We start from the raw sequence: 72,089 nt of genomic DNA on the forward strand, positions 1-72,089 counted from the left end.
AATGTAAGGTTATACACATGGGAAGAAGGAATCAATATCACCATTACACACTGAATGGGAAACCACTGGGTAAATCTGACAGGGAGAAGGACTTGGGGATCCTAGTTAATGATAAACTTACCTGGAGCAGCCAGTGCCAGGCAGCAGCTGCCAAGGCAAACAGGATCATGGGGTGCATTAAAAGAGGTCTGGATACACATGATGAGAGCATTATACTGCCTCTGTACAAATCCCTAGTTAGACCGCACATGGAGTACTGTGTCCAGTTTTGGGCACCGGTGCTCAGGAAGGATATAATGGAACTAGAGAGAGTACAAAGGAGGGCAACAAAATTAATAAAGGGGATGGGAGAACTACAATACCCAGATAGATTAGCGAAATTAGGATTATTTAGTCTAGAAAAAAGACGACTGAGGGGCGATCTAATAACCATGTATAAGTATATAAGGGGACAATACAAATATCTCGCTGAGGATCTGTTTATACCAAGGAAGGTGACGGGCACAAGGGGGCATTCTTTGCGTCTGGAGGAGAGAAGGTTTTTCCACCAACATAGAAGAGGATTCTTTACTGTTAGGGCAGTGAGAATCTGGAATTGCTTGCCTGAGGAGGTGGTGATGGCGAACTCAGTCGAGGGGTTCAAGAGAGGCCTGGATGTCTTCCTGGAGCAGAACAATATTGTATCATACAATTATTAGGTTCTGTAGAAGGACGTAGATCTGGGTATTTATTATAATGGAATATAGGCTGAACTGGATGGACAAATGTCTTTTTTTGGCTTTACTAACTATGTTACTATGTTACTATGTATGTATTTTATAAAGACTTTTTGACAGAAATAAATCCTAAGGGGGTAATTGTCCAAGAAATCTAAATATATATATTAATTACATTTGTTTTTCATTTATATGAAGGGCCAGTACAAAGATTTTTTAATGATCATTTTACACCTGGGCCTGAGTGTAGATGAAAGTAGGTTTCCTCAAAACCACAAATGATACTTCTATAGAAAGGATGTCATTATTTTTTTCTGCCTCGTGAGGATTTTATTTTTCCTTAAGATCTAAATTGATCAAAAGATCTATGTTGAATTTGAAGGACTTGTCGTCTTTCAACATCTAATACCGTAAATCTATAAAAAGTTTTCGATCCTTTCTTAGTAAGCAAAAAAATAATGATCACAATGTGTCTGCTTACTGTATGGGTCTAACTTTATCAGTTGTGTTTGCTATGTAGAGAGGATTTGACTTCTGTTTTTTGACCCTGAAAGAATCAAAAGTCAACAAATGCCAATGCATACAAAAAGGAACTAGACTCACAGCAACATGCCAACGTTAACTCTGTGCGTCCTGGAAGCTAGATCTTGAGGTTTTTAAGATTTTGGCTTAAATCTTTTTTTCTAGGTCTGTTCCCTCTTAAATTTTGTAACTTAAACCACACAACAGAGATCGAACCTCTTTCAATATCTCGCATCCATTCAGCCAAAAAACTCATATACTGGAATTACAATTCACTCCAAATATTGTAACGGCTCAATTAAAATCTATGTATCAAATTGTTTACCAAAAAGGGTTAATGGAAAATGGCAGGACAAGAATTTGTTAGTTTGATATAACTTTGGTCTTCAAAGAAGTACCTGGTGATTCTAAATTAGAAAATCAGCTTACCAGCTTATTCAGTCACAGTTGTAGCAGCTAGAACTTTTTCATCTTTATGTAGCTTCACTTTTTTAGGACTTTTCCACTTTTTTGATGTGTTTCTGGTGAAGATGTGAAGCTGTGTTTTAAGTGTTTTTTTTATGGTATAGAATGGTTTGATATTAGGCTGTGCACACGTTCAGGATTTCTTGCAGAAATTTCCTGAGAAAAACCTGAAATTTTCTGCAAGAAATCTGCATGCATTTTTTGCATGTTTTTACTGCGTTTTTGATGCTTTTTTTGCGGATTTTTCCAGACATTTCCCAATGCATTATAGAGTGGGAAATCTGCAAAAAATCAGCAAAATTAATGAACATGCTGCGTTTTTTACCGTGATGCTTTTTTTCGCAGAAAAATACGCATCATGTGTATAAAAATTGTGGAATTCATTCTAAATGATGGGATGCATAATGTGTGCTTTTTTTGCAGTTTTATAGCGTTTTTATAGTGAATTTCTTCTAGGCTTCACATAGAAAGATATATAGAAAAAAGTGCTAAATCCACACAGTTCAGCACCATCTTTAAACATACGGGAGCGCAGTTTTCATTAAGTCACATCCACTTTGCTTGGACAATTAACTCTTTTCTGCCTTCAGACGTACTATCCCGTCCATGTGACCTGAGACTTAATTCCCATGGACGGATTGTACGTCATACGTGATCATCCGTGCTCATGGACCACTCCCGGCACTTTAACCCCCGGAACACTGCAATCAAACAAGAACGCAGCATTCCGGTGGCATAGAAAAGCATCGCGCAGGGAGGGGGCTCCCTGCATGCTTCCCTGAGACCCTTAGAACAATGCGATGTGATTGTGTTCTGAGATTCTCCCGGCCTGCATACCCCCGAATCCAAGATGGCAACTGGGGTCCTGCAGGGAGGTGGCTTGTCAGTGCCTGCTGAGAGCAGGACCTGAGAAGCCTCCTTCACTGCCTGTCAGATCTCTGATCTGACACAGTGGTGTGCAAAATGTCAGATCAGCGATCTGACTTTTTAAACAGTGATGTCCCACCCTGGGACAGTGTAAAAAAAAAATATATATATACTGTGTAAATATATATTTTTTTAAATTTCTAAATAAAGAAAAAAATATAAATATTGTTCCAATAAATACATTTATGTAAATACATTTGTTTATGTAGTTAAAGTATCGCCATATCTGTAACAACCCGACCTATAAAACTGTCCCACTAGTTAACCCCTTCAGTGAACACCATAAAAAAAAATAAACAAGGCAAAAAACAATGCTTTCTCGAATAAAAGTGGAATAACACGCGATCAAAAAGAGGGATATAAATAATCATAGTACCGCTGAAAACGTCATCTTGTCCTGCAAAAAACGAGCTGCCATACAGCATCATAAGTAAAAAAGTTATAGCCCTCAGAATAAAGCAATGTAAAAATAATTATTTTTATATAAAATAGTTTTTATTGTATATAAGCGCTAAAACATAAAAAAAATAAATGAGGTATCGCTGTAATCGTAATAATCCGAAGAATAAAACTGCTTTATCAATTTTACCAAACGTGGAACGGTATAAACACCCCACCAAAAAGAAATTCATGAATAGCTGTTTTTTTTGTTCATTCTGCCTCCCACAAATCATAATTAAAAGCGATCAAAAAATGTCATGTGCCCAAAAATGGTACCAATAAAAGCGTCAACTCGTCCTGCAAAAAAACAAGGCCTCACATGCCTCTGTGGGCCAAAATATAGAAAAACTATAGCTGTCAAAATGTGGTGATGCAAAAACTATTTTTTGCAATAAAAAGTGTCTTTTGGTGTATGACAGCTGCCAAAAATAAAAACCCACTATAAATAATAAATCAAACCCCCCTTTATCACCCCCTTTGGGAAAAATAAAATAAAAAAAATATTTCCATATTCCCATTAGGGTTAGGGCTGGGGCTAAAGTTAAGGTTGGGGCTAAAGCTGGGGGTTAGGGTTTGGATTACGTTTATGGTAGGGTTAGGGGTGTGTCAGGGTTAGGCGTGTCTTTAGGGGTGTGTTGAGGTTAGGGGTGTGGTTAGGGTTGGGATTAGGGCTACGGGCGTGTTCAGGTTAGGGGTGTGGTTAGAGTTGGGATTAGGGTTAGGGGTGTATTTGGGTTAGGGTTGGAGTTAGAATTGGGGTGTTTCCACTATTTAGGCACATCAGGGGCTCTCCAAATGTGACATGGCGTGAAATCTCAATTCCAGCCAATTCTGCGATAAAAAAGTAAAATGGTGATCCTTCCCTTCCGAGCTCTGCCTTGTCCCCAAACAGTGGTTTACCCCCACATATGGGGTATCGGCATACTCAGGAAAGATTGGACAACTTTTGTGGTCCATTTTCTCCTGTTACCCTTGGAAAAATAAAAATTTGGGGGCTAAAAACATCATTTTTGTGAGAAAAAAATATTTTTAATTTTCACAGCTCTGCATTATATACTTTAGTGAAACACTTGGGGGTTCAGAGTTCTAGCAACACATCTAGATAAGTTCCTTGGGGGGTCTAGTTTCCAAAATGGGGTCACTTGTGGGGGGTTTCTACTGTTTAGGTAGTGGATCTGAAAACTCAACATGACGCCCGCAGACCATTCCATCAAAGTCTGCATTCCAAAGCTTCACTACTTTCCTTCCGAGCCCCGACATGTTCCCATACAGTAGTTTTCTCCCACACATGGCACATCCCACTACTTTTGGGGTCCAATTTCTCCTGTTATCCTTGATAAAATAAAAACTAGGGCGAAAAGATAATTTTTTATTTTTACGACTCTACATTATAAACTGTGAAGCACTTGGGGGTTCAAAGTGCTCACCACACATCTAGATAAGTTCCTTAGGGGGTCTACTTTCCAAAATGGTGTCATTTGTGGGGGTGTTTCCACTATTTAGGCACATCAGGGGTTCTCCAAACGCAACATTGCGTCCGATCTCAATTCCAGCCAGTTTAGCATTGAAAAGTCAAACAGTGCTCCTTCCCTTCTGAGCTCTGCCATGCACCCAAACAGTGGTTTTCCCCACATATGGGGTATCGGCGTACTCAAGACAAATTGTAGAACAACTTTCGGGGTCTAATTTCTCCTGTTACCCTTGGTAAAATAAAACAAATTGGATCTGAAGTTTATTTTTTTTAAAACATTCCAAAGATTCCTGTGAAGCACCCGAAGGGTTAATTAACTTCTTGAATATGGTTTTGAACACCTTGATGGGTGCAGTGTTTAGAATGGTGTCACTTTTGGGAATTTTCTATCATTTAGACCCCTCAAAGTGACTTCAAATGTGATGTGATCCCTAAAAAACAAAATGGTGTAAAAATGAGAAATCGCTGGTCAACTTTTAACCCTTATAACTTCCTAGCAAAAGAATTTTGATTCCAAAATTGTGTTCATGTAAAGTAGACATATGGGAAATGTTACTTATTAAGTATTTTGTGTGACTTTTATCTCTGTGATTTAAGGGCATGAAAATTCAAAGTTGGAAAATTGCGAAATTTTCACAAAATTTCCGTTTTTTTCACAAATAAACACAAGTCCTATCAAAGAAATGTTATCACTAACGTGAAGTAAAATATGTCATGAGAAAACAATGTCAGAATCACCAGGATCCATAGAAGCGTTCCAGAGTTATTACCTCATAAAGGGACAATGTTCAGAATTGTAAAAATTGGCCCAGTCATTAACATGCAAACCGCCCTTGGGGGTAAAAGGGTTAAACACAGCAAAATTTCAACTGAAAAAAACACAGCATTTATGATACAAGTGAACACAACCTAAATGTCTAAGTAAAGTGAATGGACTTTCATGAAAACTCCACTCTTGGTGTGTGTAAAAACTGTCACGCCTCTGTTGTCGGGTGTCCCAGAACCAGGGGTTCCTTCCCTGTCCCTAACACTAAGGAGCACCATAGCTCGCCTTGCTCCCTGGGTTACTTCTGATGGTGAAGAGGCTGGGGCCACATACCTTGCCTTAGCTCCTGAATCTGTCCTCAGTTTGTACCCTTCCCTACCCAGAGAAGAGATGAGTAGTAGTGCACCGTAGTATACCAATCAGATTTCACAAGGTCATACGAATAGGGATTAGGGAAAAATAGCAATCATACAAATATACTCACATGTAACAAAGGGATGCATAGGGAAGTGGAGGATGAGGTTAAACCAAAGTAGGAGAAGAAAGGGAATTAGCACACTCAAAACCATGCGACTGTCACAGATCATCTTAGTTACTCACCGGTTAACGGTGTTTTTTGGAGTCCATGACAGCACCAAAGAGAGAGAGGATCCGCCCTTCAGGAGCAGGAAACCTACAGATACATAAGGGCGGCACCTCTCCCACGCATCAGTCGCTTTACAGAGCACAAGAGGACCACCAAGGTTAATGACATAATTTATACACAACAATATTACTACTTAACTATCCACCACGAGTGGAAAATAATAAGGAAGAGGTGTACACCCAGAACTTAAGAAGACGGGAGGGTATGTATGGGTGCTGTCATGAACTCCGAAAAACGCCATTAGCTGGTAAGACTTTATTTGGTCGTCCATGACTGCACCACAAAGACAATTACAGAGAGTAAACTATTTAGGGAAGGACTACAGCCTGCAGCACTCTTGCATCAAAGGAGAGGTCTGAGGAAGCACCCAGGTTTAATCTATAATGGTTAAGAAACGTGTTTGGAGAGGACCAAGTAGCAGCCTTACATATTTGGTCGATCGACACCTCCAATCTCTCCGCCCACGAGGCTGCCATAGCTTTAGTGGAATGCGCTTAGTTCTTTCGGCACCGGTCTGCCCTTTCAGATGCATGCCAGTGAAATAGCCTCCCTGATCCACTTAGCATACTTTTTGATGCTCTAAGACCTTTCCTACTACCCTGATAGGACACGAACAGGGCGTTATCTATCTTCCTGGGTTCAGTAACTGCTAGATAATGTAGGAAACATCTTACGTCTAGGGTGTGTAGTTTCTTTTCTTTAGCATTACTAGGATTAGGGAGGAAGGATGGAAGAACTATTTCCTGCATTCTATGGAATCTGGAGACTACCTTGCCTTAGGTAGATATGCTGAATCAGGTGAAAGTATCACCCTATCATCTCTAAGTTGCATATAAGGGGGAAGCCTGGATAATGCCTGGATGTCCCTAACCCTATGAGCTGACGTTAGAGCTACCAGGAAAGCTACTTTAAGAGACAAGATTTTAATAGAGGCTGAAGAAATCCGCTCAAATGGAGCTTCTGTCATGGCCGTGAGGACTAAGTTTAAGTCTGACGGCATGACCCTATTCTGGTTGACCCCACTTTTTCACAATAAGGTTGAAGAAAGAATTTTTTGGGACCATTCTCCCTGCTTCAAGCTGTTGCGGCTTAAGTAATCCACCGTAGTATTTTCTATCACTTTTATGTGAAGAGTGGTTAATGAGAGAAAGTGTTGTTCTGCTAGTTGGAACAGACGATGTGCCACGTTCATCAGGGGTTTGGAACGGGTTCCACCTTGATGATTGATATACGCCACGGTGACCTGATTGTCGGAGAATACCCTGTAGATAGACAAGGAGTCTTTTAGCTGCTTATTCCACTGCCGTCAACTCCTTCACGTTAGAGGACATTCCTTTCTGAAGATGGTCCCAAAGTCCCTGGATTACAATTTCACCCATACGAGCCCCCCAACCAGAAGGGCTAGCATCTGTGGTAACTATACAGGTTACATTACACTCCCAGGGGACCCTCGTGGACAGACTTTCATTCTAGCCACCAGCCAAGGGATTTGTTCGGTTCGGGACAAAGTCAGCTGACCCTCTAGATGACCCCCCAACATTTTTTGGTGCAACAAAACCTCGCCCTGTAAATTCCTTGTATGGTACTGGGCCCACTGGACCTTGGGAATGCAGGATGAGAGCCTAAGAGAGACATCACTTTCCTAAGGGACATTGTGGGGTTATTGAAGGCATTTAAGACTTGATAGTGCAGGCGGACTATCTTATCGGGAGGTAGACGGCATTCCTAAATCTGGGACTCCAAAGTCAGGCCTAAGAATGGGCTGTAAACAGGATTTTTTGATGTTTAGTAACCATCCTAGTCATTCCAGGGCAGACATTACTTTTTGTACCTGCTCCAAGCAATGACCCTCTGTCTTACCTACCATAAGGAAATCGTCGAGGTAGGGGATTACCAGAAGTTCAGACTCATGCAGGTGGGCCTTGACCTCAGCTATGACTTTAGTAAATACCCGGGTGGTCAACCGATATTCCAAAAGGGAGGGCACTATACTGAAAATGACAGACCAACCCATCTAAAGGGACCGCTACTCTAAGGAATCACTGGTGGCCTGCATAAATGGGAATATGGTAATAGGCGTTCTTTAAATCTAACACCACCATAAAGCAGTTTTTAAACAGTAATTGTATTGCGGAATTGACAGTCTCCATTTTGAATGGTCGTACGATCAGAAATTTGTTGAGCGCTCAAAGGTTAATAATAGTTCTGAAGGAGCCATCTGGTTTACGTACTAGGAATAGAGGGGAGTAGAATCCTCTACCCCATTCTCCCTCCGGCACTTCTGATAGAACCTTTTTACTGAGCAGGTCACAAATTTCTGTTTCCAGGGCCGCCTGTTCTGTTGGGGAAGATCTAAGCAGGGTAACACTGAAATTGTTTTGGGGAATGGAGGAGAACTCGGACCGTAGACCCGTAGCTATTATACCCAGGATCCAATTGCTATTGGAAATTTGGGACCAGGCCGGGTAGAAGGCAGACTCCCTACATCCTACCGGGGCAGGTAGTCATTGGGGTGGCTTCTTGACCTTACGGGATGGTTCCTGGCACCCCCACCTCCAAACATGAAGCCAGTACCTTTCCTCTTTTTATCATCCCATCTGCCCTGATCTCTGGATGCCCCTCTACGAAAGAATCTTTTCCTCGTGAAAGGACGCCTATAAGAGGTGGTTGGCAGAGTGGGAAACTTCTTTTCTCGTCCCCGACTTTTTCCAGAAATTCGTCTAGAACTGGTCCGAACAGATATTCCCCCTCGCACGGAATAGAGCAAAGGCGGGATCTGGCTTAAATGTTGCCTGGCCAACACTTCAGCCATAGAGCACTGCGTGCCACTTTTGATAACCCTGCAGCCCTAGCTGCCATCCTTGCTGAATCTGCGGATGCGTCAGCTAGAAAGGCTGTGGCATTCTGGATTATTGGTAGGGATTTTAGCATGGATTCCATAGAGGCTCCGTCTTTTAGTTGAGATTCTAGTTCATCCAGCCAGACCATCATTGATCTGGCTGTGTATGTCGTAGCCACTTCTTGTCTGAGGGCACCAGCTGACATCTCCCAAGTTCCATTAAGGAATGAATCTGCCTTTTCATCAAGCGGATCGTCGAAGGAAATAGAGGATTTATTAGAAGCTTTGGCCAGTGCTGCATCTAATTTTGGTGTCTTATCGCATCTGCTTACCAATGGGTCCTCGAAGTGATATCTCCGTTTAAAGGCTGGTGGTAGGGAGCCCTTTTTTTCTGGCTTTTTCCACTCTCTACTGATTAGGTTCTGAACCTTGTCATTTAGTGGGAAGGACCTACGTTTTCTCGGGTCTAGAGTGCCAAACATCAGGTCTTGTGCAGAAAGTTCTGGTTTTCCGTCGGCTACCCCCATGGTGGACCTGACTGATTTAACCAGTTGGTCCATTTGGTCCAGCAGAAAGCAAAACCGGTTAGAATCCTCTTCTGAAGAGGATGCAGAGGAGACGGAGGCTTCTGAGTAATATTCGCCTTTTTTTTCTCTTCCTACCGTCTGTCGCACACATGACAGTGAACAGCTGAAAACCTTAATGCAGTAAAGCTTCCAGGAGCTCTCAACTGAGCAGATTAACCCCTGGACTGCCTAAAGATATTTACACAATTGAATATGAAGGTGAAGTGTTTCTAATTAGTATTGGAGTAGGAGAAATCAGACGCTGCGGTCTTCTGGTTCCAATCTGTCACGGTAAACCCTTGACAAAGACGCTGCTGAACTGTGCAGCTTCTATGTGGAGCCTGAAAAAAATGCGTGAAAAAAAAAGCTGTTGCATTTTTAAGCACAGGATCAAAGATTTTCTGTACTATTTGGAAAGCATTAAAAACACGGTTTCACATCTGCACAAAAATAGCATCAAATAATGTGGAAAAGGCATAAAAGAAAAGCAGCAAACACACAATAATCTGAGAAAATTGTTTTTGCGTTGGATAGTGTGGACACCTGCAAAAAAACATGCACAAAAGAACAGCCTCAGAGTTACATTTTTGTTAAATTTTTTGTGCGTTTAACACTTTCGTGACCTTTGATGTACCCATAAGTCGTAGATGGGAAGGGTTTCACAACCATTGATGTATGGGTACATCATGGCGATTGTGGTTTGACGTTCCAGTCAGTTTTTTCTCATTGGTGTATTAGCTCTCTGACCGAGCACTCTGCCTTCCAGCCTGTGGAAGTTTTTATTGCAGCAGGATCCTACCTACCCATAAATTCAGGCTGTAGCGTTAGAGAGGTGTTCACATTAGATAGGTTCCCATCAAAACCAGAGATTGACTAGTAGTTGGCTGTTGGGCCTGCATGAATTGGACAAATTATGTGGTAAGTATCTCCATTTTTTCCTATTATCTAGAACAGTAATTTTATATATTTCATGTATACATGGTTTAGCACTACAGAGTGCAACTTTATTTATGTATAGAGATGACAACTCTTAGTTCGCACCTGTTCACACCAGTTTCTTGATTAGAAAGTGCCAGTCAGTCTTTTGTTATTTGTATTGCATCACCATGGAGACAGTCATGACCTGAAACTAGGCATTTACATATCCCGCCAATTTGAGGTGACAGGTTCCCTTTAATGCCAGGTTCCCCGAGCTTGTCTGCTTCAAAACCGTCGTTAGCACTTCAATGTTCTAAGTTGTTCATGTTTTTCGGTTCGCTTTTGCATCTTTTAGAGATTTTTTTTAATTTTTTTCATGAAAGGTTATTAAAAAAACCATTCAGATTATCATTGACACATGGCTACAGCCCATAATTCTGATATTAAGACATCATCTGCATTCACTGTGAACTCTGAAAGGATAATAATTAGTCATCCTAATAATAATCTGTATGACTTTCTCTAGCGTCAAACTAACCACAGACGCAACAAATTTTTCTTAAGGGTCAAGGGAAAAAAGTGATCAATTTTTATGGCCTGTCCATGAATTTCTGGATGGTTGGCAACCCTGGTACAGGAGTAAGTCATCGTACCAATCTGTCTCTAACTGGAATAAATGGTGCCAGCTGCGGAAAAAAAAAAAATATATAGAGCCAGTCCATGGTCTGATTTAAACTGTGCATTTCAAAATGTATGCCATGGGTAAATTAAAGAGATTGTGACGATTTTATAGCGTTCATCATTGGTGGTCGAGTCAGAAAACATTGGTGTCCTTGAAAATGACTTTTGTCCCTTCCATCAAGAAGCAGTAGAGGGAAACTTTTATGGAATTCAACAATGTCCTCCACAGAATTAAATTTCTGAAATAAAAATAATTGCTCAATTAGAAATGTAAAAGGGTTGTCCTGGCAAAAATTTAAATTTTGCCAGTGACTTGGCATATTAAAAAAATAAAGCAATAATAACCCGCCAACACTTGCCTGGACTCAGCGTGGGCCACCTTGTGATCTGTGTTTACGGTGGAAGGGGACATCACTGTTACAGAAGAAGGACCGCTGTGGCATGTGATTGGCTAACGTGGTCAGGTGACTCCAGGGGTGCGTCATCTGTGATGTAAGTGATGATGACTTGCTGAAGTCAGTAGACCATGGCAGCCAGTCACATTGCAGTGATCCTACTGCTGGACCGGTGGCATGTCCTTTCCGGAGCACCATGCCCTGGATCCCCGTAAGTGCCAGTAGGGGAGTATCGCTTTCTTTCTTATTTAGTCATACACGATAACCTTATCTCTGCTGACTCCTGCACAAGACCACCAGACATGTCCAAGTATTTACATGGTTTTAAAAGGAATCTAAGAGCAGCAGGATGTTGGGGGGCAAGACCCTCATTCCAGCGATGTGTCACTTACTGGGCTGCTTTCTGCAGCTTTGATGAAATCTGTATTTTATCTGCGACAGATCTAGCAATTCTGAGGCCTGTATAACCCCACCCACACCACTGATTGGCAGCCTTCTGTTCAGAGACAGAAACTGACCAATCAGTGGGGGGCATGGCTGGACTACCTGGCAGCAGGTCAAGTAGTCCTCTAGTGATAATCTCCTGCTGATAATGGTTTTTTAAAACACACTAAGCAGATGAATAAGTGACACATCACTTGAATCAGGGTCTCTGCTTCTACATTATTCTGCTCTCCAATTAAGTAGCAAAAACCTGCTGACAGATATAAGGGGCTTGCATTGGGGCACAATGATGCTAGTCTTGTAGAAGATGAATGATGAGACCTAAGGTAAGACCCCTGGGATTAATTGCTTACGTAGTTTCCTCTGCGTCCGGTGCCCAGCGCATATTGCTGACAGTCTTCCAGGTAACGTATCTTGATGTGATACACTTTATTATCATGGTAGACTGATAAAACATAGGGCTCGTTAGAAGTTCTGTGACTGTTGTCCCTCACCAGGAATGCCCCATCCTGCAACAACAAAGCAATATAGTTCTCACAAGTTCTCATCTAGTGCGCATCAGGATATTTTGTCTTATGACAGTTAAGGAAGCATGAAGCACTCGGCGCGTGCCAGTATTACACAGCCAAAAAGTAATGACCAGAGGAAACAATTGTAAAAAAAAAAAGAAAAAACAAAAACTGCTTTCTCCTTAACAGTTTAACAGTCACGGATTGAGATGAGCGAATCTTTTGAAATTGGAATTCACCGACTGAATCTTCTCCCTAAATATAGATTCATGGAGAATAAATTTGCACTAATATCAATACTGGAAAACTTGTAATTGCTTGTAAAATACACATGGGGAGAGGAGAGAGAGGATCCAGCCAACCATAAGAGCTTACACTCTACAAGAGAAATAGAGAGAGAGAAACCTCCCAACCCTAATTTCAACAACTTCATGATGCAAACATAAGAGGATGCCATGATAAGAGGATGGCTTCTACAAATGGATAATGATAATTAAAAATCCACAATAGACGACCTCAAAAGGCGCAAGCTGAAGGTTTTACAATGGCCCTCACAGTCCACAGTTCTCAACATCATTGAAAATCTGTTACTAGACCTGAAAATAACAGCGCATGCAAGACGACCCAGGAATCTCACAGAACTGGAAGAATTTTCCAAAGAAGAAAGAATGAAAATCCCTCAAACAAGAATTGAAAGACTCTTGTCTGGCTACAAAATGTGTTTCCAAGCTGTGAGACTTGCAAAAGGGGGTGCTACTAGGTACTAACCATGTAGAGTGCCTAAATTTTTGCATCATCCCATGTTCCTTTTTGTACTTTTTAAGGTATAAAAAATGAAAATCTATATATTTTTTTTGTCTAAAACACAAAGGAAATGTGACATCTTTAACTTTAGGCCATTTAGAGATCATTTCATCTTCAATTTGCTCAACAGATCACCTCCATCTGTACAATGACTTTTTCCTGATGTAGAAGACAGTTTTTTTCTGCCTATACCCATGTGGCTGCTGAACAGAATGGAAGGTATGAGTATAGTACTAGGCTTAGTTGTCAATGTGCAACTTTATTTTTTTGTTACAGGGAACTAGTCTGAATGCCGTATGTGGAATCGGCAAGGAGTTCTTCCCCTAAGGTCTCGTGCATATGAACATATTTTTGATCCAAGCGCGATCCAACAAAGTATCGGATCTCACTCTGACCAAAGTTATTCTATGGGGCAGTGCACATGTCCAAACTTTTTCTGCGGCTCGGTCCGAGGAGAAAGGCGCATCGTGCCCAAGATGGATCAAACATTCGGATCGTGCTCAAACATGTAAGTCAATGAGTTCTTGGAAAAAAAATTAGATTCCACTCAGATGACATCGGGCTACTGTCCGATTTTCATGGATTGACAGAATGGAGAAGACGGAGGAAATTTTTTTCCATCTTCTACTAATCTGAGAAAGTCAGATTACACTGTGCAGATACTCTGATCAGAGTGTGATTAGCATAATCGTCGCATATCGCTCGGCTGAGAGATAATACGGTCGTGTAAATACTATATAAAATTTTTTTATAAAAAATACATGTTGCATAGAATCAAAAAACAATAGGTCATTTATTTGGAAAGACTCATTCCCTTTATGAATAGTCCTAGTCATAAGAGTCTATGTGGCTGTTCCATGCATGATTGCTTGTATTTGATCATTGAGGTGTACCTTCCCAAAGAGTCACAATTTATCATGGTTATATCGATCTAAAAGTGTGGTAAGAGCTTATCAATAATTTATATATTAAATGTAAACTGCATTATTGCCATATAGAGAAGGCTTAAAAAATGGCGTTGCTTAGCACATAATTTGGCCAATTCATATATGTGCATCCGGCATGACAAGACAACTTGTCACGTCCTATTTTATCAACCATAGATCTTCAAGGCCAAAAGCCTACAAATTAAAAAAAAAAGTAACATCCAACATGAATAAAAAACAACTTAAGGCCTTATTCACACATCAATGATTTTCTCGTTTGAGAAAATTGGTGTTAGTTTCGTTAGTGTTTTTTTTTTTTTATTTCAGTGTGGTCAGTGCGTCAGTTTTTACCACCTGAGTTTGGTGAAAGTTTTGATCACTTTTTGGCCGGCGTCACACTCAGCGTATAAAAATACGTTCTGTAATTTACGGCCATAATACGCAGAAAAGTCCCCAAAATAGTGGTCCATATCTCCTCCGTAGGCAGGGTGTGTGAGTGTATTTTGCGCATGGCATCCTCCGTATGTAATCCGTATGGCATCCGTTCTGCGAGGTTTTCTCGCAGGCTTGCAAAACCAACATACGGACATACAACGGATCCATGTTGTCAAAAAATCATAAAAACATATATACTGTGTGTATATATATATATTAATATTTACTTCGGCGCGATATAGCAGAAAGCCGGTAATTCAATTGCCGGCTTTGCTATCTCCTTCCTAAACCCGACATGATATGAGACCTGGTTTACATACAGTAAACCATCTCATATCCCCATTTTTTTTGCATATTCCACACTGCTAATGTTAGTGTGTGTGCAAAATTTGGGCGCTCTAACTATTAAATTTAAGGGTTAAATGGCGGAAAAAATTGGCGTGGGCTCCCGCGCAATTTTCTCCGCCAGAGTAGTAAAGCCAGTGACTGAGGGCAGATATTAATAGCCTGGAGAGGGTCCATGGTTTTTGCCCCCCCCTGGCTAAAAACATCTGCCCCCAGCCACTTTCCAGGAAAGTTCCCACGCTCGAGTTCATATGAGGACAACCACAGAGGGCGCATCACCACGAATGATGGTAACTACAGGTCATTGACCTACATTACCTTCATTCCCCGGGGTTTTACAGGCACGAGCACAGCTGCATTATAGCAGAGCTCCTGCCTGTTTAATATTTTAACCCCTTCAGATGGATTTACATCGTGGGACGTTACAGATCATCGGAAGGTATGTATATTGTTGGTTTATTATTTTTCCTTTGTTACAGAGCGAGGGTCTTCAGGTGGATTGAGAGAACAATAAAATATTCAAACAAACTGTGTGTTCATTTCATTAAAATAATTTTTAATAATGTGTGTGTGTTTTTTTTTAACCATTTCATGCTATTGGATTAATAATGGATAGGTGTCAGAATTGACGCCTCTCCATTATTAATCTGGCTTAATGTCACCTTACAATAGCAAGATGACATTAAACCTTCATTACCCCATATCCCACCGCTACACGGGAATGTTAAGAGAGTGGCCAAGTGCCAGAATAGGCGCATCTTCCAGATGTGCCTTTTCTGGGGTGGCTGGGGGGCAGATGTTTTTAGCCGTGGGGGGGGGCAAAAACTGTGGACCCTCTCCAGGCTATCAATATCTGCCCTCAGTCACTAGCTTTACTACTCTGGCGGAGAAAATTGCGCGGGAGCCCACGCCAATTTTTTCCGCCATTTAACCATTAAATTTAATAGCTAGAGCGCCCAAATTTTGCACATACACACTACTAACATTAGTAGTGTGGAATATGCAAAAAAATGGGGATATGAGATGGTTTACTGCATGTAAACCATGTCTCATATCATGTCGGGTTTAGGAAGGAGATTGCAAAAACCGGCAATTGAATTACCGGCTTTAAAGCTATCTAGCGCTGTATGAAATATTAATATATATACATACTAGGTGAAGAGCCCGGCGTTGCCTGGGCATAGTAAATATCTGTGGTTAGTTATAGCACGTCACTTCTCTTATTTTCCCATCACGCCTCTCATTTTCCCAATCACATCTTTAATTTTCCCCCTCACATCCCTCATTTTCTCCCTCACACCTCTCATTTTCTCCCTCACTCCTCTCATTCCCGCCTAACACTTGTCATTTCGACCTCACATCTGTCATTTTCCGATCACTACACTATTTTCCCTCACTCCTCTCATTTTGCACTCACACCTTTTCATTTTCACCTCACACCTCTCATTTTCACCTCAGTATATACATGTTTGTCATCTCCCTTATATATAGTATACATCTGTATGTCATCTCCTGTATATAGTATATACCTGTATGTCATCTCCCCTGTATATAGTATATACCTGCTGTGTGTCATCTCCCCTGTATATAGTATATACCTGTATGTCATCTCCTCCTATATATAGTATATACCTGTATGTCATCTCCTATATATAGTATATACCTGTATGTCATCTCCTTCTATATATAGTATATACCTGTATGTCATCTCCTGTATATAGTATATACCTGTGTGTCATCTCCCCTGTATATAGTATATATCTGTGTGTCATCTCCTCCTGTATATACAGTTAGGTCCATATATATTTGGACAGAGACAACATTTTCTTAATTTTGGTCATAGACATTACCACAATGAATTTTAAACAAAACAATTCAGATGCAGTTGAAGTTCAGACTTTCAGCTTTCATTTGAGGGTATCCACATTAAAATTGGATGAAGGGTTTAGGAGTTTCAGCTCCTTAACATGTGCCACCCTGTTTTTAAAGGGACCAAAAGTAATTGGACAATTGACTCCAAGGCTATTACATGTACAGGTGTGGGCAATCCCTTCATTATGTCATTCTCAATTAAGCAGATAAAAGGCCTGGAGTTGATTTGAGGTGTGGTGCTTGCATTTGGAAGGTTTTGCTGTAAAGTAAACATGCGGTCAAAGCAACTCTCCATGCAGGTGAAACAAGCCATCCTAAAGCTGCGAAAACAGAAAAAACCCATCCGAGAAATTGCTACAATATTAGGAGTGGCAAAATCTACAGTTTGGTACATCCTGAGAAAGAAAGAAAGCACTGGTGAACTCATCAATGCAAAAAGACCTGGTCGCCCACGGAAGGCAACAGTGGTGGATTATCGCAGAATAATCTCCATGGTGAAGAGAAACCCCTCACAACAGCCAACCAAGTGACCAACACTCTCCAGGAGGTAGGCGTATCAATATCCAAATCTACGATAAAGAGAGGACTGCATGAAAGTAAATACAGAGGGTTCACTGCACGGTGCAAGCCACTCATAAGCATCAAGAATAAAAAGGCTAGACTAAACTTTGCTAAAAAACGTCTAAAAAAGCCAGCACAGTTCTGGAAGAACATTCTTTGGACAGATGAAACCAAGATCAACCTCTAGCAGAATGATGGAAAGAGAAAAGTATGGCAAAGGCGTGGTACAGCTCATGATCCAAAGCATACCACATCATCTGTAAAACATGGCGGAGGCAGTGTGATGGCTTGGGCATGCATGGCTGCCAGTGGCACTGGGTCACTAGTGTTTATTGATGATGTGACACAGGACAGAAGCAGCCGAATAAATTCTGAGGTATTCAGAGACATACTGTGTGCTCAGATCCAGCCAAATGCAGCCAAACTGATTGGTCGTCATTTCATACTACAGATGGACAATGACCCAAAACATAAAGCCAAAGCAACCCAGGAGTCTATTAAAGCAAAGAAGTGGAATATTCTTGAATGGCCAAGTCAGTCACCTGATCTCAACCCAATTGAGCAGCATTTAACTTGTTAAAGACTAAACTTCAGACAGAAAGGCCCACAAACAAACAGCAACTGAAAACCACCACAGTGAAGGCCTGGCAGAGCATCAAAAAGGAGGAAACACAGCTTCTGGTGATGTCCATGAGTTCAATACTTCAGGCAGTCATTGCCCACAAAGGGATTTCAACCAAGTACTAAAAATGAACATTTTATTTAAAATTATTGAATCTGTCCAATTACTTTTGGTCCCTTTAAAAACAGGGTGGCACATGTTAAGGAGCTGAAACTCCTAAACCCTTCATCCAATTTTAATGTGGATACCCTCAAATGAAAGCTGAAAGTCTGAACTTCAACTGCATCTGAATTGTTTTGTTTAAAATTCATTGCGGTAATGTCTATAACCAAAATTAGAAAAATGTTCTCTCTGTCCAAATATATATGGACCTAACTGTAGTATATACCTGTATGTCATCTTCTATATATAGCATATACCTGTATGTCATCTCCTCCTGTGTATAGTATATACCTGTAGGTAATCTGCTCCTGTATATAGTATATACCTGTGTGTCATCTCCTCCTGTATATAGTATATACCTGTATGTCATCTCCTCCTGTATATAGTATGTACCTGTATGTCATCTCCTCCTCTATATAGTATATACCTGTGTCATCTCTCCTGTATATAGTATATATCTGTGTGTCATCTCCCCTGTATATAGTATATACCTGTGTGATCTCCTGCATTAGACCGCATTCACACGTTATTTGCTCAGTATTTTTACCTCAGTATTTGTAAGATAAATTGGCAGCCTGATAAATCCCCAGCCAACAGGAAGCCCTCCCCCTGGCAGTATATATTAGCTCACACATACACATAATAGACAGGTCATGTGACTGACAGCTGCTGTATTTCCTATATAGTACATTTGTTGCTCTTGTAGTTTGTCTGCTTATTAATCAGATTTTTATTTTTGAAGGCTAATACCAGACTTGTGTGTGTTTTAGGGCGAGTTTCGTCTGTCAAGTTGTGTGTGTTGAGTTGTGTGTGGTGACATGCATGTAGCGACTTTTGTGAGATGAGTTTTGTGTGGCAACATGCGTGTAGCAACTTTTTGTGTGTCGAGTTGCATGTGACAGGTTAGTGTAGCAAGTTGTGTGCAGCAAGTTTTGCGCATGGCAAGTTTTGCGCGTGGTGAGTTTTATGTCTGGTGCCTTTTGAGTATGTGCAAGTTTTGTGTGAGGCAACTTTTGCATGTGTTGCAAATTTTGTGCATGTGGCAATTTTTCCGCGTGTGCAAGTTTTGCGTGTGGCGAGTTTTCCATGAGGTGAGTTTTGCACTTGTGGCGAGTTTTGCGTGAGCCTAGTTTTTGCATGTGGCGAGTTTTGCGCGTGGTGAGTTTTGAGCGGCGACTTTTGTGTTTCGACTTTTATGTGGCAAGGTTGGTGTATGTGTGGTGAAATGTGTGCTGATGGTGGTATATGTGTTCAAGCACGTGGTAGTGTGTGGCACATTTTGTGTGTGTTCATATCCCCATGTGTGGTGAGTATCTCATGTCGGGGCCCCACCTTAGCAACTGATCGGTATATACTCTTTTTCGCCATCGCTCTCATTCATTAAGTCCCCCTTGTTCACATCTGGCAGCTGTCAATTTGCCTCCAACACTTTTCCTTTCACTTTTCACCATTATGTAGATAAGGGAAAAATAGTTTGGTGAATTGGAAAGCGCGGGGTTAAAATTTCACCTCACAACATAGCCTATGACGTTCTCAGGGTCCAGACGTGTGACTGTGCAAAATTTTGTGGCTGTAGCTTCGAGGTCTCCAACACTTTTCCTTTCACTTTTTTCCCCATTATGTAGATAGGGGAAAAATTGTTTGGTGAATTGGAAAGCGCGGGGTTAAAATTTCACCTCACAACGTAGCCTATGACGCTCTCAGGGTCCAGACGTGTCACTGTGCAAAATTTTGTTTTTGTAGCTGCGACGCCTCCAACACTTTTCCTTTCACTTTTTTCCCCATTATGTAGATAGGGGCAAGATTGTTTGGTGAATTGGAACGCGCGGGGTTAAAATTTCGCCTCACAACATAGCCTATGACGCTCTCGGGGTCCAGACGTGTGACTGTGCAAAATTTTGTGGCTGTAGCTGCGACGGTGCAGATGCCAATCCCGGACATACATACACACACACACATACACTCAGCTTTATATAGTAGATATGTGTCTCAATGACATATATATATATATATATGTATATATATATATATATATACCTATTCTATGTGTACACTTTTATTCTACTGTAAGCTGTCAGTGTGATTTTACTGTACACCGCACTGAATTGCCGGCTTTTCTCTCTAACGCCGCTGCGTATTTCTCGCAAGTCACACTGCTGGTCCGTGTGTAATCCGTATTTTTCTGGCCCCCATAGACTTTCCTTGGCGGATTTTTTGCGCAATACGGTGACAAACGCAGCATGCTGCGATTTTCTATGGCCGTAGAAGACCGTATAATACTGATCAGTAAAATACGGCTGAAAGGAGCAGGGGCATATAGAAGCATTGTACCGTATGCAATCCGTATTTTCAGCACCCCTCTTACAGCCGTAAAACACGCTAGTGTGACGCCGGCCTTTCTCAGATGAAAAACAAAAAAAGTTTCTTCTATCTTTTCCTATGTAGCGTTCCATGAAAAATGGACAACACACAGATGACATCCTAGTGCTGTCCGGTCTAGACCCATAAACTAGCCATGCCAAGTTTTACCCAACATTCGGTTCAATATTGGACATGTTTTCATGATTTTAAGCATAGCACTTGATCCTCAAAAATTATCAGACAAGTGAACAGTCCCATAGACTTTTATACGTGCTTGTGCTACCCATAAAAAAACACGGAAAACACTCATACGAGAAAAACTGATAGCCCTAAGGCCTTGTTCGCATGTTGCGTTTTTGCAAAACCTGCTCTCTTGCAGTAAAGCTGCTTACAAAACTAGGTTTTGCTCTTGTATTTTTCAGGATCCTAAAGTACAGCTTTGCTTCCACACAGAAGCATGACCACAGGTCACCAGTGCAAGACATATGGGAAACCATCCATTTGTGGTAAAAGGGCAATTTGATCAAATTATTTAGCTGAAAAGTGTTTTTATGTATGAAAAAATAGTGACTATTCTGAACAAAAAAGTTCTTAGGAGTCCAAAAAAAAAATACACAATTACAAATGTCACAGCGTGGGGAGATAAATTGGTGGGGAATAGTTTACCTATGACATTGGTAGTGCATTGAGTTTGTAGGACGCTCTTTACTTTCAAACTTTGGTAAGCCCTTGAGTTGATAATGTATTGTTCAATCTCACACCTTGGTCGGCCAATGTTGACTTTCCACATATCACTAAATTAATTAAACTGTACTAATCCTAGCTGACATTCTTCTAAGAAAAGGAGGCCAATACATTTTTTTCACACTTCGGAATAATCAGAAAAATAAATGTGTTTCAAAAACTGCTGTACCTGCTTTTTTCACTAAAAATGTGGAAAAATCTGATAATAACTGCATTCTTTGCTGCGTTTTTGCACTTACCCATTGCTTTCCATGGGAGAAAAAAACCCTGAAAGAAGTGACATGCTGCAGTTTTAAAAACGCAGCAGTTTTCCAATTCAGTCAGGAAAAAAAAACAATATGTGTGCATGAGATTTCTGAAAATCTCATAATTTTTGCTGGTCCTGTAAAATGCAACTTGGCTTGACAAATGACAATGCAGGTCTGAAACATGTTGCCTAGCAGTGCAACAGATATGTATTGTTTGCCTTTTTAATGTTTTGTGCTGTTGTGATCAACCATTTTTGTGCCTTTTATGCTACTGGATCACTAAAAAAATTGTTTGGACTATTACTATTACTGGAGTATTTTGCAGTGCACCTGGACAGGTGAGCTCATTGCTCATTTTTTATATTTACCACCTACAAATGCATACTATAAAGAAACAAAAACTGTCAAGCACCTCCTAACAGAATGAAACAAGCATGAACAAGTTCTAACTGCTGTGCCTGCAGTAAATAAAATTGTGCTTGAAGGTTTTTGAACCATTAAAAAAAATGTAATATTTCTGCACAAATTTGGCCTAAAAGTGAAAAAGTAAAACAAAATAAAACAAATTTATTAAATACAGCTCTGGCAAAAATTAAGAGACCACTGCACAGTTTTATAAAAATCAGCTTCTCTACATGTCGGACAGCCATTCCATTCCAGTGTCAGTTGAATTTCAACCAGATTATACCTCATTCTACTTAATGTGCTTCTAATTAGCTGATCACCTGAACCAAATCTTATTTAACGAAGGAAACTATAAAAAAAACCCCTGCTGTTGTGTTCACAATCCTCTTGCAATAGGACAAGCTGGATGGCAAAAGAAGTGCTAGTAATAACCCAAAAGTAATGGGAATGAAAAATGTGTTATTATTATTATACAATTTTATAGCGCCATTTATTCCATGGCGCTTTACATGCAAAAATGGGGCAAATCTAGACAAAATACATTAAACATGAGCAAAAAACAAGATACACAGGTACATAAGGAGGGAGGACCCTGTCCGTGAGGTCAAACAGTCTGCAGGGGATGGGTGAGGATACACTAGGAGAGGGTAGAGCTGGTTGTGCGGCGGTTCAGTAGGTTGAGGATCACTGCAGGCTGTAGGCTTGTCAGAAGAGGTAGGTCTTCAGGTTCTTTTTGAAGGTTTCTATGGTAGGCGAGAGTGATGTTTTGGGGTAGAGAGTTCCAGAGTAGGGGGGAAGCACGGGAGATGTCTTGGATGCGGTTGTGGGAAGAAGAGATAAGAGGGGAGTAGAGAAGGAGATCTTGAGAGGATCAGAGGTTGCGTGTAGGTAGGTACCGGGAGACCATGTCACAGATGTATGGAGGAGAAAGGTTGTGGATGGCTTTGTATGTCATTGTAAGGGTTTGAACTGGAGTCTCTCAGGATAAGAAGCCAGTGAAGGGCTTGGGAAATTGCGGGAAGACAGGCAGATTAGTCGGGCAGCAGAGTGTAGGATGGATTGGAGTGGTGCCAGAGTGCTAGAGGGAATACCTACCCCAGGAAGTCCATGTTACTGTTTGAGTTTGGCCCACCAAACACCGGATGTTTCTCTCGCTATCATGTGTATGACAGCGCGTCAAACACTGCCTCTGATTGCCGGTAAAATTATTACCACCGGTCAGACAGCCGCGGTTACCATGCTGTCAAATGACAGCGTGAGCCTGCGGCTATGATTGGAGGTAAAAAGTTTATCTACGGTCACTGGCAACGGCTGATGTGACTACTACTCTCAGCCTACACCTGCTGTGACTAATAACAGTCAGAGCAGGCAGTGGCTGATGGGAGTATGTGCTTTAACTAAATCATTTAAAAAAAAAACTGCTTGGGTTCCCCTGTACTTTTGATAACCAGTGAGGCAAAACTGAAAGCTGTGGGCTGCAAACCTCAGCTGTCAGCTTCATCAATGTTGGTTATCAAGAATAGAGGTGTCCCTACACTGCTTTTTTTCCCCTTATTTAAATAGATTTAAAAAAAAGGTGTGGGTTCCCCCTCATTTTTGACAACCAGCCAAGCTACAGCAGACAATTGTGGGCTGTTATTCTCAGGCTGGTATGGGACTATGGATATTGCCCCCTCCAGTCTAAAAATAGCAGCTCGCAGCTACTCCAGAAAGGACACTGATGTTAGATGCCCCAATTCTGGTGCTTTGCCTGGTTCTTCCCACTTGCCCTGTTGTGGTGGCAAGTGGGGTTTGTATTTCTTGGGTTGATGTCACTTATATATTGTCCTATGACATCAATCCCACAACTTAGTAATGGAGAGCCGTCTTTGGGGGTGATGTTATAGCACCGCAGCAGTGTACTTTTGATTGTCTCATAATCCTAATCAGTGAGATCAGCACAGGTTTCTGAAGCTTTACCTTCAAGTCAATAGGTTAAGTACCTTCTCCACTGGCTGAAGGGCATCTGGTCCTGTCTGCAGTTTTTTTTAGAACACCTGCAAGAAAATTCCAAGATTCCCTTCATTTTTTAAATAGGGAAATGCTCTAAACGGAGCCTGCTGATTCCCCTCTACTCACAGATGTGGGAGAATTTAGTGAGTTCCAGCTGATTCCTTCTTTCTGCATCATGATCTGCAGCTTCTTGCTCAGCTTTGACACCTTCTCTTATATTGTTATATTGTCGTTAATTGGGTGCCCAGTTCTAGAGGGCCAAGAAAGATAAATGTCCACATCCACAGTTGAACTGTTAGAATACTCAGATAAGAGTTCAGCCTCTCAGCGAACTTCCATATCCAGAAGTTGGGCTATGTTCTCTATTACACAGCTCTCTCCTAGTCATGATCCTTCAGCAGGAGGGCTTTGATCAGATGCTTAGTTTTTGCCAATAATTAGAATACGGTACTTTTGACCTCACTTTGCACGGCAAGTACATCCTTGCTTTGATACCTATATTCAGAGGCTACCATCTTCGTAGATATTGTGCAAAAGTAAAGATAGAGAAAGAAAACAAAAGAAAGGGAGGAGACAAATTGTTTGCACTGTATGAGCTAAAATAATTTAAGCATTGAGTTTTGTTATTGGCGGATGTCAGCACCCTACTTTCAGAATTATAGACTTTATCCAACTAATCTCTTTAAAAAAATTATCCCCCAACTGCCACCAATTTTATATTGACTACCTTCACTGAAGCTAGCATGACACGTTGGTGTGACAGGAGGTAACCACTAGAAGGTTCCCCGTGTCATTTTTTCTCCTATATATTGCTGTCTGCTGATAATTAGTCAGTGTCATGCAGGGGAAGAAGTGCATGCCCACAATGACAAATCTCTTGTAACAACCCCTCGGAATTAACATAAATCATAACCTCAACTTTACAAGCTAATATCTCAGCAATGTAGAGGAGAAATTTTAAAAACTAAATTTTTTAGCAATCTCTCCCGGCTCCAATCTGTCCTAAATGCTGAATGCATCCAAAAAGAGAACAAGATAAAGCTATTGTTAGGAGTCGAGTTTCCTCTGCTGCACAGGGGGAGTCTCGATCCCTGTCTGCTGCGGTCTCCCATTCTGTACCGGCCGCAGTGGGCTCTGCTCAGCGGAGGCGTCGCTCCCAGCGTCTTGCTGGGACTGATTCTGTGCAAAGGGTTACTGTTGCCTTTTCTGGCTTTCCTGTTGTACCCTGCACTGATCTGCGGCGAGCGGGCTTCTCTGGGACTAAGTCCTTATTTGCACACACTAAGCATGCCCAGGGCAAGATCTCCCGTTGGAGATCGAGGGTCACATGCTCAGGTACTGCAGCACATTCCATTGGTCCTCCAGGAAGGTCCTGAAAAGGCAAAACTTCAGTAGCAGCTTCCTGTGCTGCAACTATATAAACTGCGCATGACCGCACGGCCATGCACTAGTATTGTCTTGATAATATGTGTGTGTGTTGTGTGTGAAAGTCGCTCTTTAAAATACCCTCCCTATTGGATGACTGTTCGCGGAAGGTGTATGTCTGCTATCTAGCGCCCGACTTATCCAACAGCACGTTACACACATAACAGCGTCTAGTTGCTGTGACCTCCTGTATGGCGCCGTGCGCTTCCTCTGTGCTTTCCTTACCCAAGCCTGGGTGGTTAGTGGCGTTCGTCAGTGCGGCACTGCATGCACTCTCGTGCCTTTATATACTATTTTAATAGTTTCCTTACACACCCAGTTGCGGTGTTGTGCCAGCAAGTGGTCTAATCGGACTTCAATCCTGTGTTGGGGTTGTGTTCGCTGACTTCTTGTTCACGCTCTATGTGCGGTACCGCGGTCCTGTGACTCCACAGGATCGCTTCCTTCACGCAGGGTGAAGTTAACCCGTGCGTGTATACTTTTAGTACCGCCACTGTGCGTCACTCCTTTAGGGTCATCACCTATATTTGGTATATTAGGGCTTACTCACTCTCCTGGAGCCTAGCTAGGCCGCATATCCAACGGGGATAACTTACACTTACATTAATGTGAAGCCTCATAGTCCTTTTTCTACCAGCTTCTCTTTGCTGCTTAGAGTCTGTGCACTATAGCACATTAGCACACATACTGTTTATCAGAAGCGTCTATACGCTCTTGGTTGCACTCTGCACTTTACATATTTTATACTATTATTGGATGACCCATGGCATTGCCTGTTTAAAGTCTGGTTCGATTATATCAGTTGCACTTTGTATCCGCATAGTCCTTTTAACCTTTATTATATTGTTTCCTTTTCTGTTTATAAATTTATTGAAATAAAACATGTTAATTATTTTAAGGCTATAGCTTTATCTTGTTCTCTTTTTGGATGCATTTATCTTTTGTAAAAGCTGCCTTTCCTAGGCATGTACTCTTTCTGAGGTTACTGTCCTAAATGCTGCTGCCAGGATCATATTCCTCACCAACCGTTACACCGATGCCTCTACCCTGTGCCAGTCATTACACTGGTTACCCATCCACTCAAGAATCCAGTACAAAACTATTACCCTCATCCACAAAGCACTCCATGGCTCAGCACCACCCTACATCTCCTCTCTGGTCTCAGTCTACCACCCTTCCTGTGCCCTCCGCTCTGCTAATGACCTCAGGTTAGCATCCTCAATAATCAGAACCTCCCACTCCCAACTCCATGACTTTATACGTGCTGCGCCGATTCTTTGGAATGCACTACCCAGGTTAATACGATTAATCCCCAATCCCCACAGTTTTAAGCGTGCCCTAAAAACACATTTGTTCAGACTGGCCTACCGCCTCAACGCATTAGCCTAACTATCCCTGTGTGGCCTATTAAAAAAAAAAAACCTTAAACCTTAATCAGGTTCCTCACATCATGTTCTCATATATTTCATGCAGTTATTAGCCCTCTGTGTCTATACTGCTACATACTTAGGCAGTGAACTGGTTCATGCAGCTTTACATGAACACCTGATCCTTACACTATGGCCGATCCAAACAACGAAAGCAATTGTTACCATCCACCTCTCGTGTCTCCCCTTTTCCTCATAGATTGTAAGCCTGCGAGCAGGGCCCTCATTCCTCTTGGTATCTGTTTTGAACTGTGATTTCTGTTATGCTGTAATGTCTATTGTCTGTACAAGTCCCCTCTATAATTTGTAAAGCACTGCGGAATATGTTGGCGCTATATAAATAAAATTATTATTATTAATACATTTTACTCAGCTATGCAACCACTGTTCCATAACGTAGCCAGTTTTACATGCTTAAATTGGCGAGAAATCCTCTTTAGAATTGGAATTAAATTCTACTAAAATTTTTCAAAAGTCCAAATTCTATAAAATGTGTATTTTTTTTGTCATTCACTTCCACGCAGAATCAGGAAATGGCGTCTACTGGCTGCCATTTTTATAATCTATAAAGGTTAAAAACAAAAAAACCTATTCACATTCTTAACATCCACAGAAGATGCGACAAGGACCTGATAAGTGGTGACAGGGGAGGTGAGCATAAGTATTTTTTACATATTACATTTATTATGCTCTGGAGTGATCCCAGAATAAAACAAGGGACATTAAATTTGCAGAAATAACTTCTCCTCAAATTGAATTTCCCAGGAAAAATCACATGAAAAGGCAAATTTGACATTTGCCTGATCTGCTCATCTCTAGTCCTCTTTAATTCAACCACCTACCAATTAGCTACTGTACCCCTTAAGGTACCGTCACACATAACGATATCGTAAACGAAATCATTATGCGTGACAGTGACCAACGATCAGGCCCCTGCTGGGAGATCGTTGGTCGCTGGGGAATGATCAGGACTTTATTTAGTCGCTGGATCACCCGCTGACATCGCTGAATTGGCGTGTGTGACGCCAATTCAGCAATGTCTTCACTGGTAACCAGGGTAAACATCGGGTTACTAAGCGCAGGGCCGCGCTTAGTAACCCGATGTTTACCCTGGTTACCATTGTAAAAGTAAAAAAAAAAACACTACATACTTACATTCCTGTCGCGTCCCCCAGCGTCAGCTTCCCTGCACTGTGTCAGCGCCGGCCGGCCGTAAAGCAGAGCACAGCGGTGACGTCAACGCTCTGCTTTCCGGCCAGCGCTTACACAGTGCAGGGAAGCTGACGCTGGGGGACGCGACAGGAATGTAAGTATGTAGTGTTTTTTTTTTTACTTTTACAATGGTAACCAGGGTAAACATCGGGTTACTAAGCGCGGCCCTGCGCTTAGTAACCCGATGTTTACCCTGGTTACCCGGGGACTTCGGCATCGTTGGTCGCTGGAGAGCTGTCTGTGTGACAGCTCTCCAGCGACCACACAACGACTTACCAATGATCACGGCCAGGTCGTATCGCTGGTCGTGATCGTTGGTAAATCGTTAAATGTAACGGTACCTTTAGAATATAAAGGGTACTTGTGGCCATCAAGCAGATCCTCCATCCACTTGTTTCTTATTGTGGTAGATAAAAGGCCTTGAACAAATTCAGGATACCAATGTGGAAGAAAAATGGAAAGTGTAGAGAATTTGCAACGTATAAAGAAGCCAAGCTGTCATGATAAAAAAGTGACATTTTGATGTTAGTCAAAACTGAAAAAATGTTAATTCATTAAGTTGCTTGTGCGTTACAACCCCCCCCCCCAAACCTGCCATTCTTGTCTTTCTGGTATTGCAGCCCCAGGCTCATGTAAGTAAAATGGGATGATTGCCAAGACCAGACACAGCTTGTAGTCAAACGTTTTGTTGGACCCAGAAATTTTTTTTTCTAATCCTAGACAACTCCCCAAGTCTTTATATTAAAATGTATTGGATAAATTAATTATAAAGTGTTTTGTAACTGGTTCCCACTTTTGAATTTCAGTTTCTTGGGAAGTTTAGATCTGTCCGAGTTAAATTGGATAAAATGGCCATATGCAGTATACTGTACTATCACCCTTATGTTATCTGAGATTCAATCATAAAAAATATTATGTGATGTATTGCGATAATGCGCACATACTTTGTTCTCTTGATATAAAACACGTTCGGCTTTACAGCGGTCGTATTCATTTAAGTACCATCTGTCCTTTTCTGGCAACTGTAAAAACACAAACAAAAAAAACTATATATTTAATATGGAGAGCTTTTTTGTATACAGTAAAATGGTAATGTAATCTATTTCTAATTGACAATCAACTGTGTGGTTAGGTGAGAGGCTGCTCGGGGGTGGCGCTGGACTAGTCAGGTCGCTCCCTATAGTCCTCTTCAAACTAGGTTTTTTTCTGAAATGCTGCAATGGACTTAAAGTCTCCCTTCAACCTTAATAACTATGTAACTAAGCAATGTTTTAGAGTAAAATATACCTGGCTGCAATTGATCAGGGAAGCATAAATTTAGAGATAGGTTCACTTGAAGATAGCTGCCGATATCTAAATGGCATGATTGTCAGCCTACAGGTATATAAAGGGGAAGTTATTGTCTTCTGAAATATTTCAGGAGACAATAGATTCCTTTCTTAAAACATGTAATAACTCCTAAAAATCTATAAATTAACCATCTCCTTGGTATAGATATTGCTGTTGTATACTAGTTTTAGGGACCTCTGGTGTTCTTTTTATTCCTTCTCAGAAGGTCCACGTAATTCATCCATTGCTAGTGGTCACACGCAATTCTGTGTCTTAGTCCAACCTTAACCAATCACAGCAACATAGAGTGAACATTTTGAGAAGGAATCAAATGAGTAGGGGGCGCTATGATAAGTATGGAGGGTAGGTGCAGCATACTAACTGCCTATGTTTAGGTGACCACAAACATTCAATAGCCATCAACAACCTCTCACACACATTCATGCTTGATTAGGACGGACTTTGTGTTTTGTCAATGTGTAGAGAAAACAAACCACTGGGAGACTCCTCCTGCTTATCTTCTACCGGAACAGAAATATCAGGCCATGTAATTTATTCCTAATCCTTTTCTCCATCAACATTGTAAGTGAGGTCCTCATGTACTTTAGATGGTTGGCAGGTTCCTCTAAAAATAGCTGCTTTGGCCAACATTAATACTATTAAAGGGTTTTGCCAACATCTTCTGCAGTAGAGGACCACTCCCCTGCCTTCTGCTTGCAGAAGAACAGTGCACTCTTGCTTGATTGAACGTTTGGACCAGTAGCAGCGTCGTGCCGCTGTAGCATCAAAGAAGTCAGTCATTTGGCCAGCTTTAGACCAGTGATTGCATGTTCTATTTGAAAGAACTTGTAAGCACTGGGCTCCTTGCCTAGATGACAGGTCACCACTGATCGATGGCAAATTCATCTTGTTGAGAAACTCAACTAAGGGTATGGCTACTTTGCTTTCAATGTTTGCATTTTGACACACTTGCAGAACATATCTCCTGGTGTATATGTCACATGCCCATATTGATTAATTCATCTCATGGAGGCCAAAAGAATTTTCCTTTGGTCCCTGTCTTGGTAGTATGTGTCAGCACATCCTTCTTTCAAATGTATAGGAAAGTGAAATTGAAAATGTGAAATATATTTATATTCATACTCCTATGTGTACAGGTTTATACAGGTGGAACCTGAGTCAATGATTAACATAACTTACCATGCTGGCACTTTTATCATTAAAGCATTGTAACTGTTGCTGGAGCCGTTCTGCCAGGCTTAGGTCCTCCACGCCGTCCTTACAACTTTGTACACTGGGATATGGCATGTGTCTTGTTTCTGTCTTCTAGTGAAATATTGAATAATGGAAATGTGACCATTTTTACTCATCTCTGCATTTCAGCCTATGTTAATATCTTGTTTTTACCATTCTTAAAGAAAGAAAAACTTTCATTTTAATTTTTACCAATACACAATCCGAGCTGAAGAAGGGGAGCATATGCCAGTGATAAAATATCAATAACTTTATTGACAATAATTTACAAAGAGAAATTTTTACAAGTTTAATAAAATGAAGATACAAGTGCACAATACAACTGCCCAGCCGGGTAGTAAACCCCTATATCAATGTCTCCATAACTTGCCAGCCATGTGGCTCAGATACCACAAATAGGGTTGTTGTTCATGTTACTTTACATAATAGCCACATTGCTCAGGAACCGGTATGTCCAGTACATTAAGGTGGCCTATCCCAGCCTACAACCTTCCTTTTAAATATGTTCCCGGGAAAGTAACTTAAATGTATTGCCCTGATATCAAAACTACTAAAGAGACTAAGATTTTATGCAAATGTTATAATGCAAAAAAATATATAGATATTTTAATACATATATCTCCTCAATAAAGAGTTCTTCTATATATCGCTAATTGCTGCCATACAAGGTATTGATATTAGAGTATACAATTCACATTTAATCCAGCAAATAAAGTGCATAGTGTTTGTTCAAAATCTAATACAAAACATAATAAGCAATAAACATAATAAAAAATCTAATACAAAACATGTATTGCACATGTGCTCAAATAAATAAGGTGAGCACCTCCAATATGGCGATCATAACAGTAGTCACACAAAAGAGCAGGAGATCAGTTTAAGTTAGCATAAATGAAAGGGGTGTACGACCTGGATAGGCAGCGTGGATCCCCGATGTGCGTTTCGCGTATAGCTTCTTCCTGGGGGAGTTTTTACCAAGTTTTAAAATACCTGAGCACATTTACTAAAACTGTCTAATTTTTAAACCGTGTAAACATTGGCCAATACTGGATGATAAAATTGGCACATTTTTAGATTGCATAATTTGAGTTGACACTATACAAAATTTGACATAATTTTGTACCAGAAATGTGCCCCAAAATTATGCATCTCAAGCCACAACTCCCCTTCCTGTAATTTTTACCTCTTTTCCTGCAAAAAGCCCCAATCTGTTTCTGTTTCATAAGTACAAAAGTTATGCAAAAGTATACATATTATTATGTGCCACCTAGGTTTTCATATATACTTGGCAAAAGGCCTCAAATTAGTCTCTCGATATGGACTTAACTTGAAGGCTTTGGTTACTGGGTGATGAAGCCTTCATTCCTAGCCCACTACTTATTTTGTTTTTTAATCAAGGTCTTGTTATATGTAGCCGTATTGAGACCTGCAGAGATCCGTAGCTGGTGGTTGTTGTCAAGCTGCTTGCAAACTACAGGTAGAGGATGCTGCTTTTTTGTATGTATGACACACTTAATAATAATCTTTATTTTTTTGATATAGCGCTAACACTTGGAAATAAATTCATTTTTTGTGATGATTTCATATGTAAATTGCCTCTTCAGAGAGAAAGAAGACGTGAACTCTACATAGCGCCAACTGTTGGAAGTAGCGATCCTACAAGTCACAATCAACCCTTTAACAAGTATTGCAAAATGACTTAAGCCATGTGCACACGATCAGGATTTTTAGCGTATTTTTTAGCGTTTTTTCGGCTGTTTTCTGACGAAAAAATGCTAAAAAAAGCTTACATAAGCATCCTATAAATTTTAATGCATTACGCATTTTTTGTGCACATGCTGCGTTTTTTTCCGCGGCGGAATAGCATTCCGGAAAAAAATGCAGCCTGTTCATTTCTTGTGCGGAATCGCGGCGATTCCACACACATAGGAATGCATTCATCTGCTTACTTCCCGCATGTGGCGATTCCCACCATGCGGGAAGTAAGCGGATCATGAGCGGTTGGTACCCAAGGTGGAGACGAGGAGACTCTCCTCCACGCCCTGGGAACCAGATACCTGTAAAAAAAAAAAGAAATTAAATAAAAAATCGTTATATTCTCATCTTCCGGTGGCCCCCACAAGCTTACCGCTCCTTGCGATGCTCCTGTTCCCAGTAATGCCTCGCGGCAGTGACCTGTGATGATGTAGCAGTCTCGCGTGATGCTATGTCATCTGGGGTCATTGCTGGGAACAGGAGCTGCCAGGAGCATCGCGAGGAGCGGGAAGGCTGCGGGGGCGGCTGGAAGGTGAGAATAGCACGATTTTTTATTTTTTTAATTATTTTTAACATTATATATTTTTACTATTGATTCTGCACAGGCAGCATCAATAGTAAAAAGTTGGTCACACTTGTCAAACACTATGCTTGACAAATGTGACCATCAATTTTCCAAGCGATGCTACAGATTACTTGGAAAACGCTAGAATTCTGCAAGCTAATTACACTTGCAAAACGCTAGTGTTTAGCGGGAATACGCATGCCAATTTCACATGCATTATACCCGCGGCAGGGAGTTGCCTCGGAAATTTCCGCAGCAATTCCGGACGTGTGCACATAGCCTAAGGATAAAAGCCAAATCAGAATCTCAATTTGCAGACGCGGTGTTTCAGGCTATTGGCCCTCGTCAGTGATGATTTCAGGAAGCTAAATGAAATGTCTAAAGATGTTATGCTTGACCAATTCCCAGCATTGATTGAAAGATTGTGGCCTACGAGGTATAAATCCCCTCTTGATCTCACTACAGGCTTTGGGCAGGTCCTCTAACTGCAGAGGTTAATGAAAAAACTACTTTTTCCACTATAGATGTCCATTTGTTGTATATGTTGTTCTTCCTTTTGTCACACATTGTGCCCCAGTCTCCTTCCAAAGGCTGATGGGCCACAGGGCAACATGTCAAAGCAGTCTTGGAGATGAATTTTTATCTGTTCAAGGTAAGAGCATGGAGTACTGTGGAAAATTGACAGTGGTAGAAGAAATACTCTGTTACTCTGCTACTCTATTGAACATAACCGTTATGCCATTTGTACAGAAACTAAATTACAATCCAGATCTCGGTAACAACCCATTCAATCCACACAGGAAAAGAGACCAAAACACAGATGTCCATAAATAAAGTTATATGTAATAATGAGAAATGACACAGGGAAAAATATTGAACACATGAAGAAAGTGAGGTGAAAAAAAGCCACGGAAAGTCATGACACCAGCTGAAGTCTATCAGTACTTAATAAACAATACTGTCACTTAGCGAAAAAAATAATATCAGCTGGTTCAATCGATGGCCTATAAAAAGGTGTCTGATAACTAAGGTGCCACACAAGAAACATCTCATGATGGGTAAAACCAGTGAGCTGTCTGAAGACATTTGCAACATTATTGTTGCAAAACATACTGATGCAATTGGTGACAGAAGAATTTCTAAAGTAGTGAAGCTTCCACTGAGCACTGTTGGGGCCATAATCCAGAAATGGAATCCACATAATTTCACAATAAAGTGGCCAGCGGTGGCCTTAAAATTGTCCTTTTACATTCTGCCCAAAGTAATAAAGTGACATTTAATAGACATATAAAGGGTGAACAGGTGAGTTACTGTCTTATAACACTTGCCTTTTCAGTAGCTGGGACTTTGGCAATGATGAGTGGATGTGGCCACTGTTGGATCTGCTTAATACCTCTGTGCATGGTCAGTCTCTCTAAGGACAGATCTGCTTCTGTTATCTCCTGAGAAAAAATATGTAAGTTAGTTTGTATGTTTTGTTATATACATTATATTTATTAGTAGAATTACCCAGATTACTATTTTTTGTGTGGTTAAAAAAATTGTTTGCTATTGAAATGATGCTGACATATCTGTTTGTTTCATATCAGTGAGGTTGTTATTCACAGAAATTTGCTCTCTTTATGGGCGTCCTGTAAAGTTTTCTATTAATATTTGCTTTTGTATTTTATTATTTTGCAGTATGTGGGGAATGGTAGGTCCTAGAGAGCTTGAACTCGGTTGTTTTTGTATTCTGTTTTGTTTTTTTGTGAATGCCAATGAAAATCTTAGCTTGCAAGGTGCAGAAACCTGGTCTAAAGCTCTCAGATGCACCTGATTTAACAATGCTGTGAATTGGGGCAGATTGGTCCAGTCGTTTGACATTAAAATTGTATTTTTATTTTATGGCCTCAAGAAAAATAAGTCTTAGTTAACTGAAACTCAGTTTAGCAGAATTGATTAAACATAGATAACTGTAATGGCAGAGTATTGATACTGTAGATATATTATTAAACCCTTGAAATATTTGTTGCCTTTTAGCTGTATTAGTTCACAGAAGTAATCAGTAACTTCATCTAAGGCCCCCTTCATACATCCTGATATTACTGGTACTGGAAAAAACAGTACGGGTGTCCATGTGTATAATCTGTGTGGCATACTGTACGTGGGCATCTTTGTGCTGTCCGTGTGCTGAATCAGTGTGACACGTACCAGTGGCTCAGAAGAGCAGTACAGTTAGAACTGCTCCCTGGCATTGGGTGCTGAATGCAGCGCTCCTCATTGTTGCCTGGTCTCCCTGCGATCAAAGAGACCAGATGACATTGCTGAGACTTGTAGTCAGCACCACTGTCTGTGTATCTCGGGTATAAAATAAATAATTAATTTTAAAAAATGACGTGGGATCCCCAGTAATTTTCATAACCAGCTGAGGGAAAGCTGATAGCTGGGGCTGATGTTAATATTTAGGGAAGGGGCCAATAGTAATGAAGCTTTGCTATGTAAACACAGACAGGGCCGAATTACAAAAGAACTACAAAACAGGTTTCTTCACTGCAGGTATAATTTTAATCAGTATGTACAGTGCCCTGCGAAAGTATTCGGCCCCCTGGAACTTTTCAACCTTTTCCCACATATCATGCTTCAAACATAGATACCAAAGGTAAATTTTTGGTGACAAATTAACAACAAATGGAACACAATTGTGAAGCTGAACGAAATTTATTGGTTATTTAAAATTTTTGTGGAAATTCAAAAACTGAAAAGTGGGGCGTGCAATATTATTCGGCCCCTTTCCTTTCAGTGCAGCAAACTCACTCCAGAAGTTCATTGTGGATCTCTGAATGATCCAATGTTGTCCTAAATGCCAAATGATGATAAATATAATCCACCTGTGTGTAATCAAGTCTCTGTATAAATGCACCTGCTCTGTGATAGTCTCAGGGTTCTGTTTGAAGCACAGAGAGCATCATGAAGACCAAGGAACACAACAGGCAGGTCCGTGATACTGTTGTGAAGTTTAAAGCTGGATACAAAATGATTTCCAAAACTTTAAACATCCCAAGGAGCACTGTGCAAGCGATCATATTGAAATGGAAGGAGTATCATACCACTGCAAATCTACCAAGACCCGGCCGTCCCTCTAAACTTTCATCTCAAACAAGGAGGAGACTGATCAGAGTTGCAGCCAAGAGGACCATGATCACTCTGGATGAACTGCAGAGATCTACAGCTGAGGTGGGACAGTCTGTCTATAGGACAACAATCAGTTGTCCACTGCACAAATCTGGCCTTTATGGAAGAGTGGCAAGAAGAAAGCCATTTCTCAAAGATATCCATAAAAAGTGTTGTTTAAAGTTTCCAACAAGTCACCTGGAGACACCAAACATGTGGAAGAAGGTGCTCTGGTCAGATGAAAGCAAAATTGAACTTTTTGGCAACAATGCCAAATGATATGTTTGGAGTAAAGGCAACACAGCTCATCACCCTGAACACACCATCCCCCCTGTCTAACATGGTGGTGGCAGCATCATGGTTTGGGCCTGCTTTTCTTCAGCAGGGACAGGGAAGATGGGTAAAATTGATTTGAAGATGGATGGAGCCAAATACAGGACCATTCTTGAAGAAAACCTGTTGGAGTCAGCAAAAGACCTGAGACGGATGGAGATTTGTCTTCCAACAAGACAATGATCCCAAACGTAAAGCAAAATCTACAATGGAATGGTTCACAAATAAACATATCCAGGTGTTAGGGTATGTGCACACGCTCAGGTTTTTATGTGTATTTTTCGCATTTCTTCGCGGTAAAAACACTATAAAAACTCATTAAAAACGCATACATTATGCATCCTATCATTTAGAATGCATTCTGCATGTTTTGTGCACATGACGCGTTTTTTATTTCGAAAAAACGCATCGTGGTAAAAAAGCAGCATGTTCATTAATTTTGCGGATTTTCTGCGTTTTTCCCGCTATTCTATGCATTTGGGAAAAAACGCGCAAAAAACGCACCAAAAACACGTTAAACGCGTCAAAAATGCATAAAAAAACGCATGCAGATTTCTGGCAGAAATGTCCGGTGTTTGTCAGGAAAATTTCTGCAAGAAATCCTAACATGTGCACATACCCTTAGAATGGCCAAGTCAAAGTCCAGAACTCAATCCATTTAGAGTCTGTGGAAAGAGCTGAAAACTGCTGTTCCCAAACAATCTCCACCTCACTGAGTTCGAGCTGTTTGCCAAGGAAGAATGGGCAAGAATTTCAGTCTCTCGATGCACAAAACTGATAGAGACAAACCCCAAGCGACTTGCAGCTGTAATTGCAGCAAATGGTGGCGCAACAAAGTATTAAGTGAAAGGGGCCGAATAATATTGCACGCCCCACTTTTCAGTTTTTGAATTTCCACAAAAATGTAACACCTTTCTGACATATAACGTACTATCCCGTCGAGGGACCTGTATGACTACCGACGGGATAGTACGTCATGACCGATCATCCGTGCTGTCGGGGGAGTGCGGCCGATCGGGGCCGGGTGTCAGATGACTATTGCAGCTGACATCCGGAATTATGTGCCGGGAGTGGTCACGGACCGCTCCTGGCATATTAATCCCTGAAGCACTGCGATCAAACATGATTGCAGCATTCCGGCGGCATAGGAAAGCATCACGCAGAGAGGGGGCTCCCTGCGTGCTTCCCTGAGACCCTCGGAGCAACGCGATGTGATCGCATTGCTCCAAGGGTCTCCTACCTCCTCCTCCCTGCAGGCCCCGGATCCAAAATGGCCACAGGCTGCTTCCAAGTCCTGCTCAGAGCAGGTGCGGCAAGCCTCCTGCAGTGCCTGTCAGATCGCTGATCTGACACAGTGCATTGCAAACTGTCAGATCAGCAATCTGACACTATATTTTCATGTTCCCCCTGGGACAAAGTAAACAAGTAAAAAAAAAAATATTTACATGTGTAAAAAAAAATATATATATATTGTTCCAATAAATACATTTCTTTATCTAAATTTAAAAAAAAAAACAATTAAAGTACACATATTTAGTATCACCGCGACCTATAAAACTGTCCCACTAGTTAACCCCTTCAGTGAACACCGTAAAAGAAAGAGGCAAAAGGCAACGCTTTATTATCATACCGCCGAACAACATGTGGAATAACACGCAATCAAAAAGAGGGATATAAAAAATCATAGTACCGCTGAAAATGTCATCTTGTCCCACAAAAAACAAGCCACCATACAGCATCATCAGCAAAAAAATAAAAAAGTTCTAGTCCTCAGAATAAAGCAAAGCAAAAATAATTATTTTTTGTATAAAATAGTTTTTATCGTATAAAAGCGCCAAAACATAAAAATTGATATAAATGAGGTATCGCTGTAATCATCCTGACCTGAAAAATAATACTGCTTTATCAATTTTACCAAATGTGGAACGGAATAAACGCCTCCCCCCAAAAAAAAGTTAATGAATTGCTGGTTTATGGTCATTCTGCCTCACAAAAATCAGAATAAAAAGCGATCAAAAAATGTCACGTGCCTGAAAATGGTACCAGTACCAATAAAAATGTCACTCGTCCCGCAAAAAACAAGACCTCACATGACTCTGTGGACCAAAATATAGAAAAATGATAGCTCTCAAAATGTAGAGACGCAAAAACAATTTTTTGCAATAAAAAGCATCTTTTAGTGTGTGACAGCTGCCAATCAGAAAAATCCACTAAAAAATCCGCTATAAAAGTAAATCAAACCCCCCTTCATCACCCCCTAAGTTACGGAAAAAATAATAAAATACAAAAAATGTATTTCCTTTTTCCCATTAGGGTTAGGGTTGGGGCTAAAGTTCGGGTTACGGTTGGGGCTAAAGTTAGGGATGGGACTAAAGTTAGGGATGGGGCTAAATTTAGGGATAGGGTTTGGATTACATTCACGGTTGGGATTAGGGTTAGGGGTGTGTCAGGGTTAGGGTTGTGGTTAGGGTTATGGTTGGGATTAGCGTTGGTGGTGTGTTGGAGTTAGTGTTGTGGTTAGGGTTGGGATTAGTGTTAGGGGTGTGTTGGGGTTAGGGTTTCAGTTAGAATTGGGGGGTTTCCATTGTTTAGGCACATCAGGGGCTCTCCAAATGCGACATGGCGTCCGATCTCACTTCCAGTCAATTTTGCATTGAAAAGTGAAATGGCGCTTCTTCTCTTCCGAGCTCTGCCATGCGCTCAATCAGTGGTTTACTCCCACATATTGGGTATCAGCGTACTCAGCACAAATTGCACAACAACTTTTGGGGTCCAATTTCTTCTCTTACCCTTGGGAAAATAAAAACATTGGGGACGAAAAGATAATTTTTGTGAAAAAATATGATTTTTTATTTTTACGGCTCTATATTATAAACTTCTGTGAAGCACTTGGTGGGTCAAAGTGCTCACCACACATCTAGATAAGCTCCTTTGGGGGTCTACTTTCCAAAATGTTGTCACTTGTGGGGGCTTTCAATGTTTAGGCACATCAGGGGCTCTCCAAACGCGACATGGCGTCATACTGTATCTCAATTCCAGTCAATTTTGCATTGGAAAGTCAACTGGCACTTCTCTTCCAAGCTCTGCCGTGTGCCCAAACAGTGGTTTACCCCCACATATGAGGTATCAGCGTACTCAGAACAAATTGGACAACAACTTTTGGGGTCCAATTTATCCTGTTACCCTTGGTAAAATAAAACAAATTGGAGCTGAATTAATTTGTTTGTGAAGAAAAGTTAAATGTTCATTTTTTGTTAAACATTCCAAAAATTCCTGTAAAACACCTGAAGGGTAAATAAACTTTTTGAATGTGGTTTTTAGCACCTTGAGGGGTGCAGTTTTTAGAATGGTGTCACACTTGGGTATTTTCTATCATATAGACCCCCTAAAGTGACTTCAAATGTGATGTGGTCCCTAAAAAAATGGTTTTGTTAAAATGAGAAATTGCTGGTCAACTTTTAACCCTTATAACTCCCTATAAAAAAAAAATTTTGGTTCCAAAATTGTGCTGATGTAAAGTAGACATGTGAAAAATGTTACTTATTAAGTATTTTGTGTGATATATCTCTGTGATTTAAGGGCATAAAAATTCAAATTTGAAAAATTGCTAAATTTTTGCCATATTTCTGTTTTTTTCACAAATAAACGCAGGTTATATCAAATAAATTTTACCACTAACATGAAGTACAATATGTCATGAGAAAACATTGTCAGAATCATCAGGATCCGTTGAAGCGTTCCAGAGTTATAACCTCATAAATGGACAGTGATCAGAATTGTAAAAATTGGCCTCGGTCTTGCAAACCACCCTTGGGGATAAAGGGGTTAAAATAACCAATACATTTCGTTCAACTTCACAATTGTGTTCCACTTGTTGATTCTTCACCAAAAATTTACATTTGGTATCTTTATGTTTGAAGCATGATATGTGGGAAAAGGTTGGAAAGTTCCAGGGGGCCGAATACTTTCACAAGGCACTGTAGTTTACGTAGCAAAATCCTGCTGACAGGTTCTCTTTAAAGAAAAATGGATGGCTATTTAACGCATTTCCCAGTAGACTTCAGTGTTCAAAAAATGGATCCAGTTGAAAACAGTTTTTTTCTTAGCCGGACCTAAAAATTATGTCTGCACAACTTTTGTCAATAGATTGATGCTGGGTCCGTCCTAACTGATGATTACTGGACATATGAGTATAGTCTTTGAGGGTGAATGAAATTGGTCGTTTAGATTTAAAGGAATCGTCTTGTGATAAATGATTGACCATGGGGGTGTGATCACTGGGACCCCAACACTGCTGAGTAGAACAGGGCACTTTTATTCCTGTTAGAATGGGGCAGCAGTGCACATTCTCAACCATTCATTCTCTATGGGCATGTGTGTAGCTTTTTCCAGTGGTCCCATAGAAGATGAGTGTAGTGGTTGTCTGCCATGCGGATTGATCAGGCTGTTGACCCGTTGATAGCTACTTTTCAATGGACATCCCCTGACCTAATCCTTAGGCTGGTGTCCCACTTTCCACTCGTGCGAGTCTCTCTCCTCAATACCCGGCAGTTCGGAGTGGAGCGTTCAGCTGCATAGAATCCCGAGGGCCGGCGGCAGTTCTGGGTATTGAGGAGAGAGACTTGCGCGGGTTTCTCGCATTGCAGTTGCAAGTGGGACACCGGCCATGTACTTCAGATTTGTTGCTGTGTAGATGCATAAGCCCACCACCAGCTCACCAGGAAGTCAGTGCATCGATAAATGTTTCCCTGTATAACAAATTTAGAATGAAACTCTGACAATATAATGCTGCTTTCCTTCATATAATTATAATCACCCCGGTTGGAGCTCTTGTCTGATGGCTGTATGTTAGGCGGCTGTCTCCACTGATATCATCACACGGACTTCGTAAATCAATTCTTCTATTTACAGTGGTTTCATTTCTTTTCTGCAAATACATACTGTACATAAGGCGTCACATATAATACAAAATAGGAAGAGAAGAGATGACAAACACGACAGATCAGTGATACATAGAGTCAACCATAGGCCGGGTTCACACAACAGTATAAAAAAAATTGTTCAGTTTCATCCAGAAATGTTTTTTTCTCACTTGTTATCCTTATACTATCTGTTTTTTTTTTTACAGCAACAGCCATTAATCATTGAAATTTATGGTGTGGAGCAGGAATATAGGAAATGTAAAGTATAGGATAAGTATAAAGTAAGACATAATGTAGTGACTATAGGGTAAGATAGACTTTGGTAAGCATTCTAGGTGTAATCTGGTTAATGCATGTAAATATAATACATAGTGTTTGTAAGGGAGATCTTCCCAGCTACGTACTGTAGGGACAGACATAGCTAAAGCTTGGGACTAGCCCATAGTGGGGAGGAAAAGCCCCAGTAAAAAGGGTCTGCTTCCTGATAGTTAATAAGATAGAGAAGTACCGTTAATGAGGTCAAGTTCAATTGAGCAAGCATCTATCATTGGGAAGCCTTACTGGAATCCCTTAGCGGACATTCCTGCAAAGTCAGGAGCTCAATGCTTGATACGAGTACTACAAAAGAATGCCTTATCCTCTGACGTACAGAGGAAGATGGACATGGAACCGTGTGAAGAAAAGGTAACGGAACCAGGGTGCACTGCCAGACTGGATGGGAAATCCCTGGGGCTGACAGGAACAGTAAATATAAGGATAGTCCAGGAGGAATGGATAGTAATGCTGAAGATGTACTGTACTAAGGAAGCAAGCACTAAGAAGTGTTGTACCCGATATTTTGTGTTACACTGTGATGAACTTCAACTGTCCAGTAAATTTTTGCATGTTGAAGCAAACTGTCCCTTGAGTTATTGGTGGCGGCTTCTGGAGATGGAGGAAGCAGAGGCTTGAGGCCTACAAGTGAGTGTGATGCACCCCACACCTACACATTGGGACTCGAACATGATTTACCTGTAGCGTGCCAGGGCATTATAGACCAGCAGCTCGTCCACGGCTACCACCCTCGGTCACTTTACATAACATTGGTCCTAGTGCGATCCTTTAAAAAATGGACCAAAAATACAGTTGCTTTCACGAGACCTAAGGACTCGTACACACGTCAATGATTTTCTTGCACGAGGAGATCAGACCGCACTTCATTAGAGTTTCAATAAATTTTCATCAGTTCATCTGAGTTTCATCAGAGATTGGTCAGAGTTTAATTAGTTTGGGGCCACGTTCACATGTTCAGTATTTGGTCAGTAATATTTCACATCAGTATTTTTAAGCCAAAACCAGGAGTGGGTGATAAACCCAGAAGTGGTGACGTGTTTCTATTATACTTTTCCTCTAATTGTTCCACACCTGGCTTTGGCTTACAAATACTGATGTGAAACACTGACCAAATACCCAACATGTGAATGTGACCTTCTCTTATTTATCAGTCAGTAAAAGATGGACATACATAGCATTCGAATGCTGTCCAATTTTTTTCACGAACCCATAGACTTTCATTGCTGAGTTTGATCCAACACTCAGATCAATATAGGGCATGTCTCTGTAATTTTGCATGAACCACTTAGTCTGCAAGGACATTTGAACAGTTGGATAGACTATCTTATGACTACCAAATGAAAAACGTAGATAAGACCTGTACGCAAAAACTAATGTGTGAATTGGCCCTAAGTGGTTTGTACCATTTGAGTGCTGTCGGTTTTCATGGTGGAAAATGTTTTCTAAAAATGTTTTAACTCAGAGAAAATCTGATGAAATTCTGATCAAAGAATTTCACCAGAAAAAATTGATCATGCCCTGACCAAAAACATTGAAGAATTTTGGATTTTACTCATATGAAAAAAATCACCCCATACAGTATAGTGTCCAATTATAACACCATACAACATGGTAGCCAATTAATAGTACTATACATTTACCAAATAATACTATCATATGGTTACTTAAATAATATTATTAATAATATTATTATTATTTATTATTATAGCGCCATTTATTCCATAGCGCTTTACATGTGAGGAGGGGGTTAATATTGCTTAACCCCTTCATGACCTTGGGATTTTTCGTTTTTCCGTGTTCGTTTTTCACTCCCCTCCTTCCCAGAGCCATAACTTTTTTATTTTTCCATCAATTTGGCCATTTGAGGGCTTATTTTTTGTGGGACGAGTTGTACTTTTGAAAGACATCATGGGTTTTAGCATGTAGTGTACTAGAAAACGGGAAAAAAATTCCAAGTGCGGTGAAATTGCAAAAAAAGTGCAATCCCACACTTGTTTTTTGTTTGGCTTTTTGCTAGGTTCACTAAATGCTAAAACAGACCTGCCATTATGATTCTCCAGGTCAGTACGAGTTCATAGACACCTAACATGTCTAGGTTATTTTTTATCTAAGTGGTGAAAAAAAATTCCAAACTTTGCTAAAAAAAAAAAAAAATTGTGCCATTTTCCGATACTCGTAGCGTCTCCATTTTTCATGATCTGGTGTCGGTTGAGGGCTTGTTTTTTGCGTGTCGAGCTGGCGTTTTTAATGATAGCATTTCGGTACAGATACGTTCTTTTGATCGCCTGTTATTGCATTTTAATGCAATGTTGCGGCGACCTAAAAAACGTAATTCTGGCGTTTCGATTTTTTTTCTCGCTACGCCGTTTACCGATCAGGTTAATGCTTTTTATTTTGATAGATCGGGCGATTCTGAGCGCGGCGATACCAAATATGTGTAGATTTGATTTTTCTTTTATAGATTTATTTTGATTGGGGCGAAAGGGGGGTGATTTAAACTTTTATATTTTTATCACATTTTTTTTCACATTTTTTTTTAACTTTTGCCATGCTTCAATAGCCTCCATGGGAGGCTAGATGCAGGCACAACCCGATCGCCTCTGCTACATAGCAGCGATCTGCTGATCGCTGCTATGTAGCAGAAATGGAGGTGTGCTGTGAGCGCCGACCACAGGGTGGCGCTCACAGCCACCGGTGATCAGTAACCATAGAGGTCTCTAGGACCTCTATGGTTACTATTCTGAAGCATCGCCGACCTCTGATCATGTGACGGGGGTCGGCGATGCGATCATTTCCGGCCGCCCGGGCGGAAGCGGTAGTTAAATGCCGCTGTCTGCGTTTGACAGCGGCATTTAACTAGTTAATAGGTGCGGGCAGATCGCGATTCTGCCCGCGCCTATTACGGGCACATGTCAGCTGTTCAAAATAGCTGACATGTCCCGGCTTTGATGCGGGCTCACCGCGGAGCCCTGCATCAAAGCAGGGGATCTGACCTCGGACGTACTATCCCGTCCGAGGTCAGAAGGGGGTTAAAGGGAACCTGTCAACTGAATTTGGCGGGACCGGTTTTCGGTCATATGGGCGGAGTTTTCAGGTGTTTGATTCACCCTTTCCTTACCCGCTGGCTGCATGCTGGCTGCAATATTGGATTGAAGATCATTCTCTGTCCTCCGTAGTACACGCCTGCACAAGCAAAGGGTTGGGCCCATTGGAGGATCCTCCAATGCTCTGCTGGGACAGTCTGACACTGCTGGGGTCAGATGGCTGTCGATTCTGTCATGCGAAATAATTGGTCCGATTATGCAAAATTCACTTGGATCAAACTCAGTTTGAGTCGAGTGCCACCTTAGTGTGATTCAATTCTCTCACATGAGAGAATCATATCACAGGTGTGGAGAAGATGGAGAGCTTAATTTTTCCATCTTCTCCATTGCCTGAGTCTACGGATGTCTGAATGCATTCGGAAGACATCCAAGTGCAGTCCAATGTTTCACATGTACCCATAGACTTGTATGGGCGCACGTGATCCAATTTGAAGACCAACTCGCAGTATGCTAAGATTGGCGCAAAAAATCTCTGATCTGCATTGCCCCATAGTATAAAATTGGTCTGAGTGCTAAACATCAGATAGCACTCGACAGTGTTTGAGGATTGTGTGAGCGAGTCTTTATACTGCAAAAATAACGCATTGTGCTCAAGTAGCAATGCCACAATAAAGTGCGGAAATAATACCAAGACATAGTGAGCGACAACATAGTGCTAAACAAATAGAGTTGTTGGCATCCCCCGATAGTGTAACAGCATAAGTGACACCCCCTGAGGCTGGCCCTGTAAGAACAGAATTATTATTGCTTACCTCCGTCCTCGGTGTGATGGGCATTGCATTTGGCTGATCGGAAAGACTGGACTCACTTTTAACCCTACTACTTTTGCAGATTTTATTTACCATCGATGTACTTCCTAGAAACATATATGTAAAGTCATTGGTTTCTATCATAGACGTATTGAACATTTTCAAACAGTAATTACCTTAGTGGGGCCGTTGCACAGTTTATATACTTGTTTTATTTTACCCTGTTCAACCTTCTTAAAGGGGGGGGGGATATGCTGGAATATCACATTGGTGGATTTTGTAAATTCAGACCATAAGTGATTTTAAGAAAAGCTCCAAAGGTTTCTAGAAAGTGCCTAGACCATTTTTTGGCCATGCTCGGATGATGGCACAACCTTGGTAAGAAAACCCATTGATTTAAGTAGCAATATAATCCAGTAATGACATTTTCTGAGCTGAATAGGTGTAATGCACTATATTTGGGAAATTGGTAGAAGTCAGAGTCAATGTACTCAATAAAAACATAGCCCAATGAGACATGACATTTTAGAAAAATCTAATTAACGGCACTCATATACACTGAACAAAAACAAACAAAAACATAAGCTGTTTTAACCCTCCTTGAGCAGTGCTAATTCATCTATAGTATATACTGTATGGTTTCCAGGGATATTCGGTCCTTTACATTGTGTTGTCAGCCAGTATAATATTAATCAAATTCTCTAATAATGACATTGTATTTCCAATTAGTTCAAATAAGTTTGTAATCCTTTTAAAAAAATCTTACGTGGACAAATGCTTTGCCTTACATCACCATTAACTTGACAAACATGTATCTTTGGCTTTAAACTTCGGTTCACAGCTGGAGCTAAAATAAAACAAAAAAGACTGTTCTCAAAATAATAGTCTGAATATTATTAATCTGTCATATCTGCATCTTTCTCTATAATAATAACAACTTTTAAAAGCAAAATAAAATGTTTTATTATTATTATTATTATTATTATTATTATTATTATACGGTAATAATTAGAAATGTATTGCATTTTCTTGAGCTTTCTACTTTAACATGCAGAATTTTAAATGTATTTCATTATGCTAGATTCACTAATTCCCATTAGATGTGCCAATTCTGGCGCTTTGCCCAGCTCCTCCCACTTGCCATGATAGATTGGCAATTGTGTTAATATTTTGGGGTTCATGTCAGCTTTTTAATGTCAGCTGACATCAAGCCATGAGTTAGTGATGGTGAGTGGTCGGTTTTACACCTCTGTTACTAACCCCGTAGTGAAAGGTAATAAAGACACACACAGATAAAAGTCCTTTAATTAAGCAAACAATTACCAGCTGTTTCTCATTTATTAACATAAAAATAAAAAATGAAAGTAATCCTCAACTGTCCACCAATAAGCCATAATGTCTGCTACATTTGGTTGCATTGCTGAATGGTGACATCAGTTATGTGACCGCCCAGTAAAACAGCCAGATCACGCTGAGCATTAGAACACGGCTGCGTGTGACTGGCGGTAACCTTAAGGCCCCTTCACATTAAGCGACGCTGCAGCGATACCGACAACAATCCGGATCGCTGCAGCGTCGCTGTTTGGTCGCTGGAGAGCTGTCACACAGACCGCTCTCCAGCGACCAACGATGCCGGTAACCAGGGTAAACATCGGGTAACTAAGCGCAGGGCCGCGCTTAGTAACCCGATGTTTACCCTGGTTACCATGCTAAAAGTAAAAAAAAACAAACACTAGATACTTACCTACAGCCGTCTGTCCTCCAGCGCTGCGCTCTGCTTCTCTGCTCTCCTCCTGTACTGGCTGTGAGCCGGAAAGCAGAGCGGTGACGTCACCGCTCTGCTTTCCGGCTCACAGCCAGTACAGGAGGAGTGCAGAGCACAGCGCTGGAGGACAGACGGCTGTAGGTAAGTATCTAGTGTTTGTTTTTTTTTACTTTTAGCATGGTAACCAGGGTAAACATCGGGTTACTAAGCGCGGCCCTGCGCTTAGTTACCCGATGTTTACCCTGGTTACCAGTGAAGACATCGCTGGATCGGTGTCACACACGCCGATCCAGCGATGTCTACAGGGAGTCCAGCGACGAAATAAAGTTCTGGACTTTATTCAGCGACCAACGATCTCCCAGCAGGGGCCTGATCGTTGGTCGCTGTCACACATAACGATTTCATTAACGATATCGTTGCTACGTCACAAATAGCAACGATATCGTTAACAATATCGTTATGTGTGAAGGTACCTTAATGACATTACCGCTGGTCACACACTGCCATGTTCTCACTCTTAGCTCAGTGTAAGCTGGTTGCCGGGCTGAACGATTACATTACTGATGTCACTGCTCAGCAATGCAATGAGCTGGTGCTCGTTGTGGGACATCAGCATTATGGATTATTGGTGACGGTTGTTAACGGACATAAAACAGCTTACATCAACACCAAAACCATTACTCCACTTTCCAATGTACCAGGACAAGTGGGAAGAGCTGAGGCTAAATGACAGAATTTGCCCTAGTGTATATCTATTCCTAACCCCTTTCCAGCCTATTAATATCAGCGCAAAGCTGTCTGTTTAGCCTTTACTGGGTTTTAAATATTTTTTTAAATAACCAGTAAAGGCTACGCAGACAGCTGTAAACTGATATTAATAGGCAGGGAACCTTTATGGGTATTGGCCCCTTCCCAGGATAATAACACTAGCCCCCAGCTATCTGCTTTCCCTCAGCTGATTAGTAAAAATAAGAGGGATCCCGTGCCATTTTTTTCCTTTATTAGGTAAATACATGTACAGTAAGTTACACATGCACTGTATCAGTTATCTTACTCCCACTGACATATTTCTTATTATACACTTGCGCTGGCTAGTGAATATTCTCATCACCCTATGCCTGCTCTCGCTGCTATCAACAACAGCAGGCATATGCTGATGAGAGCAATAATCATCAGCCGATGCTGATGTTGGCTCATACAATGTCATCTGACAGCGTGGGAACCGCAGCAATGTGACTAGTAAGGTCAGTAAGGTTACCGGTGATCAAAGCCGCTGTTTCCCACGCTGTCACACAGATGACAACATGGGGATCAATTGATGTTTGGGCCCCTCATTTGATTGAGCTCCTGGTTCGGGATTGAGTTCTGGTATTGTTCTGGCCCCCGAAACAAAGTTTTTTATATATTTCGGCTGAACCTGACAGACCCGAACATCCACAGGTCCACCCATCCCTAATAGTGATATGCATAATTTGAAAAAAAGTCACTGAAAGTTCTTGAAAAATGTTAAAAATAAAAAGTTGGTTTAAACAAACAGTGTCATTTTCTGGTAATGCATTCACTTTAAGTGTTCCTTTAAAACAAACCTGTCAGCAGGATTTTGCTCAGTAAACTACAGACACTGTCAGGTTGGCATTGTTATACTGATTAAAATGATACTTTGATGAAATCCATCTTGTTGTTGTTGTTTCATCTGTATTTGTAGGTTTTCAGTTAATGAGATTCTGGTGCTTTGGGGAGGTCTGTGGGCGGGGCTGTGGGCGGGGCTTTATGTGGTGCTCTGCTTATATATGCATCTGTATTGGCTTATGACAGGTCACTGATACTTCTGCGACCTGCTTCCTATTTTACATAATGCATAGAATATTGTGGGATTAGAAAACAATTTTTTACATTCAGCAAAATGCCGCAGGTAGCGGCACCTGTGAAGAAAGCATGTATCGCAAAATAAATATAATATTGTTGGAGAAAAAATATTTAACTTCATCCAAATGACGCTGTGGTGGCATATGTGCAGTAGCATCTATTACACTCTCATACATGCTACTGCGCAAGCGCCGCCAGCGCCCTTTGACTGTTAACCCCTTCCCGACATGTGCAGTACTAGTACCGCGCATGTCGTGTCCCCCCCTTTGATATGGGCTCCGACGCTGAGTCCACATCAAAGTCGAGACATGTCAGCTGTTTTGTACAGCTGACATGTGCGAGCAATAGCAGCGAGTGAAATCGCGATTCACCCGCCGCTATTAACTTGTTAAATGCCGCTGTCAAACGCTGACAGCGGCATTTAACCGGCGCTTCCGGCCGCGCGGCCGGAAGTGAGCGCATCGCCGACCCCCGTCACATGATCGGGGGTTGGCGACGCATCAGGATGGTAACCATAGAGGTCCTTGAGACCTCTATGGTTACCGATGCCGGCCTGCTGTGAGCGCCCCCTGTGGTTGGCACTCATAGCAAGCCTGCATTTCTGCTGCATAGCAGCGATCTGATGATTGCTGCTATGTAGTAGAGCCGATCGAGTGGTGCCAGCTTCTAGCCTCCAATGGAGACTACTGAAGCATGGCAGAAGTAAAAAAAAATTTTTTTAAAAATATGAAAAAAATAAAAAAATAAAAGTTTAAATCAGACCCCTTTCGCCCCATCCAAAATAAAACAATTAAAAAAATCAAACCTACACATATTTGGTATTGCCGTGTTCAGAATCGCCCGATCTATCAATAAAAAAGCTTTAACCTGATCACTAAATGGCGTAGCGAGAAAAAAATTAGAAACGCCAGAATTATGTTTTTTTGGTCGCAGCGACATTGCCCGTTATTGCATTGCATTTTAATGCAATCAAAAGAACGTATCTGCACAACAGTGGTATCATTAAAAACGTCAGCTCGGCACACAAAAAATAAGCCCTCACCCAACCCAGATCATAAAAAATGGAGACGTTATGGGTATCGGAAAATGACGTATTTGTTTTTTGTTTGTTTTTTAGCTAAGTTTGGAATTTTTTTTCACCACTTACATAAAAAATAACCTAGACATGTTAGTTGTCTATGAACTCGTAATGACCTGAAAAATCATAATGGCAGGTCAGTTTTTGCATTTAAATGACAGAAAATTCTGTGCTAAGCATCTCAAAAATTTGACCGCCCCTGGGTGAGTATAATCTAACCTCTTTGTCTCATCTTTCAGGATACATCGGGAGCTTATCTACAGCAGGGGTCCCCAACTCCAGTCCTCAAGGCCCACCAACATGTCATGTTTTCAGGATTTCCTTAGTCTTGCCCAGGTAATAATTGCATCACCTGTGCAATGCAAAGGAAATCCTGAAAACATGACCTGTTGGTGGGCCTTGAGGACTGGAGTTGGGGACCCCTGATCTACAGCATTCCAGAATGCTGTAGATAAGCCCCTGATGCTGGTGGGCTTAGCTCACCTTCGATTTTGGTGGTGACAGGTTCCCTTTAATCACCAATGCCTTCATTGACCAATTCGCTACCTGGCTTCTCCACTTTCTCTCTGCTGACTTCCCCACCATCATAATGGGTGACTTTAATATCCCTACTGACACTCGCCAGCCAGCAGCCTCCAAGCTCCTGGCCCTTACTTCATCCTTTGGACTTACACAGTGGTCCTCCACAGCCACCAATGCAGACGGACATACACTAGACCTCATCTTCACCCACCTCTGTTCCTTATCTAATCTCACAACCTCTCCCTTCCCTCTATTTGACCACCATCTACTCACCTTCTCATCCTTGTTCTCCTCACCTGCCCCCTATACCCAGCCACTTTCACATCCTCACAGAAACCTTGCACACCTAGACATTCACAGACTCTCAGGCTTTCTTCTACCCCTGTTCTCCATATCTTCACTCCACGACATGGACAGCGCCACCGCTTTCTATAACTCCACCCTCACATCAACCATAGACTCAGTCGCCCCTCTCATGCATGACAAAGTGTGACAAATCATTAGGCAACACTGGCATAACAACCTCACCAAAAAACTCCGACAAGCATCCAGGGTCACGGAGCGGCGTTGGAAAAAAACACGCCTGCCAGGCGACTTCACTGCTTTCAAACAAGCTACCCTTGCCTTCAAACTAGCCCTCACTGTTCCACCACCCCAACCACTCCATATACCATACCTCTGCTCTTCCCTAATAAGTTCCCTCTCTAACATCACTGAAGGAGAACTTACTCACCTCCTTTCCAAATCATACCTCACCACCTGTGCACTTGACCCCATCCCTTCCCAACTGCTCCCCAACTAACATGCTCATTCCAGCCCTAACCCATCTCTTCAACCTATCGCTATCTTCTGGTACCTTCTCCTCTGCTTTCAAACATACCACCATCACACCCATCCTCAAAAAAGCTAACCTTGACCGAACAGCTATGCCCAGCTATCGCCCCATATCACTGCTCCCGTTTGCTTCCAAACTCCTTGAGCAGCATGTGCATGCTCAACTTTCCTCCGACCTCTCATCTAACTCTCTTCTTGACAACCTCCAATTTGGCTTCCACCCCCACCACTCCATAGAAACTGCTCTGACCAAAATTACTAATGACTTACTCACAGCCAAAGCTAACAGACAGTTCTCCATCCTCCTCCTTCTCGACCTATCCTCTGCTTTTGACACAATCGACCACTGCCTATTGCTACATATTCTTTCTTTCCTTGGCATCAAAGGCCTTGCCCTGTCCTGGATTGCTTCATACTTTTCCAACCGCACATTTAGCGTTTCCCACTCCCACACAACATCCTCATCCCACCTTCTCTGTTGGAGTCTCTCAAGGCTCTGTCCTAGGGCCCCTACTTTTTTCCATCTATACCCTTGGCCTAGGACAACTCATAAAGTCCCATGGCTTCCAGTACCACCTGTATGCGGACGACACTCAGATGTCACCTCTCTGCTGTCCAAAATCCCGGAGTGTCTATCAGCCGTATCCTTCTTCTTCAACTCTTGCTTCCTAAAACTCAATATAGACAAAACCGAACTCGTCATCTTTCCCCCATCTCACGTATCCCCCCTACCTGGTCTATCTATTACGGTAAACGGCATTACGCTCTCTCCTGCAACTGAAATCTGCTGCCTCGGGGTAACTCTTGACTCTGCCCTGTCCTTAAAGCCGCATGTCCAAACTCTTGCCACCTCCTGTCACCTCCAACTCAAAAATATTGCCAGAATCCATCCCTTCCTCAGCCCACAATCTGCTAAAACTCTTGTGCATGCCCTCATCATCTCCCGCCTCGATTACTGCAACACCCTCCTCTGTGGCCTCCCCGCTAACTCTCTTGCACTGCACCAGTCTGTCCTCAACTCTGCTGCCCGGCTAATCCACCTCTCTCCTCGCTACTCCCCTGCTTCTCCCCTCTGCAAATCCCTCCACTGGCTCCCAATTCCCCAACGAATCCAGTTCAATCTACTAACACTGATCTACAAAGCCATCCACAACCTGTCCCCTCCCTATATCTCTGAACTAATCTCCCAATATCTTCCCTCACGTAATCTTCGCTCCTCCCAAGACCTCCTACTCTCCTCCACACTTATTCGTTCCTCACACAACCGCCTCCAAGATTTCTCCTGAATATCCCCCATCCTCTGGAACTCCACACCTCAACATGTCCGATTATCCACCACCCTCAGATCCTTCAGACGGAACCTGAAAACCTATCTCTTCAGGAAAGCCTAGAGCCTGCAATAACCATTCTGCCGCATCACCAACCGCCAGAGCTGCCGCGTCACCAACCGCCAGAGCTGCAGCGTCACCAACCACCAGAGCTGCGGTGTCTCCAACAGCTAGAGCTGCCGCCTCACCACTGCCAGAGTTGCCGCTTGCCCGACCTTCTGTCTCCTCCCCATTATCCCGTAGAATGTACGTCCGCAAGGACAGGGTCCTCTCCCCTCTGCACCAGTCTGTCATTGTTAATTTGTTTACTGTAAACGTTATCTATAACCCTGTACGTAACCCCTTTTCACATGTACAGCACCATGGAATTAATGGTGCTATATAAATAAATAATAATTTCATCTGGAAACTCTAGAATGAAAAAGATATTTCTTTAATGTGATGAATGGAAGTCCTTGTTGAAAAATGTAAGTTTTTTGTTAAATTTGTTCTTAAATTATTCTAATGAGCCAAAAATAAAGAATAATTGAAAATCATCTAACTTATTTTCTCTTTAAAATAAAAGTGAATTTTTTTAAATACATTTTTAAATAATTCTCTTTAAAAATAATTATTTCTATGTAAACACATTGGATAAAATCTGGCAAGAGAATTAGAAATTAAGGAATAATATTTTAAAAAGTTTAAATGACAGAGTGAATGAATTAATATAAAAACTGAATCAAGATCTTGATTGATACAATAACTTAACGTAATACCTCTGGTGGGCTGTGAGTTAATATCCCATGTTTTACTGCTGCTCCAGACAGACTAAAAATATAAAAAAATTATTAAATTTTCACATATCAGCATCGACTGATCATGCTTCATATGAAAATCTGACATTTCAGTCTTTTTATAAGGTGACTGTATACTCGAAATCTCAGTTTTTTTTTACTCTTTTAAACGAAAGAAAATATAAGAAATCCTATAACAAATGGATAAACCCTATGAGCATCTACCTGACACAAGTGAATAAAGTGGAAGAAATCTAAAACTCTAAAGAATATCTAAATTTGAGATCTCAGCTCTATTCCACTGTGATGGCCAGCATTCCCTGATGAACCCCTGCTATTTCCACGGGGGGGAAACGCGTTTGGGGCTTTAACGACGACTCAGAATGAGAGCGACCCTCTATCTTACAGCATAGATGAGTATATGCCATCTGAATATTAATACGGTTGATGAATAATTTCGGCCTTAATTGAGCTGACTATGATTATGTGCAGTAACCCTATCCAAAGGGTGATTATGTGCTGTAACCCTATTTAAAGGGTACATATGATTTGTTGGGTGAGGTGTAGCCTATTTGAGGTCTCTGGTACTATCATGTTTGAAAGAGGCCTTTGATTTTTTTAAATGGGTCGATCGGTGGCCTAATAGGGAGGACATACTCCGTTCTGTATTTTATTTGAAGGGTATTGATCAGCTGCAATGCCTTATATAAATAGATATTATGATGGCTATCTGTCATTTATAATGTATTTACATTTTCCCATAAAGTGATATAAAACGTGGAGTTCTCATGCTGTTTTTCCCTAAGAACATTACAGAACAAATGAGACAAGCCTATAATCTTACACCTTATACACCTATTGATATTTTGGTATAGAGAGGATATTATTCCCTAGTGTTCCATATCTGGGAGCTGAATGGAGCATCTAATATTTCTTTTGGGATACATTTGCTCTATTTTTTACTAATATATCATATATATCCTTTATACATATATATTTCTCTTGGATATAGAGGGGATACTATTCCCATTTTTTCTCCCAGTTGGGAAGTGTTTAGAGCATTTATCACTGTGGGAAATACCCGCTCTATTTATTATTTAATTTTTTTCATTTTTTAGAGTTATTTTTGTATTTTTTTGTGTTTTTTTTTCACTTGGGTAATGGGTGTATTGGGACACATTTTTGTTTGCTCATAGGGATTTGTAGGGACAGAAGGGCAAGTAGCCGCGGAGTGGGGGCGCCTACCACTGAAACTTAGGGTGCCAACCTCCACTGTCAGGTAGGGGTCATTTTAGTATATTTGTAGGGCCCAATAGGATACATTATTGGTATATATCCTTCTTTTCCCTATGATATATATTTATGCTTTTTGGTACTTGTCTCCAATTTTGGAATACTATTTTAAACTTGAAGGATTAAAAGTTATATTTTAGGGATCCTGTTGGTTTTCTTTTGTGGTTATTTTTGTTGATTGGGATCTTGATATATCTGCTTTTGGTGGATAAATTTGAGATCCAGCCAGTAAAAATAAAACTTTATTTAAATTTAAATTTAAGATCATATGAATGGGGTTCCTACAACCCCATCATATCCTCAGAGGTTCCCCTGCATACCTCCAAAAATTTATTTTGTGCAAGTTCCGTGCTGCATGTAAATTTAGCAGTCCGATCCGATTGGTGTCTCCAGATTGTTATCTGTTCCACCCCAGTACATACAAATGCCACCTCTTCTCTGTGGATGAAAATGAAGGACATCTTTACATCATACACACAGTGCCTGAAGTCTCACGCCTGCACAATGAAATCAGACCGATAGCACAAACTCAAGTAACTAGCTCCATGGCTGTTCAATAGGGCAGAGTGAGGCCCACCTACGCAGCCCCCTGATTCTACTGCACAGGCGCAATACTTCGGTCACTGTGTGGATAACGTAGACATGTCATCTATTACATCCAGAGAGAAGAGACTGCATTTGAAGAGAACGGGGCAGCATTAATTCCAATTTGGAAACACCCATCGAATCGGACTATGTAATTTACATGCCATGCATGACACGCACAAAACACATTTTTGGAGGTAGAACCTAAAATAAAAGCAAAATGAGCAAATGCCCTATAGTAAGTAAATAGCAATAGTACATATAAATTACATATGGTGCCCAAGTAACATTGTTTTTATCAAAAAAGTAAAAGCCATCCCACCAAGACAAGGTGTACCACAATCGGCACGGTACTTAACTCATGTTGTTCTTTTCACAATGTTTTAGCAGATGTAAAAATAGATAAGGACAGAGTAGTTCCTGGGTCCCAGCTGTTCAGACACCCGTCTGTGGAAAGTTATATAAACAAAACGAACAACCCGAAAAGGGAGTCACACCCCTGTTTGTACAATGTACCAAAAAAACACACCAAAACCAAAAAATGAGCCAGAGCATAGGTTGGCATAAGTGCAATGCATAGGTGTGCATTTACACTGTGGCCAATATCCTGTAGTAAGAAAACATATAAAGAACAAGTCTTGGATGAATGATCCTGTTCCTTCATTTTAGAGATTAGTGTGAGGTTTAGCACCCAAGCCTCTACAAATCAAAACTCCTTAAATTTCTCTATGAGATGTCGAACATTTTCTAAAACTACAGTTAAACTTTAAACTAGGAAAAAAAATACAAATAAGTAGAACGAAAGATTAAAGGCTTGTGCTAGACTGGTAAAGAAGAGTTTTGGACAGAGTTGATTTTAACTAAGCAAATGGAAATAGTTCAATACTTATGTCAAGTTCTGCCATATTATAAATGCAAAGCTTCCCTCATCTTAAGGGGGAATGTTTCTCCTTGGGGACAGTGGCAAATCGGTGTAGAGAGACGTACAGGCAATGTAATGTTCCTCTGGGTTTTTAAATATTTAAATTGCCTTTTCAGAACCCGTATTGGATGTAGCAATCCTAAAAAGTCAATATCACATTACGGAAGTTATTGACAATGATATATTTGATCCCATTTTCCCTTAATTTAGCACATAAGCTTCTCCCTTGGACACATACAAAATAGTATTAAAAGCTTTTTTTATCTCTACAAAATTATAATCTGATAACAGATTCTCCGCAAATCACATCTAATTTTCCCTTCACTGAATTACTTTATTACTGTACATGCTTACATTCTGTTCACAGTCATCGTAGTTAACAGGTGTAGATCTTCGCGGTGGAGTTGTATCTTTAAAATTTGCCATACTTAACATTCTTTGGTCTGGAAGAAAATTTAAAGGGTAATTTCCTAAATAGAAGCTTTGAAACCCTTAAAAGATTAATTATACACTATAGAATAGTACAGACTATAATACATTATATAGATGTTTCCAAAACTAAGGCAATTTTCCCCCCAGTGGTCTTAAAACAAATCTATAGAAATAATTACCTTACCCAATCTGTTGTTGCTTCTCTGGTTCATAATCAATCTCTTTCCACTCCAAAAATATTGTGTAACAGGACAAGCAGTGATAAGGGTGCTTTCACTTTTCATTTTGTGGCCTCATCTGGGCATACGTCCAAACCCCTCTAGAACACAGGATTCCGATGAATGCATCAACGGGGACATAGGGTGTAATGTAGAAGACTGCAGAAGTGTCTGCCTCCTGCAGGCCTATGTAATAGTGGTGGAAGCTGATGGATTGCTCCCTGACACTCAAAGGTAAAATGTATTTGATCGCCATGTATGTGACAAAGGTATTACACCCACTGGGGCTGCAGTTAGCTGGGGTAGGATTAACTGTAATGACCGGCCCAGTTTGGGATGGAAACTGAGTGTTAGTGGCAAGTGCAGGAAGCGACAGGCAATGAGTGGGAGGCCAGCAGTAGAGTAACAAAGTAGTACTAAGGCTGCTAGGGACAGTGTGAGCCTAATACTCGGGGCAGTGGATTGCCGCAAATAACCTTCCATGTGATTTCGTCTAATGGCTTGGGGAATCCTCAAGATGGACTTTGAGGGCCAGAGGCACACTCAGCTTGTGAAGCTACTGGGAAAGTTGGACTTAGACTACATGAGGTGGAAGGTATTGCAATCCAGATATACTTCTAGAGGCGAGGAAGATCTCCAAGGTGTTGTGAATTCTGTTATCGAACTCCCTCCTGTGGTCATGAATGGTACTTCGGCGAGTTCTGTCCATGGACTCCCTCTGGTGGCTGTGAGTGGAGCTGCTGGTTCTGAGGTTCCTTCCACAGGTGACCTAGTTTATCCTTTGGCTGGCTGCTCTATTTAACTCCACTCAGATCGTTACTCCATGCCAGCTGTCAATGTTCTAGTACTGGTTCAGTTCGCTCTTGGATCTTTCTGGTGACCTGTCTACTCCAGCAGAAGCTAAGTCCCTGCTAGTTTATTTGTTGTTCATTGTTTTCTTGTCCAGCTTGCTATCATGATTTTGCCTTGCTAGCTGGAAGCTCTGGGATGCAGAGTGGCACCTCCGCACCGTGAGTCGGTGCGGGGGTCTTTTTGCACACTCTGCGTGGTCTTTTTGCAGTTTTTTGTGCTGACCGCAAAGATACCTTTTCTATCCTCAGTCTGTTTAGTAAGTCTGGCCTCCCTTTGCTGAAACTTGTTTCATTCCTGTGTTTGTGACTTTCATCTTAACTCACAGTCAATATTTGTGGGGGGCTGCCTTTTCCTTTGGGGAATTTCTCTGAGGCAAGGTAGGCTTCATTTCCTTTCTCTAGGGGTAGTTAGCTCTTAGGCTGTGAAGAGGCGTCTAGGCAGAGTTAGGTACGCTCCACGGCTATTTCTAGTGTGTGTGATTGGATTAGGGGTTGCGGTCAGCAGAGCTCCCACTTCCCAGAGCTTATCCTGTGTTAGTTTAACCATCAGGTCATTCCGTGTGCTCCTAACCACCAGGTCCATAACAGTACAGCTGGCCCAAACTGTTAATGCATCTCAATAGACGGATAAGAGAAGTTCTGAGACCATTTTTTTTTCTCTGCAGTGTGTTTTGTCTTTCTTTTCCCCTTAACCTCTGGGTGGTTCAGGACACAGGTGTAGATATGGACATTCAAGGTCTGTCCTCTTCTGTGGATCATATCACTGCAGGGGTACAAAGCATTCAAGATTTTGTAGTTCAGAATCCGATGTTAGAGCCTAGAATTCCAATTCCTGATTTGTTTTCTGGGGATAGATCCAAGTTCCTGAATTTCAAAAATAATTGTAAACTGTTTCTTGCTTTGAAACCCCGCTCCTCTGGTGACCCCGTTCGGCAAGTAAAAATCATTATTTCTTTGTTGCGTGGTGACCTGTTGTGAGTTCTGTTTTTGGGCTCCCTCTGGTGGTTACTTATGGTACTGGGTGATTTGTGTTCTGCTGTCTCTGGTATCCACCTGTCCTATTAGGATTTGGGAGTTTCCTATTTAACCGGGCTTTCTTGTCATTTCCCCGCCGGCTATCAAGGTTATCAGAGTGTTTTGTTACCTCAGCCTCTGGCTTCAGTAATCTTCAGGACAATCTAAGTTTTTGATTTTCTTGTTCCACGTTTTGCTTTATTTTTGTCTTGTCCAGCTTGCATATAATTGTTTCTTTGCTGCTGGTTGCTCTAGTGGGCTGTAATTGCTCCTCATGTTCCATGAGTTGGAACATGAGTTCAAGTAATTACAGGATGGTTTTTTGAAGGGTTTTTTGCTGACCGCGCAGTTTACTTTTGTATCCTCTGCTATCTAGTTTTAGCGGGCCTCATTTTGCTGAATCTGTTTTCATACTGTGTATGTGCCTTCCTCTCATTTCACCGTCATTATATGTGGGGGGCTGCTATTTCTGTGGGGTATTTCTCTGGAGGCAAGAGAGGTCTGTGTTTCTTCTAATAGGGGAAGTTAGATCTTCGGCTGGTGCGAGACGTCTAGGATCAACGTAGGCACGTTCCCCGGCTATTGTTATTTGTGTGTTCAGGTTTAGGGTCGCGGTCAGCTCAGGTTCCATCACCCTAGAGCTCGTTGGTGCTTGTCCTTTTGTGATTCCCTGCCATTGGAATCATGACAGTATAGCCGGCCAAAAATGTTTGGGCTGAAGTAGGAGGAAAAGTAGTCTGAGGAAGTTTTTTTTTTTTTCTTTCTCTCCTCTGAGGTTGCTGCCTAGCCTTAATTGCAGCCTGGCTGATTTTTTTTTTCCTCCTCTTAATCCTTGAATGGCTCTGACTTTAGCTCTTTATCATGGACGTCCAGAGTTTAGCTTCCAGCTTGAATAATCTTGCTGCTAAGGTTCAAAATATACAAGATTTTGTTGTACATGCTCCTATGTCTGAACCTAGAATTCCTATTCCAGAGTTCTTTGCTGGAGATAGATCTAGTTTTCTGAATTTTAGGAACAATTGCAAGCTGTTCCTTTCTTTGAAATCTCGCTCTTCTGAAGACCCTGCTCAGCAGGTTAAGATTATTATATCTTTCCTGCGGGGTGACCCTCAAAATTGGGCATTTGCATTGGCACCAGGGGATCCTGCGTTGCTTAATGTGGATGCGTTTTTTCTGGCATTGGGTTTGCTCTATGAGGAACCTAACCAGGAGATTCAGGCTGAAAAAGCTTTATTAGCTCTCTATCAGGGGCAAGATGTAGCAGAAATATATTGTCAAAAATTTCGGAAATGGTCAGTGCTTACTCAGTGGAATGAGTGCGCCCTGGCTGCAAAGTTCAGAGATGGCCTTTCTGAGGCCATTAAAGATGTTATGGTGGGGTTCCCTGCGCCTACGGGTCTGAATGAGTCTATGACTATGGCTATTCAGATTGATCGGCGTTTACGGGAGCGCAAACCTGTGCACCATTTGGCGGTGTCTTCTGAACAGGCACTTGAGACAATGCAATGTGATAGAGTTCAGTCTAGAAGTGAACGGCAAAACTATAGGCGGAAAAATGGGTTGTGCTTTTATTGTGGTGATTCAGCTCATGTTATATCAGCATGCTCTAAACGCACAAAAAAGGTTGATAAGTCTGTTGCCATTAGTACGTTACAGTCTAAGTTCATTCTGTCTGTGACTCTGATTTGCTCATTATCATCCATTTAAGTCGATGCCTATGTAGATTCAGGCGCTGCCCTGAGTCTTATGGATTGGTCATTTGCCAAGCGATGTGGGTTATGTCTTGAGCCTCTGGAAGTCCCTATTCCTTTGAAGGGAATTGACTCTACACCTTTAGCTATGAATAAACCTCAGTACTGGACACAAGTGACCATGCGTATGACTCCCGTTCATCAGGAGGTGATTCGCTTCCTGGTATTGTATAATTTACATGATGTTCTAGTACTTGGTCTGCCATGGTTACAAACTCATAATCCAGTCCTTGACTGGAAAACAATGTCTGTGTTAAGCTGGGGATGTCAGGGGGTTCATGATGATGCACCTCCGATTTCTATCGCTTCATCTACTCCTTCTGAGGTTCCTGTATTTTTGTCTGATTATCGGGATGTTTTTGAGGAGCCTAAGCTCAGTTCGCTTCCTCCTCACAGGGATTGCGATTGTGCTATAGATTTAATTCCTGGTAGTAAATTTCCTAAAGGTCGTTTGTTCAATCTGTCAGTGCCAGAGCATACTGCTATGCGGGATTATGTTAAGGAGTCCTTGGAAAAGGGACATATCCGTCCATCTTCGTCCCCTTTGGGAGCAGGTTTTTTTTTCGTGGCCAAAAAAGATGGGTCCTTGAGGCCTTGTATAGATTATCGTCTTTTGAATAAGATTACCGTAAAATATCAGTATCCTTTGCCTTTGTTGACTGATTTGTTTGCTCGCATAAAGGGGCTAAATGGTTCACTAAGATTGATCTTCGGGGTGCGTATAATCTTATACAAATAAAGCAAAACGTGGAACAAGAAAATCAAAAACTTAGCTTGTCCTGAAGATTACTGAAGCCAGAGGCTGAGGTAACAAAACACTCTGATAACCTTGATAGCCGGCGGGGAAATGACAAGAAAGCCCGGTTAAATAGGAAACTCCCAAATCCTAATAGAACAGGTGGACACCAGAGACAGCAGAACACAAATCACCCAGTACCATCAGTAACCACCAGAGGGAGCCCAAAAACAGAACTCACAACAGTGACCCTCAAGACTGGGCATTTTCCCTTGCGCCAGGAGATCCTGCATTGCGTGATGTAGATGCGTTTTTTCTGGCGCTTGGATTGCTTTATGATGAACCTAATTCAGTGGATCAGGCAGAGAAAATCTTGCTGGCTTTGTGTCAGGGTCAGGATGAAGCAGAGGTATATTGTCAGAAGTTTAGAAAGTGGTCTGTGCTTACTCAGTGGAATGAGTGTGCCCTGGCGGCAATTTTCAGAAAGGGTCTTTCTGAAGCCCTTAAGGATGTTATGGTGGGATTTCCCACGCCTGCTGGTCTGAATGAGTCTATGTCCTTGGCCATTCAGATCGATCAGCACTTGCGTGAGCACAAAGCTGTGCACCATTTGGCGGTATTCTCTGAGCAGAGGCTTGAGCCTATGCAATGTGATAGGACTTTGACCAGAGCTAAACGGCAAGAACACAGACGTCAGAATGGGCTGTGTTTTTACTGTGGTGACTCCACTCATGCTATCTCCGATTGTCCTAAGCGCACTAAGCGGTTCGCTAGGTCTGCCACCATTGGTACGGTACAGTCTAAATTTCTTTTGTCCGTTACTCTGATTTGCTCTTTGTCGTCTTATTCTGTTATGGCATTTGTGGATTCAGGCGCTGCCCTGAATTTGATGGACTTAGAGTTTGCCTTTTCCATTGAGAGGAATTGATGCTATGCCTTTGGCCAAGAATAAGCCTCAGTACTGGACTCAATTGACCATGTGCATGGCTCCTGCACATCAGGAGGATATTCGCTTTTTGGTGTTGCATAATCTGCATGATGTGGTCGTTTTGGGGTTGCCTTGGCTACAGGTCCATAATCCAGTGTTGGATTGGAAATCAATGTCTGTGTCCAGCTGGGGTTGTCAAGGGGTACATGGTGATGTTCCATTGCTGTCAATTTTGTCTTCCACTCCTTCTGAAGTCCCTGAGTTTTTGTGCGATTACCGGGATGTATTTGATGAGCCCAAATCCAGTGCCCTACCTCCTCATAGGGATTGCGATTGTGCTATTAATTTGATTCCTGGTAGTAAGTTTCCTAAGGGCCGACTGTTCAATTTATCAGTGCCAGAACACGCCGCTATGCGGAGTTATATAAAGGAGTCCTTGGAGAAAGGGCATATTCGCCCGTCGTCATCACCGTTGGGAGCAGGGTTCTTTTTTGTGGCCAAGAAGGATGGTTCTTTGAGACCTTGTATTGATTACCGCCTTCTTAATAAGATCACGGTCAAATTTCAGTACCCTTTGCCGCTACTGTCTGATTTGTTTGCTCGGATTAAGGGGGCTAGTTGGTTCACCAAGATAGATCTTCAAGGGGCGTATAATCTTGTGCGTATTAAACAGGGCGATGAATGGAAAACAGCATTTAACCCTGCTGTTCTGTTCGGTCTGGGGAGACCTATTTTGAACTTTGGTATTTTTTGGGGTGTTCAAGATGCGGTTCTGAAACTTGTGGTTGATTGACTTAAATGAGGATGGGTCGGTCGGCCACGGGTTTCAGAGTCGCATCTTGAATATTTTAAAGAATATTGAAGTTCAAAGTCGGTCATTTTTGACCAACAGAGCAGCAGGGTTAATACGCCCGAGGGCCACTTTGAGTACCTGGTGATGCCATTCGGGCTTTCTAATGCTCCATCTGTGTTTCAGTCCTTTATGCATGACATCTTCCGAAAGTACCTGGATAGATTCATGATTGTATATTTGGATGATATTTTGGTCTTTTCGGATGATTGGGAGTCTCATGTGAGGCAGGTCAGGATGGTGTTCCAGGTCCTTCGTGCGAATTCCTTGTTTGTGAAGGGGTCTAAATGTCTCTTCGGAGTTCAGAAGGTTTCATTTTTGGGTTTCATTTTTTCCCCTTCTACTATCGAGATGGACCCTGTTAAAGTTCAGGCCATTTATGATTGGACTCAGCCTACATCTGTGAAGAGCCTGCAGAAGTTCCTGGGCTTTGCTAATTTTTACCGTCGCTTCATCGCTAATTTTTCTAGTGTTGTTAAACCGTTGACTGATTTGACCAAGAAAGGTGCTGAGGTGGTCAATTGGTCCTCTGCGGCCGTTGAGGCTTTTCAGGAGTTGAAGCGTCGTTTTTCTTCTGCCCCTGTGTTGTGCCAGCCAGATGTTTCGCTCCCGTTTCAGGTCAAGGTTGATGCTTCTGAGATTGGAGCAGGGGCTGTTTTATCTCAAAGAAGTTCTGATGGCTCTGTGATGAAACAATGTGCTTTCTTTTCTAGAAAGTTCTCGCCTGCTGAGCGCAATTATGATGTTGGCAATCGAGAGTTGTTGGCTATGAAGTGGGCATTCGAGGAGTGGCGACATTGGCTTAAAGGAGCCAAGCATCGCGTGGTGGTCTTGACGGATCACAAGAATTTGACTTATCTCGAGTCTGCCAAACGGTTGAATCCTAGACAGGCTCGATGGTCGCTGTTTTTCTCCCGTTTTGATTTTGTGGTTTCATACCTTCCGGGCTCTAAGAATGTGAAGGCTGATGCCCTTTCAAGGAGTTTTGTGCCTGACTCTCCGGGTGTTCCTGAGCCGGCTGGTATTCTCAAAGAGGGGGTAATTTTGTCTGCCATCTCCCTTGATTTGCGGCGGGTGCTGCAGAAATTTCAGGCTGATAGACCTGACCGTTGTCCAGCGGAGAAACTGTTTGTCCCTGATAGATGGACTAGTAGAGTTATCTCTGAGGTTCATTGTTCGGTGTTAGCTGGTCATCCTGGAATCTTTGGTACCAGAGATTTGGTGGCTAGATCCTTTTGGTGGCCTTCCTTGTCACAGGATGTGCGTTCTTTTGTGCAGTCCTGTGGGACTTGTGCTCGGGCTAAGCCCTGCTGTTCTCGTGCCAGTGGGTTGCTTTTGCCCTTGCCGGTTACGAAGAGGCCCTGGACGCATATTTCCATGGATTTTATTTCAGATCTCCCTGTCTCTCAAAGGATGTCGGTCATCTGGGTGGTTTGTGATCGCTTCCCTAAGATGGTCCATTTGGTACCCTTGTCTAAATTGTCTTCCTCCTCTGATTTGGTGCCATTATTTTTCCAGCATGTGGTTCGTTTGCTTGGCATTCCGGAGAACATCGTCTTGGACAGAGGTTCCCAGTTTGTTTCGAGGTTTTGGCCTTTTGTGCTAAGATGGGCATTGTTTTGTCTTTTTCTTCGGCCTTCCATCCTCAGACAAATGACCAAACCGAACGAACCAATCAGACTTTGGAAACATATCTGAGATGCTTTGTTTCTGCTGATCAGGATGATTGGGTGTCCTTCTTGCCTTTGGCTGAGTTCACCCTTAATAATCGGGCCAGCTCGGCTACTTTGGTTTCGCCTTTTTTCTGTAATTCTGGTTTCCATCCTCGTTTTTCTTCAGGGCAGGTTGAGTCTTCGGACTGTCCTGGTGTGGATTCTGTGGTGGACAGATTGCAGCAAATTTGGACTCACGTAGTGGACAATTTGACATTGTCCCAGGAGAAGGCTCAACGTTTCGCTAACCGTCGTCGCTGTGTTGGTCCCCGACTTCGTGTTGGGGATTTGGTTTGGCTGTCGTCTCGTTATGTTCCTATGAAGGTTTCCTCTCCTAAGTTTAAGCCTCGTTTCATTGGTCCTTATAAGATTTCTGAAGTTCTCAATCCTGTGTCATTTCGTTTGGCCCTTCCAGCTTCTTTTGCCATCCATAATGTTACATAGTTACATAGTTATTAAGGTTGAAGGAAGACTATATGTCCATCTAGTTCAACCCATAGCCTAACCTAACATGCCCTAACATGTGTTCCATAGGTCGTTATTGCGGAGATACGTGGCGCCTATGGTTCCCTCCGTTGACCCTCCTGCCCCGGTGTTGGTCGAGGGGGAGTTGTAGTATGTGGTGGAGAAGATTTTGGATTCTCGTATTTCGAGATGGAAACTCCAGTACCTGGTCAAGTGGAAGGGTTATGGTCAGGAAGATAATTCCTGAGTTGTTGCCTCTGATGTTCATGCTGCCGATCTGGTTCGTGCCTTTCATTTGGCTCGTCCTGATCGGCCTGGGGGCTCTGGTGAGGGTTCGGTGACCCCTCCTCAAGGGGGGGTACTGTTGTGAATTCTGTTATCGAACTCCCTCCTGTGGTCATGAATGGTACTTCGGCGAGTTCTGTCCATGGACTCCCTCTGGTGGCTGTGAGTGGAGCTGCTGGTTCTGAGGTTCCTTCCACAGGTGACCTAGTTTATCCTTTGGCTGGCTGCTCTATTTAACTCCACTCAGATCATTACTCCATGCCAGCTGTCAATGTTCTAGTACTGGTTCAGTTCGCTCTTGGATCTTTCTGGTGACCTGTCTACTCCAGCATAAGCTAAGTCCCTGCTAGTTTATTTGTTGTTCGTTGTTTTCTTGTCCAGCTTGCTATCATGATTTTGCCTTGCTAGCTGGAAGCTCTGGGATGCAGAGTGGCACCTCCGCACCGTGAGTCGATGCGGGGGTCTTTTTGCACACTCTGCGTGGTCTTTTTGTAGTTTTTTGTGCTGACCGCAAAGATACCTTTTCTATCCTCAGTCTGTTTAGTAAGTCTGGCCTCCCTTTGCTGAAACTTGTTTCATTCCTGTGTTTGTGACTTTCATCTTAACTCACAGTCAATATTTGTGGGGGGCTGCCTTTTCCTTTGGGGAATTTCTCTGAGGCAAGGTAGGCTTCATTTCCTTTCTCTAGGGGTAGTTAGCTCTTAGGCTGTGAAGAGGCGTCTAGGCAGAGTTAGGTACGCTCCACGGCTATTTCTAGTGTGTGTGATAGGATTAGGGGTTGCGGTCAGCAGAGCTCCCACTTCCCAGAGCTTGTCCTGTGTTAGTTTAACCATCAGGTCATTTCGTGTGCTCCTAACCACCAGGTCCATAACACCAAGGGCTAGGAAAGGGCTAAAGTTGTATCAGGTACCTGTGGGAAAGATGAAAACCCATTGGGCCTTATCCTTTGAATCTGCTTGTAAATACTGTACAGGCTGCCATTCCCAAAGTAAAAGTTTATTTTTTATGAACCATGTGTCTCCTGCATTAATTGCTGCCCTGGTTCCAGAAGAAGGATTCCCGGAGTCAGAAGAGGCCGGCAGGTTAGAAGTAAGTGGAAGCAAAGCACCACATACTTAAACACACAACCGGATGGAGACTCACCTTGTCTGTAGGATGTCAGAGCAAGTGGGGACTAAATCTTGCCCAAGACTACCTTGCTTGGGCGTCTTACACTTACACTCCCTAAAATGATGCACATCAGAGCACACATTCACTCTCTCAGCACCATTACAGTCTATCGCTTCATCGGTGCATACTTCCGAATCCCATTTTGCGGAGGGTTTGGATGTATGCCCCGACTGGACCACCGAGTGTGTCTGTAAATGCAATGTAAAAGCACCCTAACACTTGAGCTCAGTAGAGGGAGACTGAAGGGAAGCAATGAAGCAATAGTACATGAGCAGCAGGGGATTGGTAAGTTTTGTATTACTCCTTTTAATTATTTTATATCATTGTAAGTTTCTTGGGTGGTTGCTGGTTTCTTTTTAGCTTCTTAACCTAATTTACTACAGTTTAGTGTAGTACATGGATTATTGACCCTTTAAAGGAGTTGCCCACTAATCTGGCAACCCCTCTTCGATCCCTAGGTTTCAACCCAGTAAAAAAATAGCACATATCCTCACCTCCGGTGCCGTTCCAGAGGTTTTGGCTCTCCTGGGGATCGCAGAGGCCTGATATAAAAATGTTATGGAATGGAAGACCACGCTCTGTACACTGTTTAGTGACCTTTCCAGGTAAGGGATGGAGTGGCAGAGCACACATCATTAAGGCATTATTAACATGCATAGTTACTCCACCCAACCTGATTTGGAGTCTCTAGGCATTGCAGATAATTCTGGCTAAGACATCGATGGTAAGGATTTTAAACCTAATTTATAAAAAGGCTTTTTACACTTAAACTAGATAATAGCAAAATATTGAAGGGTTTAATACCTCTGACTGATCTTGTCTCCTTCAAATAAGACTTTTGTATCTGTAAAGGATACTGAAAGATAATATAATAGTAAATAGACCTGCAGTCAAACCATACTAATAGGTGGTGGCTTTCAAAACATTTTCAGTTTCTTCAGTGATGATTTTCTTTTTCAACTTTACTTAAAGGGTTATTCCCATCTTCATGTGGGGGGGAAGTGGGGATTGTCAGATAGCGCTTGTAAATACTAGTATTTATCCATTTTGCTGCTTGTTAAAATTCTCATCCATTTTCGAGTTATTAACCTTTTTCCTTTTTTTCGTTTATAGTTTGCTGCTTTGGAGATCGACCACGGCTGCTAGACAGCAGAGCACATAATACTTAGGTACATACTTTTCCTATTAAGTTTATATCTGGCCAGGATCACTAAAGCACACCGTAGCCTACTAATCCCGGCCAGCTTTCAGTGGTGGCCGATTTCCTAGTCAACAATTTGTAAAGAAAAGTGTTAATATCTCAAGAATGGCTCTATATATTCCTTATAAATACCAGCAAAAGAAATACAAGGACTATCTAGCAATACCTATTTATGAAGAATAACCCTTTAAAGCAAAGAAAATTACCTATTGTTTAAATTTGGTTTTATGGTTACATTTTTTTTCATTATTCAAAAATAAATATTCAATACAGTAATAATAAAAATCCCAAATTTTGCAATTATCCATAAAGCCTAATACGAGATTCACACGTCTTTTCCTGCATGAGGACTTGTCAGCAGTCTCATTGTCATCACAGACAGGAATTACAATGAAATGTCATACTTCTATGTCTAGTAGATAACACAGAATACACCATTCACAGCTCACCTCCTTCACCTCCCCGCACAATGACTTTTACGCATGACTACAAGGTATGAACACAGCCTTAGGCAAACTCACCTTAATAAATTAATTTCTGATGTTTAAAGCAAAAGCAAATTACAAAAATAGGAGTTTTCCATGACTTGTTTACCCATTCACAGCACAAAACACATCAAGTGTAGCTCAGATCTACCAAGTATTGCAGCTCAGTCCCATTCACATTCTTAAGACTGAAATGCAGCAAAGGGACAGCGTCCATTTAACAAGCAAATATGCCTTAAGTAATGAAGGGACTGTAGCTTTCCTCATTCCACTGATCGACTAATAACTAAGAGTTGGTCCTCAACCAATAAAATATTGGTGGCTTTTTCTAAGGATAAGCAGGTTCTGGAAAATCAATTCACGGTAATCCGTAAAATAATATTGGCCTCTTGGTTACCTGTGGTCTTGCAGCTATTGTACTTCTAGAATCATGATGGCCAACTGGATTTAACCGCAGGCTGTTAAAAATCTGGTTATTCGTTTCTGTACAGAAAAATCTTTTATCTGGAACATGAAAATATCCTTCATTTAATATATGTATAACATAAATGTATAACATAAAATTGTAAAAATGCACGAATGTATCTATGTAGAGAGCCCCATTCTCAGGGCCAATAGAGTTTCCAACTGTAGGACCCCCTGTAATAAGTAAGTTATCCCATTATACATTTCAGCATATAAATCATTTGAGCTAAATATTTGGTAAAGCCACCAGTCAACAATTCAGCATCTAAATCGTTTGTGCTAATTCTGTGCTCCCATCACCAGTCTACATTTCAGCATCTAAATCGTTTGTGCTAATTATGTGCTCCAGCCACCAGTCCACATTTTAGCATCTAAATCTTTAATGCTAATTGTGTGACCCAATCACCAGTCCACATTTCAGCATCTAAATCGTTTGTGCTAATTGTGTGGTCCAACCACCAGTCCACATTTCAGCATCTAAATCGTTTGTGCTAATTCTGTGCTCCCATCACCAGTCCACATTTTAGCATCTAAATCTTTAATGCTAATTGTGTGACCCAATCACCAGTCCACATTTCAGCATCTAAATCGTTTGTGCTAATTCTGTGCTCCAGCCACCAGTCCACATTTTAGCATCTAAATCTTTAATGCTAATTGTGTGACCCAATCACCAGTCCACATTTCAGCATCTAAATCGTTTGTGCTAATTGTGTGCTCCAGCCACCAGTCCACATTTCAGCATCTAAATCTTTTGGGCTAATTGTGTGACCCAACCACCAGTCCACATTTCAGCATCTAAATCGTTTGTGCTAATTCTGTGCTCCAGCCACACTATCTCATCAAATAAATACTGATTGTTAACCCCTTTACTATCCCGTCCGAGGTCAGATCCCCTGCTTTGATGCAGAGCTCCGCGGTGAGCCCGCATCAAAGCCGGGACATGTCAGCTGTTTTGAACAGCTGATATGTGCCCGTAATAGGCGCGGGCAGAATCGCGATCTGCCCGCACCTATTAACTAGTTAAATGCTGCTGTCAAACGCAGACAGCGGCATTTAACTACCACTTCCGGCCGGGCAGCCAGAAATGACGTCATCGCCGACACCCGTCACATGATCGGGTCGGCGATGCATCAGGATGGTAACCATAGAGGTCCTAGAGACCTCTATGGTTACTGATCACTGGTGGCTGTGAGCGCCACCCTGTGGTCGGCGCTCACAGCACACCTCCATTTCTGCTACATAGCAGCGATCAGCAGATCGCTGCTATGTAGCAGAGGCGATCGCGTTGTGCCTGCTTCTAGCCTCCCATAAAGGCTATTGAAGCATGGCAAAAGTAAAAAAAAAAAGTTAAAAAAAATGTGAAAAAAATAAAAAAAATATAAAAGTTTAAACCACCCCCCTTTCGCCCCAATCAAAATAAATCAATAAAAAAAAAATCAAATCTACACATATTTGGTATCGCCGCGCTCAGAATCGCCCGATCTATCAAGTAAAAAAAAGCATTAACCTGATCGCTAAACGGCGTAGCGAGAAAAAAATTTGAAATGCCAGAACTACGTTTTTTAGGTCGCCGTGACATTGCATTAAAATGCAATAATGGGTGATCAAAAGAACATATCTGCACCAAAATGCTATCATTAAAAACATCATCTCGGCACGCAAAAAATAAGCCCTCAACCGACCCCAGATCACGAAAAATGGAGACGCTACGAGTATCGGAAAATGGCGCAATTTTTTTTTTTTTTTTTTTTTTTTTAGCAAAGTTTGGAATTTTCACCACTTAGATAAAAAATAACCTAGTCATGTTAGGTGTCTATGAACTCGTACTGACCTGGAGAATCATAATGGCAGGTCAGATTTAGCATTTAGTGAACCTAGCAAAAAAGCCAAACAAAAAACAAGTGTGGGATTGCACTTTTTTTGCAATGTCACCGCACTTGGAATTTTTTTCCCGTTTTCTAGTACACGACATGCTAAAACCAATGATGTCGTTCAAAAGTACAACTCGTCCCGCAAAAAATAAGCCCTCACATGGCCAAATTGACGGAAAAATAAAAAAGTTATGGCTCTGGGAAGAAGGGGAGTGAAAAACGAACACGGAAAAACGAAAAATCCCAAGGTCATGAAGGAGTTATTAATATAGTGATAGGTGACTGACAGGTCGGGGCCTAAGTTTGTGAAACAGCTGGTTAAAAGAGAGGAAGGATACATACAACATGAGTGTGAAAAAGCAAGGTCGTGGTGGAAGGGGGAATAAGCTTGGTGTTCAAGGTGTATGTGGGATAGATGGTAATGTTACTGAAAGCTCTACTCAACACAGCTCGTCTTATCCAAAGACAACTGAAAACTTCTGTTACTGGACGTTACTGTTACTTGACTGCCTTACTTTGGCTGCCGCACAGCGGTACACCTTGTAGATGACGACTAGAAAGAGCACGTGCTCCAGTGGATGACAAGTGCTGCATCATGTGGCGTCTCCGCCTCTTCCTCCACCTTAACATCGCACACAGTACAGTTCTCAGAGGTGGCAGCCAAATTATCCTTGTTTCCCCCACATCACACTCTCCAACTGTCCAACTGACTGCGGGGAACCACAGATGCGTGAGTCTGAAGAGCTGTTCATATTTTCTATTCCATGGGCATTAGAGGTCTGCTCTAAAGATTCACAGACTGAAGAGGAGGAAAGCATCTGCACCGTGACTGGATACATCCCGGAAGCAGGGTGACAGCTGAGGAGGTTGTTTATGTCCTGGAGATTAGTACTGCTGCAACTTGTAGTTCCATTCCAGGGCATTGTGCAACTTGTAGTTCCACAGCAGTTTACCTTGCAGGATGTGATGCGTGTTTTGTGTTTCTGCGTGTGCAGAGAGTGGGCTCCGAGTTCAGAGCAGGAACCACGTGCACCTGTGCAGAGATGGGGAAGACGTGCAAGAACATGTATGCAAAGCAGTGTCCGCACTGCTCCCAGCAGCCAATAACAGCTCTTCTTTCATTTTCAACCTGAAGTGGAGGAATGTAAGCTAGAATCTGATTGGTTGTCATGTGAAGTGCTGACATTGCACTAAAGCAGTTTCCTGAAGTAAAAATGGCTGTAATTGTGACTTTTTATTTGCGCCTTATTCAGTATTTAGTCTCTTTAGTTCCCTCTACAGTATGTTTGGTTATTCCCGTGTTCTGTCAGTTCATCCTTTGAGAGACATGTTACTAATTGTTTGC

General features: G+C 41.7%; 1 protein-coding gene across 1 annotated transcript; it reads right to left on the minus strand.

Moving 5' to 3' along the window:
• Nucleotides 1-10,337: 10,337 nt before the first annotated feature.
• Nucleotides 10,338-56,747, minus strand: CLNK (cytokine dependent hematopoietic cell linker). The gene is made up of 10 exons (XM_069745812.1): nt 56,665-56,747; nt 53,493-53,544; nt 46,108-46,188; nt 45,345-45,448; nt 41,050-41,160; nt 34,079-34,192; nt 30,377-30,502; nt 28,792-28,869; nt 12,151-12,306; nt 10,338-11,197 (listed from the first exon to the last, which is right to left on the minus strand). Exons 1-10 carry the CDS (start codon nt 56,743-56,745, stop codon nt 11,045-11,047), a joined length of 1,056 nt encoding a protein of 351 aa, XP_069601913.1. The 5' UTR covers nt 56,746-56,747; the 3' UTR covers nt 10,338-11,044.
• Between the last annotated feature and the right edge of the window lie 15,342 nt (nt 56,748-72,089).

Source organism: Ranitomeya imitator, chromosome 1 (assembly GCF_032444005.1).
Source record: "Ranitomeya imitator isolate aRanImi1 chromosome 1, aRanImi1.pri, whole genome shotgun sequence".
Lineage (NCBI taxonomy): Eukaryota > Metazoa > Chordata > Amphibia > Anura > Dendrobatidae > Ranitomeya > Ranitomeya imitator.

Excerpts from the sequence above, each read along its gene's own strand:
- CLNK (XM_069745812.1), bottom strand. The coding sequence starts at position 56,745 with ATGTTAAGTATGGCAAATTTTAAAGATACAACTCCACCGCGAAGATCT. Across the intron at positions 53,545-56,664 it reads ACGATGACTGTGAACAGAAT|TCTGTCTGGAGCAGCAGTAA; the intron begins GTAAGCATGTAC and ends TTATATTTTTAG. Across the intron at positions 11,198-12,150 it reads CCGGACGCAGAGGAAACTAC|AAATTTAATTCTGTGGAGGA; the intron begins GTAAGCAATTAA and ends TTTTTATTTCAG.